This window comes from Spermophilus citellus, assembly GCF_964194105.1.
Source record: "Spermophilus citellus genome assembly, chromosome: 12".
Lineage (NCBI taxonomy): Eukaryota > Metazoa > Chordata > Mammalia > Rodentia > Sciuridae > Spermophilus > Spermophilus citellus.
This window is the reverse complement of record NC_138198.1, coordinates 110,753,505-110,825,593: the sequence shown is the minus strand read 5'-3', so window position 1 is coordinate 110,825,593 and position 72,089 is coordinate 110,753,505. Positions and strand designations below refer to the sequence as shown.

General features: G+C 38.8%; 1 protein-coding gene across 1 annotated transcript; it reads right to left on the bottom strand.

The window, feature by feature from the left end:
• Positions 1-43,449: 43,449 nt before the first annotated feature.
• Positions 43,450-52,169, bottom strand: LOC308631885 (dynactin-associated protein-like; the record flags this gene model as incomplete). The annotated part of the gene is made up of 3 exons (XM_081263425.1): positions 52,059-52,169; positions 48,561-48,725; positions 43,450-43,842 (listed from the first exon to the last, which is right to left on the bottom strand). Exons 1-3 carry the CDS (start codon positions 52,113-52,115, stop codon positions 43,450-43,452), a joined length of 615 nt encoding a protein of 204 aa, XP_081119551.1. The 5' UTR covers positions 52,116-52,169.
• Between the last annotated feature and the right edge of the window lie 19,920 nt (positions 52,170-72,089).

Genomic DNA, 72,089 nt, shown 5'->3' with positions numbered 1-72,089 from the left:
CATGTAGCAGGAATAGTAAGCTGAGTCTGGCACTCTTCTTGGGATTTGGCCATCCTGTTTTCTCTTTTCCAGTATATAGCCAAGCATATTTTTATCGCTCCTATTTTTTTCTTTAAAATAACATTTTATTGGTGCATAATAATTATACATAATGGTGGGATTCACGTGACATATCTGTACGTGCACATAGCATACTTGGATCAATTTCATTCCCTCTTACCTCCCCTTGCCCTCTTCTCCTCCCTTTTACTGATTAATCTACTGTGTCCCTTTTATTTTCATATGATCCCCTGTTTCTGTGGAGTTCCCACATGAGCGAAAACACACCACCCTTGACTTTCTGAGTTTGGCTTATTTCATTTAACTTGATGTTTTCGAGTTCCATCCATTTTCCTGAAAATGACATGATCTCATTTTTCTAAGTGGCCGAATAAAAGTTTATTGTGCATATATGCCACATTTTCTTTATCCATTCATCTGTTGATAGACACCTAGGCTAATTCCATAACTTCGATATTATGAATGCATCTCTATAATATGTTGACTTTGATTTTTGGAAAAATACTGAGGAATGGTATGGCTGGACAGTGTGGTGGTTTCCTTCCTAGTTTTTTGAGGGACCTCCATACTAAAGAAAATGGCCTTCATTATACAGAGAGCTCGAGTCAAAATGAGTTTGAAGATGAAACATCAAAAGTGAACTTCTCCCCAAAGAGGCACCAGTAGAAGGAGAATCAGGTCACCCATGAGTACAGACAGGGACGACTTCACATCCTACTGGAAAGGTAATTTAAAGTCTTGTTCAAATGCCTGAGCTTTCCAGCAGGTGACTACCTATGGCTAAATCACTGGAGGACAATGTTACATGCAAATGTAGTAGGCTGTTCCTAGTCATGAGACCAGAGGCAGTGGACCCTGGTAAGAGGTCACCTAGGTATTGGTGTCGGGAGGTGGACACAGCTCAGAGCAACAGTTGCTTCCCAAGAAGAACAAACCCACACTCACAGAGGAACACTAGGGGAAGAAAGTGGGTTGTGTTGGAACAGCTGCTCCCCTGGCAGAGTAGACTCAAAACAGAAAAGAGAGAAGAGATGAGATGTCACTGAAGAAACACTACCTGAGCCACGTTTGTGGCTTAGAAAAGTCTTGAGGTAAACCCAATAATCCACGCACTTGAAAGGAAAATTGTAATGATTTTTAACAACTACTGACACATGGCAAGCACTGAGCTTATGGTACAACATACTCTGAACCTTTCTAATCCTTATAACCATATATTATATCTCTGTATATTTTATCTTTATAACTCCGTAAGTTATACATTGCTATTGTCCCCCTCATTACAAATGGGAACCTAGATTTGGACTAAATGAGGTCACAACTTGCATGTGAACCTGGGATTGAAACCTAAGTGTCTCTGTCCAAAGAGCCCACGTTACTAAACTAGGTGGATTTCATTTTTATTCTAGAATAAAAGAAACATATTACACCTACAATTAAAAATTCCAGTGGTTATTCTTGCCCATAAAGGAGTATAAATAATTATAATGCTACACCTCATGAGCAGGACCCCTTACAGTTGAAAGTGCCTTCATGCCACGTGCTGGTCATTTTCATCACGACCTTAGAAACAAGCCTTATATCCCCATGTTATAGATGAAAAAGCTGGTACCTGGCCAGTCTGAAAGAACTTCCCAAGGCCAAGCAACTGGAGAGCGGCAGAAGCCAGGACTTAGTCCTGTCTTAACTGAGTTTGTGTCCAGTGTTGGGTCTTCCACTTTAGGGAGAAAACGGCAGTGGGCCAGTTATGAGGGCTGCCATTTCCTCATGAGGAATCCTGGCATGTTGAAACCCTTCCAGAGTGAGGAAAGACATGAAGAAATACTTGAGATCATGCCCCCAACCAAGATAATCCAGGCCACTGGTTTAACTCTATATGTGTTACTAAGAGAAGGGAAACTAGAGCCTACAAAAATGTGTCTCAATTACTAAAATAAATACTAAATACTTTCAGAATCTTAATTCTCTCTGTTAAGGTGGTCCTCACTGGTCCTCATAATAAAAAGAGCTGAAATTTTTTAAATTTATTTTGGCTTTGAAGAGACACAGTATGATTCTATCAGTGGGCTCTGGCCAGCCAATAGCACATTTGTGCTGTTGTTCTTGCAGGAGGGAAGGTGAACCTTTTGATCCCCCACCTTACCTTCACTTACAATCATTGCAAAGTCTTTCCATATAATTTATTTTTTATTCCAAACCAGTTCCTAACCTCCATTTGGCTTTGAGATAATCATGTAATAATACTTTCTCAGAAGCCTCAACTATTTTGTGACATTTTTTCTTAATCAAATATCAACAGGGTAATTTTCTGAATATTTATCAATTCTTAATTAAAGGAGAAGAAATGGTCAGAAATATGTCGGGTGGCGAGGGGAAACCAAGGCTTGACTTTAGAATTCACTGCTGTCCTCAGATTGATTGACAGCACTGATATTTATTCAGTGTTTACCATATACCAGGCCTGTTCTAAGTGCTTACGTATATTAATGCTCAGTGCTTTGCATATCTATTCACCCTTCATAATAAACCTTTGAAGTAGGCAGACCTCTTGCTCTTATTTTCCAGATGTGAAAAATGAAGCCAAGAATGTTAGATAATTTTCCAAAGGTCACGTAGTAATTGAGGAGCTAGGTTTCAGATCCTGGCAGATCCATACACTTTAGCTTCTCTACTACTCTATAGAGTACATTGAGAGATAAACATAAAACCCTTTGAGACCTAGAAAGAAGAAAGTCCCAATCTCAGGGAAAATTAAGTTTAAATTGCAGATGTGATAGAGAAATTATCACATTTTCTCTTGAAAATGCCACTGAAGAACATGATTTACTTTCTTCCAGCTGAAAATAAAATGTACAGTTAATAGCAATTGTAATGTAGCAATTAATAAAAATCAACTTCAATGCATTAATATATATAAAAAGAGAAAGTCAAAATAGGAATCCAGAAAATGTAAAGTGGAAAGGTTTCCTGTTCATACAGAGCCCCAAGATCTAAGTTCTAACCTCAGCTTTACCACTAATACAACGTCAAAGAGGCAGCAGGATTAAAGTCCTTTACCTGGTGCCTGCATGTACCCAGAGCTTGCCAGACTCTGTGCTAGCTACTGCCTACCGCATCTGAAAGGAAAAGAGTTTGGATTGTAGAATCCTCACACTCTCATCCTGTGTGTGTTCTGTGCTGTTGCCAGGAACCTTAATACATCAAATGCTTGCTTTGTTCTTCTCCCTGCCGGACGCAGGGCTGGGCTCTGTGTCAGTTCACAAAAGCAACAGGCAGGATCCACTCCTTTTGGGAGAGGTTCTGGATGTGTACCTGGGCCAGGTGAATCTCCTGGAGACATGAATCCAGAGCCTGGGAGGTTGGCACCTGAGGCCAACTCACTTTGACACTGCAAATGACTCATAATTAATTATTAGGCACTGTTAGAATTTTACAACTGCCAAAATGTTTATACAAGTGTTTTTAAAAGTACCTGGAGATCACAAAGCTTTGTCCTCTAAAATTTTTAGTTGGATTATTTTGACTGAGCCTCTTGGTTACCTCTGAATCTTCATTCTGCTTGTTTCCCCTCTGAACAGAACCCTCTCTTCTAGCTGGTCACAACCATAGTATTTCCCAGTCTTGTGTGCAGCTAGGTGTGTCTGCGTGACTAATTTCTGCCAATGGGATACAATAGAATTATTGTATGCAATTTCTGAGAAGTATTCTTAAAGCAAAGAGTCAAGCCCTTCAGCTCTCTTCCTTCCTGCTGGGTGGAATAAAGACATGATGACTGGAGTTTAAGCAGCCATTTTGAACCAAGAAATGGAAGCCATGTACCAAAGATTTGAAGCAATGAGAAAAAGGAGGAGTTAGGCTTCTGATAGTCTGAACCTAACAGTTTTCAATTCTGGAACAGCTACCTGCAGTATTTTAATGTGGACACGAGAGAAACTTTTACAGGTTATTTTTCTATGACTTCTGTAACTTCACTATTATTTGAGAACATCTCTGAATAACAACAGAACCGGATCTTAACTGATACAGGTGTCCTTGGTATAGTGATTCGTGAGCGATGATTTGCAGGTTCTTATTCCGTTTGTGAGATCAGCTCATGTCTTTCATTATGATCGAGGCCAATGTAGAAACAAATAAAATCTGTACAGAAACACAAGTGCTTACAGTGTTGTTTACAAAGCAAAATACTCTTCAGGACACACACACCCACATATATGGCGGCAGGAGCCGGTGTGCTGTGTTATTTTAGTTCTTCTTCCTGCTGTTAACCTACCACATGTTTGCTTTGTGGGTACTTTGCCTGGAGGTACATTAAAGACGATTTAAAATTCATCTTGTCTAATTAGGACCAAGCTAAGTGAGAAGGAAAACTCAGGTGAGATAAGTCTGAACAGAAGAAATAACAAGAAGTATTCAAAGAGGGAGGAAAAACTGCTTTATGTTGCATGAGAGTTTAGGAAGAGCTCGTTTAATGCTGAAGATTGTTTTGAGCAACAAAGAGAGACTTCTGCAAAACTTGGCAAATGCTTTTGCGTTTCCATGGCAAAAGTCGACCAGAGATGTGGCAAAACATGTTTGGCTTGGGGACAGTATCTCCTGGAGTGACAGTTAGTGAGATGCCTAGGAAGCCTCTGAAGAGTAAAGATCAAGCGGATAGAAGTCCACGGGTTATAGTTTGTCTCAAAGCATAGATGGTTCAAGAAGGTTTTGAAACTACCCAAAACCAAAGCAAGTGGTTTGTGTAGTGCACCTTCTCAAAGGCTTTTCCCCAAACACCTGTGGACGTCATCAAGGAGCAGGGCAGACAGATGGGCCTATTTGGGAAACGAGATGTCTCACAGAACGTTTTTCAGTGAAGCATCTACAGGAGTGAATTCTGTCGTTGTCTGATGGAAGTCTATTTGAAAACTGAACGTTTAAGTCCCACGTGAAGTTACTTGGATTTAGGAACAAATGATGGGCTCACAAAAGTGCTTGTGGAAGATATTTTAATACATTCTGGCTGCTTTAGAATATATTACTGTCACTCAAAGTGCACTGAATGAATTTCTGAAATATTAAGTACGAGATCATATACATGGTTTTAATATTTGCCTCATTAATCATTAATAACAGGGGATCCCTTGTCTATTGAATATGTGCACTTCACTTGATGTTTTCATAATACTTTGTAAAATTCTTGTTCGTTTCTGCACTTTAACATGTGAAAATATTTTTCACAACTCTGTTGACTGTTTCAGTATTTTATTAAACTGTAAAAGCCTAAAGCAAAGGCAGAATCCAAGAGTTCATTTACATCCCAATTTTACTAAGCACAGAAACCTGATCATCTCAGAAAACCTCCAACCCAATATTTAACCTGGACAATTGACTGCTGAGAGATGATGCTTCTTCAATACAAAGATGGTATGTGTCCTCATTGCCACCCCCTGCTCTGTACCATTGCTAATAGTGAACAAGAACAGCTCTTATCATAGCTTCCAAGTTACTCTGGGTAGCTTCTAGAGCATCAAACATTCTGAACTAACCTTTACTAGGAGTACACTTAGGGATTTTCTTTTAAAAGCATTTTTACTTTCATATCACAAAGCAAAGTTTAAATTACACGGGAAAGTGCGATTAAACCTAGTAAATGTAAATTATTTTCTTCATGAGCACTTAAGACAAAATGTGGTTTTAAAACTATAATGTGGAAAAGATCCATGCACACTTTCTCCCTCACACTTTATTAATTCTTATCTAACACTTAACATTAAAAAAAAATTTGTACTTCCCATGGCTCTTAAATTCTACTACCAAATAATGTTGGTGGTATATATAATAATTTTCAAAGACTCAAACTTTTATGTTTACTAGTATCTGAGAAATGATACATAAATCACAAGCATCTAAAAAATGAAAACATTCCTAATCTCTCTCTAGCAAAGCCTCATTTATCACAAGGAGTTAAGGTCTCTACTAATTTAAGCGCCTTGTTAGCAACCCTTGCAAACCAATCTAGAATTATATGGAATACAAAATTTTCGCTTTGGGAAATCTTAAAAAATAAAACATTGCTGCTAGAACCCATGAAGGATCACTAATGGTGTGCAGAAAAGAATCAGCAGTTGTAAACTGGAGATGTGGGGTCCAGCGTCAAACCACTGGGTCAGGGTCTTCGGCTCCGAGTACCCCTTCTCTGGTCAACCTTCCCTTTCATGGACTTACAAGACTGAGGATAAGGCAGGCAGGTTTCTTTAGCTCTGAACTCTTTTTGAGACTTTAAGTATATGCTTCTAATAATAATTAAACTCTCAAAGTGCAGGTGACATTGAATGAGTCTGTGGCACAGGACATGACAATCCAGGAGTCCTCCAAGTTACAGCATAAAGTATCAAACCATTTAAAATCTGAAATTTCTAAGCAGCAGTTTAAAATGAGATCAAGCAACATATCGAACGTGGACAATGTTCATGAGAAGGTGCGGGCGTCCACTGGGAAGTCGCCGTTTACATTTGGAGTCTCTGAGACCACCTGTGCATTTATTTCTGTTGCCCTTCCTCAGTGTCTCATTCTCTGCTCTAACCACCATCTCTGATTAAAATCCAAACCTTCACCCTTTTCCTGTGTTCAACCCTTCCGTTTTCCAAATCCCCAATAGGAGGAACCCCTCCAGAAAGATCCATGGTTATTTAATGAATTGCACTTTTTTGATCACTTCAATTGGACATTACTTCTTACGCTACTGGCGTACAAATACTGGGGAGAAAATCCTCACTGGCTAGCTGGCTGGTGGATACTGGCCACAGAACCAGCAGGCAGGAACCTGAGTGAGGAGGCTGAAGTCCTCTTTAGTGATACAGGAGGCTGGCTATGCAGGAGAGGTAAACAGAGTGCTATCCCCCCTAGCCAGGATGAATCACCCAGGATCCACTGAAAATTTTCTTTCCCAATCATTTGAACATTGGTGATCCCAAGACTAAATCATCAACAAATGGGAAGTCAGCAAAGAATTGAGGGAGAGAAGCAAGATCTTACAAAGCGAAATGCTTTGGAACTCCTGGCAGGAAGGAGAGAAGCCTGGACATGCCTCCACTAGATTAAGGGAGTGGGTCTAGCTGGAGGAGGTTGGGGACTCAAAACTGTTGTTAGAAACCGTCCTCAATCTCAACTTCATGTTCTGTAGTCTTCACAGGTGTGGGTACTGTGGCAGATGATCCTTGACTGGTCACAGGAGTAGAAGAAGAAGTGCTCTGAGATCCAGGTAGGGGGGATGAGGTGAGAGGTGTGGTGGCAGTTGATCCTTGACTGGTCACAGGGGTAGAAGAAGAAGTGCTCTGAGATCCAGGTAGGAGTGATGAGGTAAGAGGTGGTGTAGTACCAGGGAAGTAAATGATTTGACTGGGCTTTCCATCGGCATTAATGACGATGGTGGGATGGCTGGTGGGATTTCGGAAGTGGCCAAAATACAAGACCAGAATCACTATAGCTGCAGCAATTAGACAGGCCAACAGGCACACTAGAAATGTTTTCCAGAGTGAGCATGGTTTTGCTGTAACCTGCAAAGGTTTATTAAAGGTGATTATTTCAGTAAGATACACAGAGGTGATTTAGGTAACAGATTCCAACTAGAATAGGACTCCCATATTTCATCATTTCAAACATCAGAATGAAAACAAATTTTTCATTTCTCTCCTCTCTCTCTCTCTCTCTCTCTCTCTCTCTCTCTCACACACACACACACACACACACACACACCAATAACAATACAAAATACATGCAGACACAGACTATGATGACAAAATATCCATCTGTACTGAAGGAATAAGGCTTCATCTTAAATATGAATAGATTGCCTCAAGAACTCATGCTATTATCAGCTACTAACATCTCAGTATAAATTAAATTATCTAATTACTTCTAATGTGTAGAAAAATAATGGAAAGACATATTAAAACATTTAAATTGGTTCTCTTTGGGCAGTAAAGAATTACAGGTCTTCACCCCCCCCCCATTGTTCATTATTTTCAATTTTCACATGAAAGATTGAGATTTTGTCATTAGAAAATTATTTATTAAATATGTTTTTATCTGTCAAACATTAAAAAAAAGGAAGTTCATTGAGTTTGGAATAGACACAAAATGAAAAAAAAATCATTTCTGCAGTGGAGCGGGCTGTTTAGGAATCTAGTACTGATATTCAGGCAGGGACTTGGAGTCCCTGGGGCTCCTGCCTGTGACCCCTGCAGCCCTGCCAGTGGCGAATGGAGAAGGGCCTGCCTGTCCTTGGTCATCATGATTCAAAGATGGCAGACACTTCCCACCTTCTCCCCAAACCTTACCACAGGTGTCTGGAGAGGCACGTTATGCAGTCTGCAGCCACAGTGCATGCCTTCATTGGGGCAGTATGGGTTTCTGGGTAACTGTATGGAAAAAGAGATAAATAAGCAAAGAGACAAATCCTGATTGCTAAGAATGTGGAAAGTTGATCTCCTCTGGGACCATAAGAATATGAAATGAACATGAAATAATATGAACCCAGCATGTACTAAGCAAAGAAATAACCAGATTCTAGAAGAATCTGAAACTTCTAATAATGGTTTTATGATATAAAATATACAAATACATTTTTCACATTACATGATCAAAGAAGGAAAATAAAATGATCATCTCAACAGATACCCAAGTATCATTGAGCAAGTTTCAACGTTCTGTCCTGGCGAAAGCAGAGGAATAAAACAAAACTCAATAAAACTAAAAATAAAATAATAATTCTGAAATGTGATAAGGAATTAAGTTTACCTTAAAAAAGTGACCAATATTATATTTAGCAGTGAAACATGAGGGGCATTTGATCTCAGCGAGGAGGAGTGAAGGATGTTTCCTACCATCATTATTAGGAGAGTTTTTCTGGAAGTTTTCGTCAGTACATATGGATAATGAAAATAAAGACGAGTTTATCATTATTTTCAGATGACATAATTGCCTACCAACAGAATCCCAAATAAATAACTGTATACTCTATTGAAAGTAGTAAGAACTCAAGAAGTTGGTTGCGTATAAAAAATGAAAAAAAAATGCAACAGCAATTATTTTGTGTGGGTGGATGGACATAATCATCTTGCTATTCACACTAGTAATAAAGTCTAAAAACTGCTCAGCATATGCAAAGCAATAGGATTTATATAAAGTAAACCATAAAACTTTACCGAGGAACAAAAAGAATGTGAATAAATGTCCTCTTATAAAAAGTTTCAGTAGTATCAGCTGCCAGTTCTATGAATTGCAATTCATATCTTTGTGGAATTTTTGGAGGAAATGTTTAGGTAAATTGACAAGAAGTTCATGGCAGAATAATGAACCAAAAGACTGAAATTAAATTAGATTAGAAGGAAAGGGTATTAGTGATTTTTCTCTGGGCAGATCATAAGTGATTTTTTTTCTTTCCTTTTTGTAATTTTCTATGTTTTCTAAATGTTCTAAAATAAGAAAATAACAATAATATAATAATTAACAAAAGAGCATCTTCTGCCCCTAATTTTGGCATTCTAAGAGGTTGTAGGTGGTCTACCAGAATACTAAAAAAATATGATTTTTTTTTCTGTAAATCTCAGAAGTTTTGTCTTACTGTTTGTTTTCTTAGCATAATTAGTCATTTGACTTATAGATTAGACTGCATAAATATTTTTGTTATTGTGAGGAAACACCATAAATCATATTTAATATATTATAGAAAAATAAAGAAAATGAGGTACCTACAATGTTAAAGCAATGGCATTGTGCAGTCTTCTTGGGATGTGAGGCAAATATAAACTGAGTTTGTTGTAGTCTGGTTTTTGAGACGCAAACTGGTCATAGATGAAAACTTCAAGCTAAAAACAATTTTTATATCAAATCATAACTTTGTTTTTATTCATTCTAAAACCTCAATTTAATCTTAGAATTCGTTTTTTTGTTTGTTTGTTTGTTGTTTTGTTTTGTTTTGTTTTTGTTAGAAGCATAGTAACCAAGTTCTTTGAAAAGTGCTTTCTTATAGAGAAAGGGGTATATAAGAAATTGTAAATTCAGTCTCTGACTCTGACACCAGCTATGCAGACTCATAAATTCTAATTTCCTCATTTGTAAAATGAAGAAACTCTTCTGAACGACCAATGAGACCTTTACTACTTTGCTTCCTTGTTCTAAGAAATATGTGAGTTATTGGTACGTTAGTAGAGTAACACATTTTGAGCAAAGGTCTCCCACCATGAGACATTTTTCAATAAATACAATTAAGCCACAATTAGTTGAAAAGAGTTACCATAGAGACTTTCACTGGACTAAAATAAATAGAAATTAAAATAATATTGCTAATATTTGCTACAAATATATTTCAAATCATCTACCAAGATTTTGTCTACCTTATTGTAGGTTTTTCATATACATGTAAAAATTTAACCAAAAGTCCTATGCACAGTTTCCAAGCTATGCGATCGTGCTATTTGGAATACTAAACAACTCTCTCAGACCTATGCTAACTGACATGAACACCCCAAATTCCATTCATTGCATCATAAAAAAATCATAAAAAAGTGACTTAATTTTCTAGAAAAGTTGACTGTTACATGTTGAAAGCAAGAGTAGAAGGGAGACTGGACATGATCAAAGTGCAATATATGCGTGTGTGGAAATGTCACAGTGAAGCCCGTTCATTTCTACAATTAATATGTGTTGTTAATGGTAATAATAATAACAGAGTAAAAAAAATAACCTGGGGAAAAAAACTTCCCACAATACCCATGAGTCAGAAGGCAAAAATAAATACCTTTCATCATAGGGAGAAAAGAGAATATTAAACCCAAAAGCTATTTGAAGTTATTAACAATACTCACCAGCTCAGTGACATTTTGTTCAATATCTGCCAGATTCTGCTGTCGTTTTTCAACCATTCTGAGAGTGCTGGTCTCTCAAATGCAATTCCAGAAACGTGGTACAGATTTTGAGGATTAGAAGTAAAAAATGAAATATGCTGGGTTTATGTTAAATTAATAATTGTTCATTTATTCAATATGGCTTATCTAAAAGAGTAGTTATTTTATCATCTGGGAAAACTCCCAAATTTAACCAAAAAGATACACAACTTATACTGAGTGGATAAAAGTAAGTACAATTATCTGCTCTTTTCAATAAATGAGATGCAGAGAATGATCTCTTCTATGTGACTGACTGTAGGACTCTGGGCAGATAGATGTAAGCTCTTGGCCTTTTTATTTCGGGCAATTTATTTGAAATCATTGAAATTTGATTTCTCACAGGTTGGGAATTTGGTTGTGCTTCTGAAGGAGCCTACAAAGCCACTCCTTGACCAGGAATATTACAGAATTCTATGGCTAAGTAAACAGAAGGATTATGGTGGTGATTAATTTCCAAACTGTCCAAGGGCAGTGTTTAGATTACTGGTTCAGAATAAATTTAGGTGAATGATGAATAAAATCCACTGTACTGCTGAAATAAGTAGCTGTATTTAGACAGAAAAGGGAAAAAAATGTATTAAAATGGATTTAGCTAAAGATCAAAATAGGCGCTAAATGAATTTTAGTAGCTCTTGATGATGGGAATCCAGGATTACCCAAGCTGATTCTTGTGTGCTGCTTACAGCATTATTATCTTGCTTTAGATTGTGTAATGATTATCACTTTGTGGTGAATTCTGATCTTATAGATCAGAAAGAACTAGGAAAAAAGAAGGAAGAATATCTTAGGTACTTTCCCATTTCTCCTAAGGGAAAATGTACAGGATACAGAACATAAAATCCAGGTGATGGTTCATATTAAGCAGAGAGTTGACGCTCTCTGACCCTATTGGAGAGTCATTATGCTAGAGAATAAACTGAAAATGGCTTTAAAGACTCCTCTTAATAATGCATTTCCTCTAGGTCAACCATTCCCGTGGACATTAGTTATGCGCATTTCCAAGTTATCAATAGACTTACACTCATAGTCTAACTCAAGAAGAGAAATGTCCTCCTAGGAATGTAGGTATCTCTTCAACATAATCATCTGAATTCCTTGGATAAGACTGAGAAGTAGGATGGCTTTTTCTTTCCATGGTTTTGTGGTTTGGGGTCTTATGTTGAAGTCTTTAATCCACTTTGAGCTGAATCATGTTCATTGGATGAGGTAAGGTTCATCTTTCATTATAGAAATGTTATTGTATGTGGACACCCAATTTTTCCAACACCATGTATTAAAAAACTGTCCTTTCCATAGGTTCTTGGTACCGTTGTCACAAACCAACTGGTTGTAAATGTATTATTTTTGATTGTAAATTTTCTGTGATTTCTGTCCTCTTCCATTGTCAATGTATCTGTTTTTATGTCAATTATCATAACATTGTAATTGACTTTAAGACCAGTAGAATGGTGCCCCAGCTTTAGTTCTGTTTGCTCAAGACAGTTTTGGCTATTTAGGGTCTTTGGTAGTTCCATACAAGTTTAAGGCTATTTTTTTCTACTTCTGTGAAGAGTAGAAAAAAAATATTAGAATCCTTATTTCTGATTTCATTGAATCTGTAAACCACCTTGGGTAGTATGGACTTGGAACAATATTAATTTTTCTAACCCATAAACATGGGGTAACTTTCCATTTATGTATGTTGTGAATGTGTTTACATTTTGATTAGGCTTAATGCACTGAAACTCCATTTTTAAGACTGATGGCACAGTAGGAGATAAAACATGAAATAAACTAGCTCATGTACCTGTGTTCTGGCAAAAAAAAAAGTACAGTTATTCTAAATAATTAGGGGGGTTGATTTGGTTGATGATCACCCCCCTCAACAAACATGAGCCTCAGTGGCTTCTAATACTGGACTCTTAGGTCTCATTTTATGAAAAATACTGAGAACACCAAACTCTGGTGCCTTCCAGTAGAGAACAAAGTTGGTAATGGGAACAGCATTGTTGTATTAACCATTGGGCACCCTTGAGATCATATTCACCATCTCCTTTGTTGACTGGTTCCTCAAGTGTATCAATTCTTGTCCATCCTTGAACCTTATGGTCTATCCTCAGTTTCATGCTTCAGCCATTTTGTTCTGTCCTTAAAGTTTGATTTCTACCTTGACAGTTGGAAATTGAAGTGCTGCCCATCAGAGAGCGGGGGGTGGGGGGTGAGAGTAGAGGTATTCCTTTTTCCAAGATACTGAATGCTAATTGAAATCACTTGCAGACCATGAGGCATTAAAGCATAGCAGCCAACCTGCATCTGGATTTCTGGTGATATTAACTGGGCTTAATTTGCTTTAACCACAAATAAACAAAAAGTTGAGGCCATTATGTAGAATCATTAGAAGTAAAGAGATTCCATTTCTGAATTCTGTTGTAAATACTCTGAAAAGAAAAAAATTATTTGTAAATTGCAATTATGGAGCCAAGTTAAATCCCAGGAATGTCAATAATTCAAAGAAATCGATAATAGTATAAAGAAATGAAATCTGTTTCCCACAGAGCATGGAGACAAAGACCAGTTGAATTTTTAAAAATATATTTCTTAGTTGTTGATGGACCTTTATTTTATTTGCTTATTTATATGTGGTGCTGGGAATCGAACCCAGTGCCTCACAGGTACAAGGCAAGCACTCTACTGCTGAGCTACAACTCCAGACCCAAGACCATTTGAATTTTTGATCTGATGAATAGACAGATACCTCAAGAAAAGATCAAATTCTGATTTTCCTCCATTGCTATGTTGACTTGCTAATGAAATCCATAGTAGAGAAATTTAAAATTTTGAGAAAACTATCTGGAAGCTCAGAAGAGAAAGGAAAAAATAATAATAAACCAAGTTATAGAAGTGAAAACTCCCAAAATAAATGAATACACACACACACACACACACACACACACACACACACACACAGTATTAATGATTCTGGCATTATGTGGAATACCTATGCTTAGTAATGTTTTTTATATATTTACAACATACAATACAATAAAATAACACAGACAATCCTCAACTTCCATTTTTGAGAACATTTATTATGTATTTGTTTTTCACTTCCAATTCATGACAGTTTTTCCATTGCACATTGTTCTGTTCAAGTTCTTATTGATAAGATTTTTCCTAACTATGAAGCAATTTAATTATTTAGTCAAGAGCCTCAGATAATTAAAGTTTGTTTTGTGGACACTCTGGATACAATATGAATGGCATGTATATTTTTATAAATATTGCATGAACAAACAAAATTTTATACTTTATGTCAACTTGAAGAAATTGGTCTATGTATGCTTTGTCTTATGAGTTCTTCATTAATTGCTTGTACATCCGGTTGACATCCAGATTACATCCTGCTTTCTTTATTCTTCCCAATTATTCTTCCCAATAATTTCCTGGATTTTTGTCAAATAATATGGGCATCTGACTTTTGAAAGGCATCTTTCTTTTGACACTGCCTTTTTCTAAAATTGTCTCACTTTAATTACCATCTGCATTTCTGCATTTTTATCCTGTGACTCCAAATTCTCTCTCTGCAAATATTATATTTCTAGGTTAGCCATGCCATAGAGCTGCACGTAAGCAATTATAATTTAAAAGATTATATTATTAGTTCCTCAAGGGTGGGGACCAGGTCTATGATTTGAAATGAATTTCCTGAATGGTTAGTACCCAACTTCACAATTTATAAGAACTTAATTAATATGAGGTGACCAATAAATTACTGGTTTGAAGTTAGCAAGTTCCATAAATACGTAGTTTATGATAATTATAACGAGTCTGTCCTTTGTTTGAGAATTCCTGATAGCTAATAGACTTGGGTCGACAAGTTAATTGGTACATGCAAACATTGTCACTTTTAAAACCTGAGAATTCTATCCTCCCTGCAAAATGATTCATTATAATGAAGATTTTAAGCTTCTCATTTCTGCTCTCAATAGGAGTTTTTTTATCCCTGCATCTTTTATGGCTCATCTTCTTTGTACTAATTAGCAGTAAGGGAAGCTGAAGACCCCACAGAAACAGACCCTAGAACTTTTGTGACCATTGCTCCAACGAGGACAACCATATTTAAAACCACCCCATACAAAAGTGACTCAAGCAGCCTGTATTCATATAGTGGCATGAATCAGGGAAGGGGACGCAGTAAATACATTTATGAAATGATTAGGCACTTCTAGGACTTCACAAAAAAATTAATGAAAAATAAAAAGTATAGGAAATTATGTGTACACTGTCATGAAAATAAATAGTAATTACTAATAAAATTGAAGCCCCCATGTACACTCCTTAGATAATACTCCCTTTCCCTAGAAAGAGCCAACACTCCAGATTATCTGCTTATCATTTCCCTGGCTTTTCATTTTTTATTGAAGTTACACTCCACATTTATGCAGTTTTGGATACTTAAATGATAAAAGTATCAAACTGTGTTCTTAGAACTTGCTCTTATTTTGATTTTTGTTAAGATAATCAATGCTGCTGTGAACATCTTGTCTGTGTTTCCTGGCATTTCTTTAGGGCATATACTTAGGAATTTAATTTCTGTGTTACAGGGTATGCAAATTTCAAATTTGCTGAAAAATCATGAAATATTTTCCTGTTTCATTGTTCTGGATCACTGCCATGTTTTCATGTTTCAGTGTTTAAAAAAATATTGTCCAACATAGTGGGTACATGTAAACTTACTCAGCGTAAGTGAGAAATGCATTTTCCTGATAATTAATGAGGCTGACCATCTTAGGACTCGACAGTCTTGTCCATTTGTATTTCCTATGACATGAAGCAGGAGCCCTCCATGGCCTGGAGTCCTGGGGGTCGCCCCCAACAGTATAGTTCAGATTCCTTAGAGAATCGCAAGTCGTTCAGTGAATTATCACATTCTTTGCAAGCCGGTGATCTTATCATTCATAGTAATTCACCAATCCCAGCAATTATTTACCAGTCTGAGAGTCCCTAGAGCAATGAATTGGGCCAAATACAGAATGTTTCTCACTCCTGAAGAATGACCGTGTAAGGATTGGTAAGTTTGACCAAATGAAGCAAAGAGAGTCCAAAGAGCAATGGGCACAGAACTGAAGCTGAGGAATGAAAACACTATACAGTGGTCTTGAGGAAACAAGGAGAAATTGTCACAGGTTAAAAAGAAAAGAAAAAAGGAGCAGGAAAGAATTATACAATAGAAGCCAAGAAAGAAAAAAATGAGTAAAATATTCAAAATGCAGTGATATAGGCACACCAAGGACACAAGAATTTAAACTATCAGTAAGGTTTAGGGATGAGATGAGGATGTAGTGTCAGGCCATAGCTTAGGTGAAGTGAATGTGTTAGACCAAGTCCAAGTGTCCATGCCTGAGGCCAGTGCACCATGCCATGCGACACCCAAAACCTCGGCTCCCATTACTCACGGCCTCAGTAAAATGTCTATCCTTCCATCACCTTTTAATTTCTGTGAACCTTCAGACTTGACATTTGCATTTATCTGGGCCTTAATTCTTCATCTGTTCTGTATAAACACTGCTCTTTTTCCTTCTTAGAATTGTCTGCTTCAGGTGTCAGTGACTCCCAACATGGTTTGGAAACAACTAATGCCAGTCACAGAGGTGGATGCTTCCTTCAGAGGTGAGCAGACTGGACCCGAGATTCCTTCCTTGACTTTGCAGGGCTGTTCCACCACCATGGCTCTGAATGACTCAGGTTGATTCTTAATGATTCCTTCCATATTCTCTCTTCTTGTTCTCCAGTCCGTTCTACTCACTGCCTCCAGATAATGGCCCTAAATACAGGTGTTAGGACACCATTGCCAAACACTTTGCCAAATTCCTCCACCAGGCGTCACCAGTCTCCACAAGCCTACTCCAATTTATCTTGCCTTCTAGCACATTCAACTGTAAGGGCAAAACCATAGTAGATTTGGCTTTGTCGCACCTGAAACACCTAGTCCAAATAAATGCATTTAAATCATTTTTATTTCTCTCTGGCATGTCCTGTGTCATTATAGGAACTTTTTTTCCTTTGGTCTTGTCATAACTGAAGGTTATATAGAAATATAAGATTACCTTTTGGGTAACTCCTCCTCTTAAAAACAATAACAACCAAATAGCAATATGCAGTCTACAAAAATAAAATGTGGGGATCTATGAGCCAAGATGATTCCCCAAAGGAGGAATTTTATGATCAATCCTTTCCCCTTCTGCAGAGCTGCAAGACCCACTTCAAAGGAGACTCCCGCGTGTGTCCTGCCTGCCCTGTTCCTAGCTCCTCAGAAAATGCTCTCACAGCCGTCACGGTGTGTTTGTTTTCTCTTGTAACAAATTACTGTGAATGTAGTGGCTTAAAATGAATGTATAGTCTTTTTTGGAGTCAGAGGTCCAAAATCAGTCTCACTGAACTAAAGTCAAGATGTCCACCTGGCTACGTTCCTTCCACAGCCTCTGGGGAATAGTGCATTCCCTTGTCTTCTTTTTCCTCTAAGAGCCACTGTGTCCCTGGGCTCATGATTCTCTCTCACCTTTCTCTAACCTCTCACTTCCATCATACAAGCTACGACTAACTTGACCCTCTACCTCTCTTTTACGTTAACATTTGGCCCAATGGAAAATCCAAACCAATCTTTGCATCTCGGGGTCGGTCAGTTTGAGCACGTCTGCCAAGTCTCCTTTGCCATCTAAGGCAATAGTTACAGGCTCTAGGGACTAGGACATGGGACACGACTAGGACATCCTTCAACCTTCCACAGAAGTCACTAAAAGTTACCTACCTGACAGGGAAAAGGAACTGCTAATGTTATTGAATATATTCAATAATGAATTGAAGGGAATTCGTTTCTAGACTTGGTTTACTCCTGAGCAAGGGCCCACTTCCAGATCAGCTGCTCCTCTTCTACATAATTCTGCTGAGCCCTGGGCCATGTCTACCACAGTCTTTCCCACCCATCTTTGAAATAGTCTGTTCATTCTCATCACATTTTTCTTTGAGTTAGTATCACTTATCACAAAGCCAGGCACATAGAAAATAGCTAAGAAGTATTTGTGGAATAAACGGAATGACAAATATTTTAAAATAGAAGATAATGCTTAGCATAGTGCCTTGACAATATTAATATTCAATTAATGTTTTCCGATTAATCTGGTGAGCCAAAAAGATTGAGGCTCCTTTTAGGACAGAAAATTCCTATTTATGTAAGACCCTGCCAGTTATTAAACACACACCTCTCTGTTTTAGTGGTTCCTAGTTGCTTAGAACATCTTATTTTTATATTCATATAGAGTGATTTACAACCAACTCAAAGGTATTTAAGAAGGTGCCTAATGTCTTTTTGCAAAAGTACAAATAGGAGGCTTAGAAAACATTTAAATAGAATGAGGAACTACCATAATCTAACAATCAGGCATACTGGTATGAATTGTACTAATCCACATTTTCTAAAGATTCTGTATCTTTGGAATTTTAGCTAATTAACCGAAACCAAAGAAACTGATGGGAAATAAAACTAAGCAAAAAGAATTTGACCAATGTCAGTTTCTGAAGCTTAAATACTTATTTATGAGGCTCCTTCTGAGCCTGAGTTACACTCGCATCTTCACAGGAGACTGGAGCCCTCACAGGAAAACTGGCTGCAGCCCTCCTGCAGCAGGGGCTCAATATGAGTCTCATAAATAAGTATTCAAGTAAGAATTTAAGCAACAGAAACTGATAATGGTCAAATTCTTTGCCTAGTTTTATTGGCCATTAGTTTCTTAGAGTGTCTCTGGTTTGGTTAATTAGCTAAAAATCCAAAGTTCAATCTTTAGAAAATGCGTGCAACAGTTCAGTAGTATGGAATATCCCTGATGTCTCTCCTGATGACCACTGAACATCGCGGATGGTGGTCTGCTCAAAGAGCATTTTTCCATGAATGAGTGGATGGATGGGCCAGGGAGTACATCCTGGAACCATGGGTCTACGGTCTACATGGAAGAGAACAGAGATGGCGGCTCAGAGATCAGTTTGTAAGACGGAGGGTTGAAGACTATACTGTAATTTTTAGGCAGAAAAAATAAGTCACTGTGTCTCACTTTAATCTCCTGTCCCCAAGGTCTTCACTTGAAAAAGGGAAGCTTCCCCTTATGGAAGAAATGAATAGGAAGCGGAGAGAGTCTACCCCAACTGGTCTCTTTCTCATTCCCCATCTTCCCCGGAGCTTTTTCCCTTTACCTGTCTCCCCTAAGCACTGGGAAAAGCCTCTCCAGAATGTGAGAAGAGAAGCAGCAGAGGATGAAGAGAAGAGGATCTGGAATCCCAGAGCCTGGGTGAGACAGGGAATGGAGTCTGCTTCGTTATCAGCCCTGGAGCTGAAAACCTAGACAGTCACTGACAGTCTAGCCTGGGTGGGTGAGGCCACCTGGCTAAGGCCAAAGTCACCCAGAGGCACTGGCACTCCTTCCTGCAGCCAAACTATTCAGGAAAATGAGCTGCATCTTCCACCACCACCCACCACTTAGGGAAGCCATCCTTCCTGAGGTACTCTCACATCCTCTGCTGCAGAAGAGGCCTGGGCGGCAGCAGGCAAGGCTGCTGGAGCCTCTGCCTGGGGAGAGCCTGGGTCGTCCAATACAGCATTTATTTACACAGTCAGACAAACCAAGGCTTTCAGGAGATGCTGCGAGACACACTGTTCATGCTGACAGGTTGCTCTAGCAAACAAACAAGCAGAAATTTAGAGCCTGAGCACCCAGGTGGACATCCATACTATGTGTGGATAGACTGGAGGAAGTCATGAAAAGTAATCCAGTGATACGTGCCAAGTCCTTCCGAATTTTGTGATTGGTTGTTCTAAATTCATTTGTAGCCCAATTTCCCCCCCACTGCTCAAACTCTTTTTGTTTGTTAAAGCAGGCCCATCCACAATAGAACTAATTCTACTAAGAGCATATTTGACTAAAATGAATTTGCTAAATATCTATAACTTTTTTTTTCTGGTACTAGGGATTGAACCCCAGGGAGCTTAACCACTGAGCTACATCCCCAGCACCCGCACCCCCCCACACACACTTTTTTAAATTTAGAGACAGGGTCTCACTGAGTTGCTTAGGATCTTGCTAAGTTTCTAAGGTTGGCTTTGGACTTGTGATCCTCCTACCTCAGCCTCCTGAGCCCCTGGGATTACAAGCCTGTGCCACCATGCCCAGATGCTAAATAACTTAATTGCCAATTTAACAGGACCCCATTTCCTAGAGCAAATGCAGAGTGTGGGACAAGACAAAAGAGAAGGCCAGCATCCTGGTCCACTCAGTCTTCTCTAAGTAAATACTATAGGCTAAAAACTACAGAAATATATTTTCTCACAATTCTGGAGGCTGAAAGTCTAAGATCACGGTGCTGACCTGATCTGGTGAAGACTTGCTTCCAGGTTCATAGAGATCTCTTTTTGCTGTGTCTTCACCTTATAGAAGGGTGACAGGTCTCCGGGATTTCTTTTAGGAGGCTGCTCATCCACTGATGTAGGCTCTACTTTTCATGACCTAATCACCTCTCAAAAAGGTTCCACCTCCTAATACCAGCACATTGGGAGTCAGGTTTCAATATAGGAATTTTGAGGGTATTAATAGTCAGTCTATATGAGGAAGAAAAAGGAATTTCTTTTTTCAGACAGGGAGAAAATTGTCAAACATGACTTTGAAAAGCTTGAATAATTAGTCATTTCATGAATTTGTCACTTGGAAAACTGGTTTTCAAGTGACTTGGACTTTGGCCAAGTAAAATTCAGCCAACTGAACTTAAGCTGGTTGTAAGTACTTGCTCAGTTCAAGAATGTGACATCTGGCTGACCATGCAGTGGTGCGTGCTAGGGCAGAATTCATTCTGCGTCAAATATAGGACAATCAGAGGTCAGAGCTTCAGGAAACACAGAGGTAGCTGAAGAAATGGCAACGTACATGATGGGATTCAGCTTCCATCACAAGGACTGGTGCAAAAATGGTTGTGACTCTAATTGGACAGGCATAGATGAAGTAATACCGGTGCAGCGAGAAGTGGAGCAGTGGTAACATGGTTCAGGGAATACTATTAATAGGTTATGTTTTACTGTCTTAGTCTATATTGCATTGCTATAATAAAATACCTGGACTAGGTGCTTTATAAAGAAAACAGGATTCTTTATCTCATGTTTCTAGTGGCTGGTAAGTCCAAACAGCATGGCACCAATGTCTAAAGAAGGTCCCCTGACTGTGCCACAATATGGCAGAGAAGTTGAAAGGGGTCACATATGCAGACAAGGTCAAGCACATAGGTTGGTTTCACTTTACAAAAACCCCCTCTTAAAAAATTAACACAGTCCTAAAAGAACTACATTAATCCTTTTGAAGGGTAGCATCTCCATTACCTAATCACCTTCCACCGGACCTCATTTCTGAAAGATCCACTACCTCTCGATGCTATTGCAGTATATGAATCTTTGGGGACACATTCAGATCATAAAATCATAGTGTCTACTATTGGTCAGCAAATGTCATAGGAGTAGTAACTGTTCCAGATTCTGTTGTACTAGTAAATGTCCTAGGCCCATGTCATGGAAACCTTTTCAGAGTGGTAGGGTTCAACATGAGTGTTTTGGTTGTAGCAAATCCTGTTATGAAATCATCTGCTTTCAGTTCTTAGGTTAGTGGTAACCAGTGAAACTAAAATGTCAGTTGATTTAGTAGTGACAGAGTAGTTGCGCTTGTTTCTCTTCCTATACCATGGTAAGTGGATGTGGTGGTTGTATTCCTAAGGTGGAGTTGGTTAGGAAATATCCACATGGCTGGTTTGTGTGTTTGTTGCTGTAGGAAATTCAGAAAATGTGACACCTTTTCCAAAGGTGGTCATGCCAGATGTAATGGGGACCAGCGGCAGAGTCTACGCTTGGGCACAGACACCTGATGGTTCAATCCCACCCATTCACAATTTGCTGCAGGAAATGCAGTGTCTTTGGCCACTGGGGTGAGGGAATGACGGGAGGAGGTCACATAGATGGGGCAGACACTTGTGAATAATGCATTCCTCCTCTGTCCCCCTTGAATTTTATTGATTCATAGACTTAAACGCTCACCAGAAACTCTCTTTCACTATTTTTATCTGCAGGCCTGAATTGCTCTCCTTCTACAAAGTGCTAGCTGTGAGGAAAGCACACTCACCTTGCTACTTGAGTTACATCCAAAGACGGCACAATGATGGAACTTCATAAAAGTTTATTGCAATAAGAGCAATTTTTCTTCCCAAGTATAATAGGCCTGTCAGGTTTCTCAATATGGAAAATTACTGCTGTTCAAGAAGGTTTTTAAAGCTGATATATATCAAATGAATAAGGAGGGATGACTCTCTTTTTGGCTCTCAGTGAGAGACTCTACAGACACGGGGCTAGTTCTGGCACCGCAGCTTGAGGTGAAGCCCTCCCAGGTTAAGCAGAGGCCAGGTAGCCAGGGGTTTTGCAAGAGGTTCATGTTAAGGGGAGTCCTTCCAGGAAGAGGCAGCTCATGCGCTGTGCAGGAGCTGCAGGAGAAGGCATGTGCATCTGGGGATTTGAGGAAGGCTGGTGCAGTAGGGTACATGGAGGGGAAAAGAAATACAGATGAGGCTAGACAGGCATGTGGGTTTCAGACTATGCCAGGCCTTGTCAGCTATCTAGAAGGAAAATGGAAAAGTGATATAGACTTTTCAGTTTGTGAAGAGAGCACTTTGAATGTACTCTTTTTAATTTTTTTGTTGTTGTTGTTGTAGTTGGACACAATCCCTTTATTTATTTTTATGTGGTGCTGAGGATCGAACCCAGTGCCTCACACGTGCAAGTCTTGCACTCTACCACGGAGCTACAACCCCAGTCCCTGAATGTATTCTTTTTATTAAAGAAAAATTCCCCAGGAGGCATGACTAGGGAAGGTACATGGGTAACTAGAGACCCAGAAAGCCAGTCAGGACCTGTGACAATACTACAGGTGACAAGAGAACTAAAACCCCGCCAGTGGAGTTGGAAAATGTGAAATTAATTTTAAAAACAGGGCATGGGTAGAAGGGTCCAGAACCATGGACTAGTGGCAGGGTAAAGCAGAGGAGAAGATGGGGCTGAGCCTCAGTGCTCTGGCTTGTAACCTAGTGGAGGTGACAATTTTCACTTTGGAGAGAAAGGCAGATAGGGAGAAAATCTAGGTGAGAATATAATTCCAAAATCATTGCCTCCTGCCCAGGATATCCCTCCAGAGTCTACACATCCGGGCCTCTCTTGCATTCTGCAATGTACACTAGCTGGAGCTGGGCTTCTTGAACCTGATTTAGCCCAAAACACAAAGTCATGTGCTTTTCTCCAGAAACATTTACCAGGGGGGAGACAGATGGTTTGATGTCACCTGAAGAGTGGGTTTCCTGGGAAAGCTATAGAAGAAATGGGAGAATCCAGCTTCCCTTAAAGAAGGGCACTGGTCTAGAGCAGATCATCAAGGAAGCCATGCTATCTGAAACAGGATGGGCTACTGGGGAAAACCGGGGGGACAAGTGGCCTTATGGAGGGCCAAGAAAGAGATAATGGGAAACTGGAACAGGGGTATGCAGAAAACTGGGTGTTGGTGGTGAGAGAAAAAAATATGAAATTGACATTTTCAGCCAGTTGGCTGTTCCTAGAGATGAAGGTCTAGGGTGGAGCTGTGTGTAACTAGAAACTGGATGGCCACTAACTACACGAAGTGATGCTCAGTGGGATTGCAGTCGAACAGAGAACTATGGATGTAGGACAGAGAAGGCTGGGTGCCAAGGAATTTTCAGGAAGCCAGTTTAATTAAGCTGCAGCAGTCCAGAGGAGCTAATGCCTAAAAAAAAAATCTCTGGACCTTGAGTCTGGAAATTCTTTTAGATTTACACTCAGTAGGGTGGTTATAGGACAGGGGGTGGCTACATAACAGTTACTATTTGTCCCATATTTTAGGTCAGACAGAGATTTCACAAGTTTTTACCTTGGAAAACAGAGATAGTAATGTTTGTACAGTGAGCTATCTTGAGACAGGGTCCATCACACCTTTGGTCTGCAAACCTGGTATTTACAAGAAAGAGAAGCTTCAGACCACATTGAGTTCTCTGCAGAAATCCTGTTGACACTCTTTTGTAAAAATCGTTTTGACAAGAAGAATGGTGGGGGTCAGGGGGAGCTAGAGAAGCTTAATTATGGAGAAGCTTTGGGGGGGGCTGTTTCACTAGGAGCATAACAGACGACGTTGAGAGGCTGAGAAAGACTGAACAGTACCCAAGAATAAAGAAGGGGGGGGGGGTGGAAGAGCCAATGGCAGGAACCTCAAATGATGTGGGTTTTAATAAGTTGAGGAATGATTTGCCAACAAGGATGAGTAACTAGAATCTTCACCTTCTCAACTCCCCATTTTGCCAGCTTGGACCTGACCAAAACATGCTGTCAATGCTACAGAGCCCTGAGAAATAGTCATGAAAGAAGGCAAAGGGAAGCACTGTTGGGTGGGAAAAGACAGCTTCCATCAGAGCAAACAGATGGTGGAAATCACTGTCTAAAGACATGAAGGCAGAGGAGGCTGTTGGCTTGGTAAGGGAGGTTTCTGAGGGCACCATGGGAAATATGAGGGAGGAGGAGTGGAACTGAGTGTCAACTAGGAGAGAGGAAGTGGAGGGTGAGATGGGGACATGAGTCAGGTCAAGGATGGTGATAAGAAAGCCTTCTCTTGAGTCATAGGTCAAGCTGAACTTGCAGACCTCAAGGTCAAACACTGGACAAAGCAGCATTAGCGACCTACAAGCCAAGGCCCATGTCTCAGGGTTCCAAATGGAGAGATGCTGACAGAATGAGTAAAGATCTGATTCAGTTCACGCTCAACATTTCCTAACCACGTATCAGGAGCTTGGCACCATACTAAGCACTGGGGATTAACTATAAGTACAGTGAGCTGGTAGTTCCAACACGCTCAAGAAAAATATTGCTGACCTCCTCAGATTTTGGCTTTATTGCCAATCTTTAGAGATTATTCAATCTGCTGAGGAGTGGAAACTGAAAAACAGATTAGAAACAAGTCATAAAAACAAACAAGCACTCAGACTTTCTCAGCCAGCTGTTTTCCGATTCTGTTTACCCTGTGAGGAGTCTAACTCTCAAACCAGCTGCAGAAGTGTACGAAACTTCCTCAGATAAGACGCTGAGTGAACTGTTCTTCTCACATCACCTTATGGCAACTCTCAGAGAACGACTTTCTCCATCCCAATTCTAGGATCTTTCCTAAGTGAGGTCATAAGATCCTCTCTGCAACTCCTACAGAGAAAATGTTCTAGAAAAAGCAGTAATGCTTTCAGATATATTGTACGTGACACCATTTGTAATAAGCTGGTAACAAACCAGGTGTAGCTTAGTAAGTCTCTGTGATAAGTCTTCTGAAGTGACAGGTTTTCTCCTTCCTTCATACCTGCCACATGAAGAAGGGTGTTTCTTCAATTTCCTGCTCTGTCCTTAGTCTTTCTTCTGAATGCCACACCCAGTTTCAACTCAAAGAGAAGATCCTGTGTGGGGGTACAAATGCTCCTTGTGTCTGTGACTCCCAGTGTCTCGTGGTAACCTACACTTGGTCTTTAGCAATGTGATTTAAAAACAAAATGGTACCAGGGGTTGAACCCAGGAGTGCTTAACCACAGAGCCACATCCCCAGCCTTTTTAATTTTTTTTTTATTTAGAGACAGAGTCTCACTAGGTTGCTTACAGTCTCACTAAGTTGAGGCTGGCTTGGAACATGCAGTTCTTCTGCCTCAGCCCTCACAGCTGCCGGGATTACAGGCGTGTGCCACAGTGCTTGGCCAATTTGATAAAAATTTTACTTGGATTTTTACCTGCAGGTGTGGAGAACTTCTCTTTCTTCCATGATTTCCTATAGGTAAAACAGTACATGGCTCCATCTTCCCTTGGAAGTACTCATCTTTCTTTGAAGTTTTGGCTGGTAGTTTGATACCAGCTTTCTGATGGATTACACAATAGGGTGAAAGTCATGTTCTTTTCAGCTTTATACATGTTAGTACTCTGATGTTTTAAGTAATTACATGATTACCCTAAATTGCAATTTCCTCCTTTATCACACAGGGATATTAATACTACCAACCCTTACCAGCAATAGCAGCACAAACTGATCATCAAAAAAAAAAAAAAAAGTTTATTTGAACTGATCAGAGTTACAACACAGGAGACACAAATTCAGGCAAGCTGAAGTGTGCTCTGAGATTTCATGATTTCAAACTGAACTTAAAATAAAAAACCTCAAGTGGGGACAGAAATGACATCAGTTGTGTGTCAAGAATTGAAGTTGATGCAAGCAAGGTCACAAGTTGTCTTGTAGGGAAAGGACTGGGTAGGAGCTTCCTCGGGATTAAAAGTTTACTTGGGGGTAGATGTGACCAAAGCCTCGTCTCTCATATTCTCTCCAACTAGTGGTTTAGGGACTTAATCTGCCTTTATCTGTTTGAGTTTAATTTTTGCACAGTGCATACCTCATTGAGCTCTTACGAGGATTTTCTGAGATGCAGAGCAACTAGCCCACAGTTACTACTTACCTGGTGTCCTCTGTTACCAGATTGCCACTAGTGTTAAGTAGGGACTCATAAAATCTCTGTTGAATAAATCATATTTTTTCCACACACTCTAATAATGAGGTGGCGATTTTTTAAGTGTAGTTTTTGAAAAAAAAGATGTTTCAATGGAATTCTTCATTCTTTTCAGGGTAAACTAGTTATTTCAAGGCCAAGATTCTAGCCAATGCCTCTGATCAAAATAGGTGCATGATACAAACGAGCCCATGGGATTTCTTTTGCCTTTCACTCATTCAGTTGGTGCATTTATTAAGCAGTGGGTATTACACTCTTCTAAATGCTGAATTAGATAGTGCTTCAGTCTGGCCTTTATGTCACTGTTTAGCTTAGTGCTCATGACGTGGTAGGACAGTTCAGAGCAGTTGGAAATATGTGCAGAGGAAGATGGCAGCAGAGTACAAGGAAGAGGTGGCATGCTGGAGTCAGACGAATGACTAAGTTCCCGCTTTGTTTTAAAGAAAGGATGCACTACTGAAGAGCTTCTCGTGGAAGCAGGGGTGCCGTGGTCTTTACGTACCCTACTCCTCTGCCATCTGCCCCAAGATTCAGTCCCTGTGTTGAGCAGCCTCAACCACACCGGTCATCACTGTGTGTCCTTACAGCTGCCCTGGGCACAGGTGCCCACCAAAGTGCTCCGGATGGCATTTTTGCAAAATGCATAAAGCTATTTGTAACAGAAAAATAAATGTGCTAGATACGTGATACGTATTTCCTAAAAAAGGTAACAAGTTTCTTCGGTAACATTTTTTTCTGAATGATGAAAATATAATAGAAGGCTTATAAAATATGCAGACATCAAATCAATCACCAAAAAAAAAAAATCACCTGAAATCTCACTAAATTGAAAGAATCCCATTCTTTGTACCTTGTGATTGGACGATATGTTTTATTAACTTTTTTTGCAACATTTTCAAGGGTATATTACATTTCATTATATAATCCTGCTTTTGGACATTTTAAAAACGTAATCTATAAGTAAAAGTATAAAGAAATTCTGTGTTCCCTAAAGTTATTTTTCTATATTTCAGGTATTCATTTCGCATAGATTCCAACAATTAAACTTTTTCTTATAAAGGATATAAAATTTTAAAACTCTCAGGACATACTGCAGAGGGTTTTGATTTTTTTTTCCTTCCATCACACTTGGATTGACTTAGTATCATGAGCTGAATGTAATTCTCTATTTTACTTCATGCTCACCAGAATTGAGCACATTTTAGCTCAAAAATCTTTCCTAATACCATTAAGGAAAAAAAAAGGTGTTTGTTATTATTGTTGAAGCTATTTGATTAGCAAGTAATAGTTCTGATTTTTATTATTTGTTCATATCCTTTGTACCTATAATTGAATCTCAGTAAATTTTTTAGCAAATAATTATCTTAAGCTTTGATAAGTTTGTCTTCCAAGGAAAAAGCATAACTTTACCTCCTTCAAAAGTTGAGGGTTTTTTCTTCAAATCCAAGGAAATCAGAACTGCAGAACAACTCCTGTTTTTTGGAATTTCTTGTGTATCTGGAAGAAAATGGGAATGGAAAAGAGGAGTGTTTCTACAAATTTAAGAGTTTGTGTACTAAGTTCTCCAGAGGAACAAAGCTATAGGAGGAAAAATAGTATATAAATTGTATTGTATTTATATTATTATATATTATAATCATATATTATAATTATATTGTATTATGTATTATATATTATTATTATACATTATATTATATAAATCATATATAGTATGTAACTATATATATATTTGTAAGAGGGGATATATAATTATAAGAAGGGATTTATTAAATTGGCTTACGTAATTGGAGGCTAGATGGTCCCACAATGGCCCTTTGCAGGCTGGAGAGCAGGAAGAACCAGTAGCTGCTCAGCTCAAGAAGCTGGAGCCTCAGAACAAGAAGTACCAACAATGCAGGTCCCGCCTGAGGCTGAAGGCCTGGAGGCCCCGAGCTGGTCACTGGTGCAAGTTCCTGTTCTAAAGTTGAGAAATCTGGAGACTGATGGCCACAGGCATGGCAGCAGCAAAAAAGGCACCTTCTCAAAAAGGGTCTGGTGTGCACACATGTGAGCTTCCCCCATCCCCACCTTGTCATGCAGACCCCAGCCTATTGGACGGTGCCATCCACGTTCAGGGCATATTTTCCCCACTCAGTCTGCTGGTCCACATGCTAATCATCACTAAAAACACCCCAGCAGAGCAACCAGACGGTGCTTCACCAATTTTTGAGGCATCTTTCAATCCTGTCAAGTTGACAACCAAGATGAACTCTCCCAGGGCTGTCAGTACTGGAAACTCAGAGCTGAGCCCCTGAGCTGCTAATTATTACTGGAAGAGGTAATTTATTCAAAAATCTATTCCCTCAAGATGAAAATGAGTGTTAGTAGGGACCTTCTTGTGTCCTTTTATGATGACTTAATCCTAACACAACATTGAGTTGCTGAAAATATATCCCAAAACTTATTAATTGTTGTCATGTTTTCTATGCAGGGTGAAACAGGAGCCTCTTGGAAAGAGCCTCTTGTCTGCACTGAGACATTTCAAAAGATCTGAAGTTCAACCAATCTTGACAATGGCCCAGCATGCAAGTATTATTACCATGATATGAAAGTATTTTCGGCAATACTTTCTGGAAATAGACCTTTTTAAAATTTTTTTTGTAGTTTTAGATGGACACCATGCCTTTATTTTATTTTATTTATTTTTATGTAGTGCTAAGGATCCAACCCAGTGCCTCACACATGCGAGGCAAGTGCTCTGCCACTGAGCTACAGCCCCTGCTTGGGAAGTAGGGTTTTAATGTTAGTTTTGAATTCATGGTTCCTGGTGAAAAACTTCAAGTCCTGATAAAGTTTCTATGAGTCAGTTAATAAAAATCCTGAGTAAACTGTATCAGGTCTTTAGCTTTGCTGCAAATGTCTCCACCTTTTAACCTCGAGAGGGAGAAGAATTGCTGATCAAAGCAGGATCTGGTATCATTTCCTTCTGATGGCATTCTGTCTTCCCAGTCAAATGCCCAAGTTGTCTTAAGTTACTCAATAAGAAGTAGTTTGAATGCATAGACCAAGATTATGTGGGATAGAAGACATGGCAAATCCAAAGGGAAAATAAAAAAGGAATATTTAAAGAAAATCAAAGATCGTTGTCAGAAACATTAACTCAGATGTGAAAACCAGAAAAACATGCCAAGGTACCTAAAGAAAAGAGAAATGCAGAAGCATCCAGAACTGAAGCTAAATATAAAGAGCAGAGTCTAGGTGTGGTCCTGAAACAAAGTCAAGAGGGAGGGTTTAAGCCAGTTGCTCAGTCTTAGATGTCTGTGTTCCTTTGATCTGGGAAGCTGTATACTTTGTGTTAAAGCAGCTGCATTCAGAAGTGCGTCTAGCAACTAGTTAATACTATGCTGGGTATTAGCTATGATACACCCACAAAAATGTTGTAGCACCCAGGTGTGGTGGTGCAGGATGGTAATCCCAACTGTCAGGAGGCTGTGGCAGGAGCATCACTTGAATCTAGGAGTTCATGGTCAACATAGCAAGACCCATTGAAAAGCAAATGTGAGTATCTTGCAATGTCATCAGATGAAGAAAATATACCATAAAGTTTCAAAGTAGTATATGCCAAACCCTGGAAATTTGTGAGAAGAAAACAAGAGATACAGAAAACAAGAAATGTGTATGAAGTGGCGCATGCCTGTGATCCCAGCAGCTCAGGAGGCTGAGGCAGGAGGATCGTGAGTTCAAAGCCAGCCTCAGCAAAAGCAAGGTGCTAAGCAACTCTGTGAGACCCTGTCTCTAAATAAAATACAAGATAGGGCTAGGGATGTGGCTTAGTGGTGAGTGCTCCTAAATTTAATCCCCGGTACCAAAAAAAGAAAAAAATAAATATGTATGAAGTGTTAGTAAATAAAGTCTGGAAGAGTATTCCAGAAGAGTGAATACCACAAGCAGAGACTTAGGAGATTAGAAACGAAGTGTGCAGCCAGTGAATTGAAATAACATCATGGGACTCGTGAGCAGAAGACTCTTGCTAGGGATTTTTAGAAGATCTCAAATGGATGATTCATAGGTAAGTTGGGGAAGGGCGAATTGGTTTGAAGAAAAATTACAGGGAGTGGGGCATGGGGGAGGCAACCTCTCAGATCTCATCACTGAAAATGTCCGTCTTTTTATTTAGAGTTGTCTACAGTGATACGTGGACATTGCGCAGTGCACTCTTTCCTTGCCACCTTTCATCCTATGCTTTTAGTATCAACTGATTATCCTTAACTGAATTGATTATTTCAATGGGATTGTGAAATGATCATTTCCATTGTTTTCTTTCATGTTTGTTCTGAAAATAGTCTCTGTATAAGAAAATTATCTTTCATCAGCTAGAGAGGAACTTCAGGTTCTCCTAAAAAGGTAGATTAAATATTTAATTACACAATTCTGGAGTTAGGAATTGGGTAAATATTGGTTCACTGATAGAAAATGAATGCCTTCTTTCACCTCTGCTTTTACTATCACTGTGGACCTATGGACTTTCATTGTTTTAATATCTGATGATCATGTAGAGTCATTACTCTTTTTGACACTCCAGATGTTCCCGATTCAGACAGCCAGCCCTCTCTCTTCTTGTGAAGAATGCCCCTGGGTTCTGAGAGTTTCGTTGTTGAGTGCACAAGATGTCCAAGGCTCACTGTGTGTTTTTCCTGGAATCCGTCAGTTCTCCAGAGCCCTGCCTTATCTTAAGGAGGAATGGTATCTAGCAACCAAGACCTGAGAGTCAGGTGCACTCATTGCTTCTACAGACCTTTTAATGGACAGATCCAAGAAATACATATTTTTGAAGAATAATGTTGACACATAAATTTTAAATCAAACATCAGAAGGTTACCCTTAACATTTCCCATTTTATTTCTGAATCTTCCTGAGATGATTGATTGAATTTCAATTATGTTTCAAATATTTTCAGATATTAATTCGTAAGTATTCCTAGAAATGTGTGATGGAGATGCTATTATTTTACTCAAATTACAAATGAAGAAACCAAAACACAGAGAGGTCAAATAACTAGCCAAAAGTCACACATAAATAGGAATTAAATCTTCAAATTCCATAATTTTATCCAAACTTCTAACAATATGCAGGAATTCTTCCAACAACATGCAGAAATAGAAACTAAACTAAAAATACATAGGCAAGTACTTTCTCATTTATTTGAATTAAGAAAATTTAAATGATTTCTACTGACATGGTAGCTATAATATAATTAATGTATACTATAGGTATATGTATCTAATTACATAGTTGTCATCCTAGTCAGGCTATTAGTGCTTACATGCATACTAGGCATAATTGTTTAAAACTAACTATTTTCAGTAGGCTGATTTCTTGATTCCCATCTGGACCACTGTTAGAGCCCAGGAATAAAAGGTGATTGATGCCACCTAAGAAAGAGGAATATTTAAAATAGTAAATTGGCCTGAATAGAAAGGAAGAGGACAGTAAGAGCTCTTGCATTATACCTGTTGTGGTTTAGAAGACAGATGTCTTGAAAAAGCAAGTAAGAAAAGGAGTACAAACAATGCAGGACAGCCTAAATATTCAGGAGGACCTAGAATCATCAGAAAAATGGTCATATAAAGAACTCAAGGAACACCTTAGACAGATGGAATGGAACCTTAAAGAGGATACAAGACAGCAAATTCAAGCAGCGAAAGAACACATTGAGAATGAATTACATAAACAGATAAAAGAAGAAGTTAAGCATCTTTATCAGGAGATAGAGATTATAAAAAATAATCAAACAATAATTCTAGAAATGAAGGAAACGATAAACCAAATTAAAAACTCAATTGAGAGTATCACTAACAGAGTAGAGCAAGTAGAAGCCAGAACGTCAGATAATGAAGACAAAATATATCATCTTGAAAAGAGTCTAGCCAACTCAGAAAGGCTGGTAAAAAATCACGAGAAAAACATCCAAGAGTTATGGGATAACGTAAAAAAACCAAACTTACGAGTCATCGGGATAGTAGAAGGTACAGAGATTCAAACCAAGGGAATGAGTAACCTGCTGAATGAAATAATTACAGAAAACTTTCCAGAAATAAAAAAGAAAACAGATATACAAATTGAAGATGCATTCAGGACACCGAGCACACAAAATCACAGTAGACCAACGCCAAGACACATTGTTATGAAGATATCCAATATACAGAAAAAAGAGAAAATATTAAAAGCTACAAGAGAAAGGAGTCAGATTACATTCAGGGGTAAACCAATAAGGTTAACAATGGATTTTTCATCACAGACACTGAAAGCAAGAAGGTCCTGAAACAATGTATTTCAAACACTGAAAGACAATGGATGCCAACCAAGAATTCTGTATCCAGCAAAATTAAGCTTCAGGTATGACAACGAAATAAAAATCTTTCATGATAAACAAAAGTTAAAAGAATTTGCAGCCAGAAAACCAGCATTGCAAAGCATTTTGAGCAAAACACTACACGAGGAAAAAATGAAAAACAATAACCAAAACCATCAGTGGGAAGTGCCTCGGTAAAGACAGAGGGCGAGGGGAAAGATAATCATGGAGAAACAAACTAATTTTTTTTTAAAAGAATAAATAATCAAACATGGCTGGAAGTACAAACCATATATCAATAGTAACTCTAAAGGTTAATGGCTTAAACTCTCCAATAAAGCGACATAGGCTGGCATAATGGATTAAAAAAACAAATCCAACAATATGCTGCCTCCAGGAGACACATCTGATTGGAAAAGACATACACAGGCTGAAGATGAAAGGATGGGAAAAAATATACCACGCACACAGTCCTCGTAACCAAGCAGGGGTGGCCATCCTCATATCGAATAAAATCGACTTCAAGACTAAGTTAATCAAAAGGGATAAGGAAGGACATTATATGCTGTTAAAAAAGGAACCATTCACCAAGACATAACAATTATCAATATTTATGCACCAAATAATGGTGCTGCGACATTCATAAAACAAATTCTCCTCAAGTTCAAGAATCAAATAGACCACAACACAATAATTATGGGTGACTTCAACACACCTCTCTCACCATTGGACAGATCCTCCAAACAAAAGTTGAATAAAGAAACTATAGAACTCAATATCACAATCAATAACCTAGACTTAACTGACATATATAGAATATATCAACCATCATCAAATGGATATACTTTTTTCTCAGCAGCACATGGATCCGTCTCAAAAATAGACCATATATTATGCCATAGGGCAACCCTCAGCAAATATAAGGGGGTGGAGATAATACCATACATTTTATCTGATCATAGTGGAATGAAACTGGAAATCAATGATAAAAGAAGGAAGGAAAATCCTACATCCCATGGAAAATGAACAATATGTTACTGAATGATCAATGGGTTACAGAAGACATAAAGGAGGAAATAAAAAAATTCTTAGAGATAAATGAAAATACACACACAACATATCGGAATCCATGGAACACAATGAAAGCAGTTTTAAGAGGGAAATTCATCACCTGGTGGTCATTCCTCAAAAAAAGAAAAAAACCACAAATAAATGAGCTCACACTTCATCTCAAAGCCCTAGAAAAGGAAGAGCAAAACAACAGCAAATGTAGCAGAAGGCTAGAAATAATTAAAATTAGAGCGGAAATCAATGAAATTGAAACAAAAGAAACTATTGAAAAAATTAACAAAACTAAAAGTTGTTTCTTCAAAAAAATAAATAAGGTCGACAGACCTTTAGCCATGCTAACGAAGAGAAGAGAGAGAACTCAAATTACTAACATACGGGATGAAAAAGGCAATATCACAACAGATGCTACAGAAATACAGAAGACAATTAGAAATTATTTTGAAAACCTATATTCCAATAAAATAGAAGATAGTGAAGACATTGATAAATTTCTTAAGTCATATGATTTGCCCAGACTGAGTCAGGAAGATACACCCAATTTGAACAGACCAATATCAATGGATGAAATTGAAGAAGCAATCAAAAGACTACCAACCAAGAAAAGCCCAGGACCGGATGGGTATACAGCGGAGTTTTACAAAACCTTTAAAGAAGAATTAATACCAATACTTTTCAAGTTATTTCAGGAAATAGAAAAAGAGGGAGCTCTTCCAAATTCATTCTATGAGGCCAACATCACCCTGATTCCAAAACCAGACAAAGACACCTCAAAGAAAGAAAACTACAGACCAATATCTCTAATGAACCTAGATGCAAAAATCCTCAATAAAATTCTGGTGAATCAAATACAAAAACACATCAAAAAAAATTGTGCACCATGATCAAGTAGGATTCATCCCTGGGATGCAAGGATGGTTCAATATATGGAAATCAATAAATGTTATTCACCACATCAATAGATTTAAAGATAAGAACCATATGATCATCTCGATAGACACAGAGAAAGCATTCGACAAAGTACAGCATCCCTTTATGTTCAAAACATTAGAAAAACTAGGGATAACAGGAACTTACCTTGACATTGTAAAAGCTATCTATGCTAAGCCTCAGGCTAGCATCATTCTGAATGGAGAAAAGTTGAAGGCATTCCCTCTAAAATCTGGAACAAGACAGGGATGCCCTCTCTCACCACTTCTATTTAATTTAGTCCTTGAAATACTAGCCAGAGCAATTAGACAGACAAAAGAAATAAAAGGCATAAAAATAGGAAAAGAAGAACTTAAATTATCACTATTTGCAGATGACATGATTCTATACCTAGAAGACCCAAAAGGATCTACAAAGACACTACTAGAACTAATAAATGAATTCAGCAAAGTGGCAGGATATAAAATCAACACGCATAAATCAAAGGCATTTCTGTATATCAGCGACAAAACTTCTGAAACGGAAATGAGGAAAAACACTCCATTCACAATATCCTCAAAAAAAAAATAAAATACGTGGGAATCAACCTAACAAAAGAGGTGAAAGGTTTATACAATGAAAACTACAGAACCCTAAAGAGAGAAGTAGAAGAAGATCTTAGAAGATGGAAAAATACACCCTGTTCGTGGATAGGCAGAACTAACATTATCAAAATGGCGATATTACCAAAAGTTCTCTATAGGTTTAATGCAATGCCAATCAAAATCCCAACGGCATTTCTTGTAAAAATAGAGAAAGCAATCATGAAATTCATATGGAAAAACAAAAGACCCAGAATAGCAAAAGCAATTCTAAGCAGGAAGTGTGAATCAGGCGGTATAGCGATACCAGATTTCAAACTATATTACAGAGCAATAGTGACAAAAACAGCATGGTACTGGTACCAAAACAGGCGGGTGGACCAATGGTATAGAATAGAGGACACAGAGACTAATCCACAAAGTTACAACTATCTTATATTTGATAAAGGGGCTAAAAGCATGCAATGGAGGAAGGATAGCATCTTCAACAAATGGTGTTGGGAAAACTGGAAATCCATATGCAACAAAATGAAACTGAATCCCTTTCTCTCGCCATGCACAAAAGTTAACTCAAAATGGATCAAGGAGCTTGATATCAAATCAGAGACACGGCGTCTGATAGAAGAAAAAGTTGGCTCCGATCTACATATTGTGGGGTCGGGCTCCAAATTCCTTAATAGGACACCCATAGCACAAGAGTTAATAACAAGAATCAATAAATGGGACTTACTTAAACTAAAAAGTTTTTTCTCAGCAAGAGAAACAATAAGAGAGGTAAATAGGGAGTCTACATCCTGGGAACAAATTTTTACTCCTCACACTTCAGATAGAGCCCTAATATCCAGAGTATACCAAGAACTCAAAAAATTAGACAATAAGATAACAAATAACCCAGTCAACAAATGGGCCAAAGACCTGAACAGACACTTCTCAGAGGAGGATATACAATCAATCAATAAGTACATGAAAAAATGCTCACCATCTCTAGCAGTCAAGGAAATGCAAATCAAAACCACCCTAAGATACCATCTCACTCCAGTAAGATTGGCAGCCACTATGAAGTCAGACAACAACAAGTGCTGGCAAGGATGTGGAGAAAAGGGTACACTTGTACATTGTTGGTGGGACTGCAAATTGGTGCGGCGAATTTGGAAAGCATTATGGAGATTCCTGGGAAAGCTGGGAATGGAACCACCATTTGACCCTGCTATTGCCCTTCTCGGACTATTCCCTGAAGACCTTAAAAGAGCATGCTACAGGGATACTGCCACATCAATGTTCATAGCAGCACAATTCACAATAGCTAGACTGTGGAACCAACCCAGATGCCCTTCAATAGATGAATGGATAAAAAAAAAATGTGGCATTTATACACCATGGAATATTATGCAGCACTAAAAAATGACAAAATCATGGAATTTGCATGGAAATGGATGGCACTAGAGCAGATTATGCTTAGTGAAGCTAGCCAATCCCTAAAAAACAAATACCAAATGTCTTCTTTGATATAATGAGAGCAACTATGAACAGAGCAGGGAGGAAGAGCAGGAAGAAAAGATTAACATTAAACAGAGACATGAGATGGGAGGGAAAGGGAGAGAAAAGGGAAATTGCATGGAAATGAAGGGAGACCCTCATTGCTATACAAAATTACATATAAGAGGTTGTGAGGGGAATGGGAAAATAAACAAGGAGAGAAATGAATTACAGTAGATGGGGTAGAGAGAGAAGATGGGAGGGGAGGTGAGGGGGGATAGTAGGGGATAGGAAAGGTAGCAGAATACAACAATTACTAATAGGGCATTATGTAAAATTGTGGATGTGTAACTGACATGATTCTGCAATCTGCATTTGGGGTAAAATTGGGAGTTCATAACCCACTTCAATCTAATGTATGAAATATGATATGTCAAGAGCTTTGTAATGTTGTGAACAACCAATAAAAAAAATAGAAGACAGATGTCCCCCCAAAAGTGTTATTGCAGGACTATTCAGAGGTAAGATGATTGAATTATGAGAGCTGTGCCCTAATCAGCCTGTCCTGGTTTGAATGAACTGACTGGGTGGTACTGTAGGCAGGTGGGGTGTAGCTGGAGGAGGTGGGTCATGGGGGTGTGCCCTAGAAAGATCCATCTTCCTTGTGGCCTACCATCCCCCTTCCTGCTGCCATAAGGGGAGCATCTTTCTTCAGCTGGGCTCTTCTCCCATAATGTGGTGCCTCAACTTAGGCGTAGAGCAATGGAGTCAGCTATCTATGGACTGAGACCTCTGAAATTGTGAGCCCCAAATAACCCTTTCCTCCTCTAAGTTGCTCATGTCAGGCATTTTGGTTACAGCAATGCAAAAGCTAACTAAAACTACCCCAAGAGACAATGGTGAGAAATAAATCATTGCAAGGAATTACTAAAAGATTCGCTTCTCAAAGATCTAATCCAAAACAGAGAAGGGTAGTTAAATGGGCAAGAATCTGTTGTCTGTTGACCCCGAGCACTCTCAGATCCTGTATATCTTGGAAGGAATCCAATGGTTTCCTTATGATCCAGAGTGTGCTGAGAGTGTACAGTTGGAGAATTCTCTTATCCAAGGAGGAACACTAGAAGAAGATGGGGGGGGGTTCCTATCGGGGCCACAGTAAACCCCAGTGTCACCAGTAAAACCCCGAGATGAACCCACTTTCAGGGACCAGAAGATTAGGGATCCATTTTCATCCCTAGTGCTGCAGAATCATCATGGAGAGAGCAAGAAAGAGACAAAATCTGAAAATTTTCCAAGCAGGACTCAATCTTGAATATTTCAATACAAAGAAATGATAGATATTTGAGGTGATACTTATATCAATTAACCTACTCTGATCACAGCAAATCGTGTACATGAATGCAAATAACACACCGTACCCCATAAATATATACAAGTATTATGTGCCAATTTTTTTAACTTTTAAAGATGACCTCTTAAAAAAAGATGACCTTTTCCAAGTAACTTAAATGGGAGAAAACTTCCAAAGAATGTCCATTAAGTATACTAAAGCTGAGAAGAAAAACACACAAAAGCACATAGTCTATTATGCTCTGGTCTTTGGGGAACTAACTGAAATGGGGGGGGATACTGGGGCAAAGAGTGGATCATAAATTGACCATGTGGTGAAAAGAATGTGATGAAAAGCAGAAATATGAGTCAAGTACATGAAAGTGCTTTATAATTGTACCTGGTATGTGACATTTGAACAATAATTACTGTTGTCTCTCCCTACACCACCATAGGTCCTCTTCTAAAAATAAGAGTGACTCAAAGGCTTTTTTATGTCATTAGAAAGGGTGAATTCCAAACTTATGAAAACTTTGAGCATTCAAAAGGTAAATCAAGTCTATTATTAAAATATGTAACATATCAAGTTCCCTGATCCATTTTGAGTTAACTTTTGTGCATGGCGAGAGAAAGGGATTCAGTTTCATTTTGTTGCATATGGATTTCCAGTTTTCCCAGCACCATTTGTTGAAGATGCTATCCTTCCTCCATTGCATGCTTTTAGCCCCTTTATCAAATATAAGATAGTTGTAACTTTGTGGATTAGTCTCTGTGTCCTCTATTCTATACCATTGGTCCACCCGCCTGTTTTGGTACCAGTACCATGCTGTTTTTGTCACTATTGCTCTGTAATATAGTTTGAAATCTGGTATCGCTATACCGCCTGATTCACACTTCCTGCTTAGAATTGCTTTTGCTATTCTGGGTCTTTTATTTTTCCATATGAATTTCATGATTGCTTTCTCTATTTCTACAAGAAATGCCGTTGAGATTTTGATTGGCATTGCATTAAACCTATAGAGAACTTTTGGTAATATCGCCATTTTGATGATGTTAGTTCTGCCTATCCATGAACAGGGTATATTTTTCCATCTTCTAAGATCTTCATCAACTTCTCTCTTTAGGGTTCTACTCTGCGTCTGATAGAAGAAAAAGTTGGATCCGATCTACAGATTGTGGGGTTGGGCTCCAAATTCCTTAATAGGACACCCATAGCACAAGAGTTAACAACAAGAATCAACAAATGGGACTTCCTTAAACTTAAAAGTTTTTTCTCAGCAAGAGAAACAATAAGAGAGGTAAACAGGGAGCCTACATCCTGGGAACAAATCTTTACTCCTCACGCTTCAGATAGAGCCCTAATATCCAGAGTATACAAAGAACTCAAAAAATTAGACAATAAGATAACAAATAACCCAATCAACAAATGGGCAAAGGACCTGAACAGACACCTCTCAGAGGAGGATATACAATCAATCAATAAGTACATGAAAAAATGCTCACCATCTCTAGCAGTCAGAGAAATGCAAATCAAAACCACCCTAAGATACCATTTCACTCCAGTAAGATTGGCAGCCACTATGAAGTCAAACAACAACAAGTGCTGGCAAGGATGTGGAGAAAAGGGTACACTTGTACATTGCTGGTGGGACTGCAAATTGGTGCGGCCAATTTGGAAAGCAGTTTGGAGATTCCTGGGAAAGATGGGAATGGAACCACCATTTGACCCTGCTATTGCCCTTCTCGGACTATCCCCTGAAGACCTTAAAAGAGCATGCTACAGGGATACTGCCACATCGATGTTCATAGCAGCACAATTCACAATTGCTAGACTGTGGAACCAACCCAGATGCCCCTCAGTAGATGAATGGATAAAAAAAATGTGGCATCTATACACAATGGAGTACTATGCAGCAATAAAAAAATGACAAAATTATAGAATTTGCAGGGAAATGGACAGCACTAGAGCAGATTATGCTTAGTGAAGCTAGCCAATCCCTAAAAAACAAGTGCCAAATGTCTTATTTGATATAATGAGAGCAAATATGAACAGAGCAGGGAGGAAGAGTAGGAAGAAAAGAGTAACATTAATCAGTGACATGAGATGGGAGGGAAAGGGAGAGATGAGGAAAATTGCATGGAAATGAAGGGAGACCCTCATTGCTATACAAAATTACATATAAGAGGCTGGGTGGGGAATGGGAAAATAAATAAGGAGGGAGATGGATTACAGTAGATGGGGTAGAGAGAGTAAAAGGGAGGGGAGGGGAGGGGGGATAGTGGGGGATAGGAAAGGGAGCAGAGTACAACAATTACTAATAGGGCATTATGTAAAATTGTGGATGTGTAACCGATGTGACTCTGCAATCTGCATTTGGGGTAAAATTGGGAGTTCATAACCCACTTCAGTCTAATGTATGAAGTATGATATGTCAAGTGCTTTGTAACGTTGTGAACAACCAATAAATATATATATATATATATGTAACATAAGTCTTGTGAAAAAAAGATTTTAAAATTTGAATGATACTACCTAAACAAAAAAAAACAGGCTAAATTATTTCATTAATGATAATATTTAAGATGTCTAATAGTCTTTTCTTGAAGAATCATGCCTTAAAAATCATCTTTCATTTTATAGGTATTTATTGGGGTCTACTACATGCTGATGGATATAATAATAAATAATTTGGCAGTTCTATTCTCAAGAATCCTATATTGTACAAGTTAGTTATCATTTCTTCACTTATTCCATGTCTATTTCTTAAGCACCAATTATGTAATCGGCTAAGGAAATCTTGTCATACCTTATAAAATAACTGTACACCATTACTTTCCTGTGTGCACATATGATTACATGATCAATGTAATTCTACATCATGTAAACCAGAACAATGAGAAGTTACACTCTGTATATGTGTAATATGTACATATATATTCTATTGTCATGTATAACTAATAACAAGTAAAATAAAGAGAGAGAAATAAAATAGGTGTATTTGCATTTGTATTTATTGACAAATGAATGCATTTCAAATTATTTATCATTCTTGTGACTAGCAGAACTGTGAAAGGACTAGAAAATGGTAATTCCAAGTAAGAAATGAACTATCTAGTCACTGATGTTTTAAATATCTCCAAAAAAATATTCTTAATCAAAACATTAAGAAAGGAAGAGAAAGCCAATGTGTAATTATTAAAAATTCAAATTAAGTAGTTATAAAATGTTATTACTTTTAATCATACATAAGAAAATATTCCCTTTGGTCCAATGGTAAAAAAAACAAGTACTTTAAGATTTTCAGAGAAACTTAAAATTTAAGGTTTGTCTTAAAAATATTTCTTTGCTATTTGGTAAATTAAACATTCCTCTATTGATCTTACGTTCCTTTGCTTAAATAAGTTTTTATACATAGAGTTTTTAGGGTTTTTTTTTCCTTCTGTTACCAGGGGTTGAACCCAGGGATGCTTTACCATTGAGCCATATCTTCAACCTTTTTTATATTTCATTTTGAGACAGGGTCTTGCTAAGTTGCTTTGGGCCTCACTAAATTGATGAAGATGATTTGGAACTTACGATCCTCCTGCATCCGCCTCCTGAGTCTCCTGATCACAGGCATGTGCCACTGTGCCTGGCTACGTAGAGTTTTTATACACAGCTAGATTTATAATTCTATAATTCTTTTTCTTGCCTGCTTGGAACACAGTTCTGATTTTAACATTTTTAATTGTAATGTACAACACTCTAACTAATGTCATTATTAGACTATGACCTTTGAATCTTTAATTTTCAAACTCCCTGAATATTATAAATATCAATCCAGTTTTTTTAAGTACAGATTACTAGTTACAATCTAAGATCCTGATTTAGAAAGTCTGCATCATTATCAGTTCTAATTCAAACCTTCCAAAGTCATTAAGAATTAAATATTAACACTCTAAATTAATGAATTTATTAGTTAATGTGCATTTTCTTTTCTTCTGGTATACCTTTTCAGTGCTGTAGTACCCAGCCGTGACTCAAGAAATGTCAATTGAGTGACTTACAATATTGCAGAAAGTAATTTAAAATACAAATTTTAAAACCAAAATGCACTTTTAGTAATATTAGTCCAAAAAAAGAATATTATTGATTAAAAGCAAGTTACAATATAAACAGAAATTGAAAAAAACATAACAAAATTCACTCTAGAAGAAATAATTGTTATAAATTCTAACATTTTTCTGTATAAATTTGTTTAAATCCCCTGCATATGAAATCCCTGTTCATTATGCATGATGTAATTTGTGTACACAGAAATGCAACATTCTGAACTGAAACCAATATATATTAAAAGCCAAATGGCTAATTTTAGTATAACATTTTATATAAAATCTCATGATGATTTCTAGCAAACAAATGGTCACTTTTTTATATAAAGCTATATATTATTTGGAACTAGAGAACCAAGATCAGATTCTTATAGCTTAACTGCTATTATTCTAAAACAGTTTTAATAATTTTATAAATCCTAATTGTTGATTTCATAAAAATTGGGGTAATTATTCCATTATCCACGGTCCATGGTGGCATCGTGGTAACTTAGTAATGGCAATGATATAGATTCAGCTCCTGTAGAAGAAGTAGATCCAATATAAATTCTCAGGAAAGTCAATGTGGGGAGTAACTTTAGGTTAATTTGTAGTTGTAATGACTAAAGGTTAATGAGATAGAAGAGATTGTTCTGGTGACTGATAGTAACTTAGTTAAGGTTAAAATGTTAATGGAGGCATTTGTGATTCCTGGGGAGGGTAATCAACACTTATTGTAGAGTAAGTAGAAGTTCCTGTAGTTGTAGGTTAAGTGGATGTGGTAGTAGCTGTACTTTCACTTGAAGCACAGGTAGCCATGGGTTTCGTTGAAAAGATGGTGGAGGTGAGGATCTGGCTGTCAGCTAAGCATCAGTTGCACTAGCATTTGGTGCTATGAAGTCACAACAGCAAGTCTGATAAAGTGGCACCAGCTGTTGTTCAACTTCAAGGGGTAGGAGTAGCTGCTGTGGTTGTGAGCTGGGTTGTCGGGTAGAGGGGGTAGATTCCACTGAAGTGATGGTTGTGGCTCTTCAAATAATAGCTATGGAGGAGCCACTGTACCCATGGTTTCTGTGGTAGTGGTGATATATGTGGTTCTACTTGAAGTTGTGGTGAGGGGTGCTGTGGTTAAAGGCTGAGTTGAAGAACTGGTGGTGACCCTTGTGGTTGTAGATTCTCTTGAAGTGGTGATAGTTGAAGGTTCAGTTGAAGTGGTGGTCACTGTAGGTTGGGAAGTAGTAGAGGCTGTTCCAGATTCCTTAACTACCACCCCTCCATTGTTTGTGGGTAGCTGGATAACAACGGAGGAATTACTTCCTTGATTTTTCACCAGGCATATGACGAGGACTCCAATTGCTGTTGTTATCGCACAGGCTAAGAGGCAGGCCAGGAACACTTTCCACAGAGACCACTCACTGCCGCTATTTCCTTGCACCTAAGAAGAGTGTGAATCAAAATATCACTTATAAAGACAAAAATGTTTGCAATGGGTCATCCTTTTTGTGTTACTTACAACTTACAATGTATTGTATTAACTTTGTTTAAATCACTATATGACTCTGGAGTTTAGACTTTAAAAACATCCAGATGTTCATCCAGGTGGAAGAAACATCATGCTTTCCTGGACATTAGAAAAAAGACAAATCTGCCAATATCCCTTCTATTATTCTATTTTCCTTTTTTGTTTGTTTGTTTTCTTTTAATAGACCTTATATATTAGGGCTATTTTAGATCCAGGGGAAAACTCAGCCATCCCCTGCAGGTACATAACTCCCCCATTATCAATATCATGCACCATGGCTCATTTGTTGTAATTGATAATTCCACATTGGCAGCTAATTGTCACCCAGAGTCCATAGTTTATGCTAAGATTCACTCTTGGTATGGAACATGGAAAAATATAAATGTATAACACGTAATGACATATATCCAACATTATACAAAGTAGTTTTGCTGCCTTAAAAATCACCCATGCTCCATTTATTCCTTCCTCCTCCATCACTGTCCATTGTCTTTTCATGTGGGCAGACAAATATTTTTAAATGGTAAATTCTCTTTCACACACTTGATCCTCCACTCAATGTCATTACCCCAAACTCTGCTCCACTTCCAATATCTATCACTTCCTCAAGAATTTTGTCTCCTAACCACCATGTCCTCTCCCTCCAGCTTGTTCACCCAGCCATTCCATGATGACCTGTCTTTGGTTTGATTAAAAAAAAAAAAAAAAAAACTTTGGTTCAGTGGTTAGTACTTCACTACATCTTTCCTTGTCCACATTTTGTTCCATTATTAATAGCACTCTTGGTGATTCCCTAAAGTCTCTTGATTTCCCTCTTTTCATCTCCGCTGGCTGGCCAATAAATGATGATTTACTTTCTCTGGACTTTGGAGCACTCACACTGTTGTGAAAAGCCAAGCACCTGGGCAGATCCCCTCCTCGAGAGGATTTTCTGTATTGCTCTGACACCCCCTCTTACAGATCTTGGATCAAGATACTCCCTCAAATCTCAAGTGCGTCCTCAGTCTTCTTCTCACTCTTCAAACCTGTAACTTCCACCCATCATTCCTTGTACACAAATCATCCCTCCCCATTCCAATCAAATGACTTTCCTTTGCCCTCCTTCCTACTTCATGGGAAAACTTGAACCCATCAAATGAAAACTCCACCAACTACCAAACCTGCAAACCTAAGCTACCTGGACTTCACCTCTTTCTTGGTTGACAGAAGAGCTATCCTCTACCATCTGAAGCTGGTGCTCCACCCTGTCTTTTGGGTTCCATCCTCTGTGCCCTTCCCAGATTTTCTCTTTTGATTACCCTGGATAGAATTTCTTCACCACTTTCCACATTTAATCACACTCCAAACAAACTACCAAAGAAACAAAAGCTACTTTACAGAAAAAAAGAGAAAAAAAGAAAAAGAAAAAACTCCTTTGATTCCAAATCACCCTCCAACAACCCTTTCTCTTTCTCTGAAAAACAAAATTTCCTGAGAGTCATTTGAATGCAGTGTCTCCATTTGCACACTTTTCAGCCCAATCCAGTTGGGCTTCTGCTCCCATCAGGCCCTGAAATAGTCACCAATTATATTCATTCACTAAAGCCTAAATGCCCGTGTAAGCGCTCTTCTTACTAAAGTCCTCCGCCGCATTTGCCCCTGGACACCATCCCTTCTCTGTTTTACAACATGTCTTTCTTTTTGCTTCTGAGACACTCCATTCTCTTTCATGTCTTCCAAACTCCCCAGAATCATCGGTTCCTTTGGGGGGCTCATTACCCACTTTCAGCCTTTGGTGAAGGCGATCCCCCACTCACTGTCTTGACAGGGTCACAGTGAGGATGAATGCTGGCCAAGCCACGCTGGTCGGTGGGAAACCGAGACCATGAGACCCTTTTTTATGTAATTGGGACTTTTCATTTTCATGCTTAGGTTTCTGACAGGAGGCATGAGTATGTTAAATGCCAAACAAATTAAATTTCAGATGGCTAGAACATAACAGGTAGTTTATGCCTTGGAGGCTGTTCTACTACCCCTCAGCATATCAAGGACAAAGTAGAAGGCTGTTCTTCTATCTTAGTACAATGTGGACAAACCTGATAACGGACAACAATCCTCCTTTGAAAGGTCATGAGAATTTTAGGCACCACATTGATTATATCAACTAGAGCCCAAGCCCATATTTCCGGCCTCTTAGAAAACCTAATCAGTATGCTTATTTTACAAAGTTCACCACATGCAGTCTCATTTTTTATTAAGGAAAGTTATATTATACACTTAGGAAAGTTAAAACATATAAAGATATATTCTTCTCTTTTTATAAACCCTTTCTTACTTTACATAGGGATATATGATGAGCACAGTTAACATTGGTGGAAAGTGGATTGATGTTTAGAACTTACTTTCTATTGAGAAAGATTATAAAGATATGAGAACTAGTGCCCCTTGACTGAGAAACAAAGAAACTCTTTTGAGAAAGCAGCTCAACCAGTTTTATGAGAATAAATTTAGGAATTAATTAAAATAGCTTTATAAGACACAGTTTTAGAAGAATGTTAGAAATATTATTTTATTTAGATTCTTAAGTTTAGAAATTCTTAAGTTTTTAGTTGTAGAGGTTTCTGATATGTTTTAAGAATGATGTATAAACTTTAGGATGTTTTAAATATAAGATTTAAGGGGACTTTTTTAGATGGGAATTTTAGATTAGAAATCAAGTACAAGTGTACTTTAGGTTAATGATTGGTTAGGAGACTTAGAGTCTGGTTACGTAGTTTGGCATTAGTTAATAAGAAAATAGCATATCTTGGGGAAAATAGTAAATCTTGGGAAAATCTGAAAAATGTAAATTAGTGACGTATTTTATTAATGATTCTGTACTTTTAATAATTACATAACTGAAGGTCATATCCTGGAAAAATGTAAATTAATGTGACATTTTTTATACCCCCCAATCATGGTTAAGGAGATGTCACTTCTTGGCAAAGTTTTAAATTGTATAATCAATGACGTATTCTGAATCTATAATGATGAGGAAAATTGCAATAAAAGATGACCCAGAGAAAGCTGCATTCGCTCTCTCTCTGGAGATGGCTCCAACGGAACGACTCCTGTCTCATCCTTTCGCTGACGCCACTCATCCTTCAGGACTCCCTGGATCCCGCTAGGGCAGGACCCCAGCAAGCCTTATTGTTGACATTCTCAGGCTGTCATCTCTTTGCACTCTTGTTTTGAGATCAGCATCTTTTTTCTGTAAATATCTTCAGCTTGCGAAAGGCACGGCGGCACCAAGACAGCAGGAGCAGGATGAGGGCCAGGTGTGCTGACCACCAAGGCCAAGGTAGCCCTGTGACAAATAGCATCTTATTGATGCTAACTAAAGACACTGAGGGTTTAAGAAAAGGAAGTGGGACGAGGCTTATGTACATCAGGTAGGAGCCTCTAAGACTGCCTTAAACACACTTGAGGACTTTCATGAAGTAAATTGCACACAAACAATAGAAAACCCAACCTCCTCTCCTGTTCTGGCACCTCAAAAACAGGATTCTGGAAGTCTCTTAACTCTCTTTGGGCAAGTTTCCCCTCATGGCTTAATGATGGAAGACACCTGCATCAGTCATTGTTATCTCTGGTTGCACATCAGATTCACCTGAGAAGTTGTTAGAAACTATGACTTCATGGCACCCACCCCAAGCTTCTTATTTAATTGGTCTACAATGCAGCTCAAGCACTGGTATGTCTTAAACAGTTCCCAGGTGATTCTATCATGCAGTTAGCATTAAGAACCAGTAGACCATTGTTATCTTTCAATTCTATGATTAACATGACTTAATAACCTCTACAAACATAAAAGAAGCATTTTATAACTACATCCTATTGACTTCATTCATTTTTTCACATTGCCCCAGAAGCAATATAAATAGTTGATAGTTTTAATCCAGGATCAAGAAAGACGATTCAAACTCTTCTGAGCCTCTATAGCAAGATTAAGCAGGGATAAGTAGAAATTTCACAGAACCCAACCAAATGGTCTAATGAAATCAATAATTTATAGTCAAGGTCAAGTTGCTATATAAAAGCTAAAGCCAGTCATGAGGAAAAGTTAGTTCTGTCAACCAGATGTGAGGTTAGGAACCAAGAAGAGCTCAGCCTAGACTCCAAAGCTGGTGCAGAAGCTTCAGAGAAGATAGACTTCTATGTCAAGATCATCATATGAAAGTTAAATAAGATTCCAGACACAGGTTCAGAAGTTGCAACTGCCTAAGAAAATAAGGTAATCACCAACAGAGTCAGACCCATAAGCTTTAACTAGGAGAGTTTTCTATGAGAGTGTGATTAGTGACTTAAACCTTAGAGGACCAATATGAATGTTCCCCTACCACTTCCCAACCATGCATTTGTACCTTACATGTATTTCTTTGACTTTCTTTCATATATGCTTTCTATCTATTGTAAATTTAATTCCAAACTAGAACATTAGCTCTTTGAAAACAGGGACTTACCATAAATTGCCTTAACATTACCTGTAATTACACTAAACGTTAACATGAATGTAGACAATTAATTAATTGACTCCATTTCCTAGGAAAGAGCAGACCAAGTGCATTGCTACATACAGCACATTCCAAACTGAGAACAAGCTCCAACATTACCTGGATAGTGGATAATTCTGGGTGTGGGCATTGTGAATGAGCAGTGATTCCTGGGCTCACCCACACCCCAGCTAAGCTGGAGGAGACATCAGCGGTTACGTCATTAGAAGGTGGACACAAGGATGTGGAACTATGAGCCTGTTGGTCATCTGGACACGTGCTTGGCTACAAAGATGAAGCATAAGTCAATAGGAAGCCATGGTATTGAATTTCTAAAATTGAACTTTTCTCCCCAAAGTAAACAAATGTGACTTTTTAAAAGAATAAATGTTTTCTTAACCGCTGAGAATGAAGAACTCCAGATGGATTATTATATAGTACATTTTGACTAATTTTTCTAAGTTACCAATGTTTCAGCCAAAGAACGCACAGCATCCCCTCTTCCTCACCACCCTGCAGGGATGTAGTAAATATCCTCATGGTGCAAACTGCTGTGGGTGGGCATCTAGATTGCCCTATAAGCTATAGGATGGGTGAGCTAAAAGAGTCCTTGCAGCTTTTCAGGTACTACCTGCTCAGGTCCTCTGGAAAAGGAATATTGAAGAAAAAGGAGTTGAAGTGATTTATCATCGTGACACAAGCACTAGAGCCCAGACCTGCCAGTGTTAAGGCCACACTGAACCATATATATATATATATCTGTCCAATGGAGCTTGTGATCCATGAGAATGACAAGACACTTGTCCAGGTCATGATATATCTTTACTGGGCTCCTCCTGGGCATAAAACAGATAAAAAGATTTCACAACAACCAAATCTCTACTCACAAGGAACTTATTTGCTAACAAACAGGAAATAAAAAGAATTTGTGTATAATTAACAAAAGCATAACTATAAAATAATGTGGAGAGGAAAGGATGAATAAGGGTTGACCATGAGTGAGTTTGGTGGGGAAGATATTGGGAAGAGAAGGGTTAAAAGAGGGAAGAACAAAGTGAAAAAGAGAGCAGGTCTGTGCATCTTAGACAAAAGTGTCATTACATCTCCCAAACAATGCAGAATTGCCTGGGCCTTTTCCTCTCCTAAGATGATAACATTCACTTTGTAACTGTGAATCAAAGGCATCTTTGCCACTCTTTGCTCCTCTTCAAAAGATTAACCACTTGTAAAATTGCTGGGATGATTAATCAGTCAGTAATTACAAAATGACAAAAGCAATTTGGGGTACAAAGTGCTATCATTATTGTCCTTAGCAGCATTAGAACATTTATCACTATTGCTACAACCACAAGTAGATTTTGATCATGATTCAGTAACCCGCTACTAAATAGCTAGAGAAATTGTAGGTCAACCAACCAATGAGTTCCATTAAAACTGTCAAACTGAAAAAAAAAAAAGAAAAAAAACATACACACACACTGAAACAATCAAACTAGAATTGTATACAGTCATTGATTCATCAGTAACTACCATTAAAAATACAAAGAATATAATTGTCATTAAGTATAAATAAGATGTAATACTGTTGGCAAGAAAAAATTAGCTAAATTAATTTTTTCTGTAAGTGTATGTCAATGAAATAAATAATAGCTCTGTCTTTTAATGAAGAAAATTAAACAAAACCCACCTGTTGCTCACTAAGCACATTTGAAGAAAGTTGAACACACCTATATTAACAACCTTACTCATTTTCCTACATGCTGATTCTGATTCATTAGTTATATTTAGTTTGCCTATGATTAGTGAACTTGGACATTTCAATGCACTTTGTAAACAAACTAAAACTCAATCACCAGGCTAGTAGTTTTCCAGAATTTTCTGGCCCTGTCAGAATCCCAGCCCTTTCAAAGAAGGAAAGCAGTGGGTGGGTCTACACCAAGGGTGATGATCCTGTGATCTGGGCCCAGCTTTGGAATGACAGAGCAGCCTGGGTGATGATCTCATTCTATGGAGTTGCTCTGGTTCTTAGTATAGGTGGAGTCTCTTAACAAAATTGCTCCATGTGGAGAGCTCTGGATAATGTATAACAGGAAAATCACAATTAGCTAATGATAGCCATAGGCAACTGAAATGCATTCACTGTATTTACCAAAGGAAATTCAGTAGGCTATTTTTCCCCCTAATTTTGTAAGGATTAAGATCTCATCTCGCAGAAAACCAAAACACCCAAATTTATGTTGTTTGTTTATAACCTTCCAATAACTTTCAAATTTCATTATGGAATTTGGTCTTAAGATAAAAATGTATAGCTCTCTCTATCTATAATAAAGTGAAACAGGCCGTCAGCTATCCAGATATACTGTAAAAATGGTCTTGAGATAATATTTGTAAACAACTTCAAGTTTGCTGTTTTCTAGAGACATTACCGAGATGATGAACCCCCTCTGAGTATTTGGCATCTTGAAGATTCAGAGAGTGTCCAATTCAGAAGCGAAAGAGAACATCCACAGGAGGGTCCCTTGCTTAAAGATGCAAAAAGATGGACTCTGCTCTTGTGCTGAACCAGGAGTCCTCCGCCACACTCTTTCATTCAACTGTCACTTGGTGGGACACTGGACTCCCTTCCTGGTTTATCTCAGGACATTGCAGACTGGCTGCCCACAGCTCCACATAGCAAAGGCCAAGTATTTCTTCACCTAATTTTCACATATTCTTTGTGCAATGAAATGTTCACTTCTCGTTTTTGAAATGAGGAGTTAAACTTCCAAAACTATGCTCTTCCTTTTACTGACATGAAGGATCACTTAGTCAGTCATAACCAGATAAATACAAGCACTTGTGAAGAAAATACAAGGAAGGCTTAATTCTTGGTATTAAAGCATTTTAAAAAAAAAGAAAGAAAGAACATAGAAGTCTGGGGATGTAGCTCGGGGACAGAATACTTGCCTAAAAAAATGTAGATCATATTTTTCCATGAAGCAGGTATTTTTAAATATTTTATTTTATATTTTTAGTTGTAGTTGAACACAATACCTTTATTTCATCTATGGACTTTAATGTGGTGCTGATGATCGAACCCAGGGCCTCACACATGTTAGACGAGCGCTTTACCACTGAGCCACAACCCCAGCCCAGAAGCAGGTATTTTTAGCCGATTTATTTCTTAGGCCTAAAGGCTATATCTAGGATTAACATCTGGTTTTCCAGTCTATGTAGAAATATGCATTTTGACAGGTCCAGGAATTATATATAAAAATCTAAGCATCAAATTGAAAAAAATATATATATAACTTGACAAACAATAACATCTTTGGGTTTTATATTCATATGATAGTGAATGCAGAAAGTTGAATGGGTTTAGTTGTATATCACACAGGCATAGAAACATCCCTAATATTTTACATCTACAAAGATTTCAAATACTGTCAAAATATAATATAGAAAAAATATATCAGGAAAGTTGGAGCAGAAATTCTTTCCAAGGCCACTCTTCCTCTTGGAAAAGAATATAAAACTATGACCTTGCCAATATAGTCATAAAGAGACTAAATAGTTTGTAAATGCTGAAAATGATACTATAATATTGGCCAAATATCAAAATGAAGCAAAAATACTCACCGGCTGCTTTCCAGAGAGTTCAACATTCACTACATACTTTCCTTGTTTTCTGTCCATTCTTGAGCTTCCAGTATCAAAAGCCAAACTGCAAGAAGATTTTTTTCAATTTGTTCGTTGCCCTTTATATCTGCAAACATGAGAAATCATAGAAAAAAAAAACTTGTGGGAAATCACTATGATGCATCCACAACAGGTGTGGATTAAACCAGATAATACATAATTAAACAACAAAACAGGATCCACCTCAGAGGAGGAAATGACTAGTGAGATCAATACTCACTCTGAGAGCTATTGCAGCTACCTCCAAACAAGCCTCCTGACAGAAAGAAATATGGTCTTGCATAATTCCTCCTTCTCTCCTAGCTAGCCCTTTCCCATACCTGCCTTCTGTTCTAGAACTGACGCAAATCGGGGAAAAGATCTGAGGGAGAAGTTTGCCAATGTTCTCTCCACTGAGGCACAAATGCCTCCATTTCCCTGGTTGGCACCATCTCTTAGGCACCAAATCCTTAGGGACGCTTCACCATTTCATTTCCTCTGTTCGTCTCTGGAAATCCACTGGGTCAGTTGCTCAGGTAGTTCATACACATTAAAAAATATTAGAATCAATTTTCTGGGCCATAATGGCAAAGGAGTGATGAATAGTGAAATGCTTCAGGAAAAGAGTTTTTCTTTTTTTTTTTTTTTAAATCAAGAAGTCTGCTTTGACTTACATTGAAAACAGGATGAAATCTTCTATTGATTTATTCACCCAACCAGTGAGAATACCGAGTTCCTATAATGTACCAGGTATTTTCCTCCTGCAAAAATTTCAGCAGCAAACAAAACAGATCGTACTCTTACCCTTTTTACATGACACTTCTGGATGCTGAATTTCTTTTTTCGAAAGTTTGACCTGTCGAAATGTCCCTGTGCATGTATTCAACACCTTCAGCTTAAGGCATTTTACAGGTTCAACCAAAGCCAACAGCCTTAAGTCCTGGAGCTTAGAGAACATGGGAAAACTGAAGCTGGGAAGGGATTTGTTCCAAAGAGCAGTTAAAGCCAGGGTAGTTTGCTCACTGTTGGATGAACCTTGAGAATATGATACTAAGTGAAGTAAAGCAGCCACAGAAAGACAAACACTGCCGGATCCCATTTATATGCAGTATCTCGAGCAGACAAATTCATAGAGACGGAAAATAGAATGGAGGTTGCCGGAACCTAAAAGAAGAATTAGTATTTAATGGGCATAAAAGATGAAAAATACCAGAGATGGAAGAGGGTGATGGCTGCACAACTTCAGGGATGTATTGAACACCATTTAACTGTACACTTAAAAACGGTTCAGATGGTAAATTTTATGATACGTGTATTTTACTATAATAAAAAAATCGCAAAGAAAAACAAACACATGATAGAGTTACCCATGTTGAAACAAAGCCAGTTGGTATGGCAGGGGTCGGGGTGGGGCTGGGAGGCCGGTGGAGGAGGCTGAAGTTGTGGCTCAGTAGTAGAGCGCTGGCCTTGCATGTGCGAGACCCTGGGTTCAATCCTCAGCACCACATAAAAAAATAAACAAGTGAAATAAAGGTGTTGTGTCCAACTACAACTAAAAAATAGATATAAAAAATTTTTAAATAAATAATAATTTTGTGAATGTCTCAAACCAAAGATTATCAGAAAAGCTGGACACACCTGGATTGCTACAGTGACCAGAGAGCTCACATATCTTTCATTGCCATGTCATTATCTCCTGTGAAATATCTTTGTTCTTGGCAGCAGGATTTCTTGTGAAAAAGAAATCTGAAAGTCTTGACTGACACAGAGCTGAGAGAAAGAACACTTGGCTGGCCAAAATAAGGAATGAAAAGATGTGGAAGCCACTTCTCTGTTATCTAACAGAGAGATGAATTATATTGCTGCCTCAAAGGTTAGGTCAAAACTATTTTTAAATTATGTGATGCAAAAAAAAATCCTTACCTGAAATTTGAGTATTTTCTGAATAACATTTCTTTGGTTTATTGGAAATCTGAAAATCAACATGACAATTTCATCTCTTAGGTAATATTTTAGGGAAAGGGATTATTATATCTTATTTTTTTGGTTGTGTTGCTGATATTATAACCAGTCAGATACAGAGTTTCAAAGCCAAAGTTAAATACTGACAGGTAAATCAATTCAAAAGTGTGGAAGATGCCTATGAAATAAACAGATACTGAAAAATATATTTTTAAGTGTCCTATCAAAATTATCAAAGCACTTGAAAGCAATCATTAGCAAACTTTTTAAAAAACTGAAACATTGTGAATTTTTATGTGTGGCTGTCATAATACTGTCAAGGGTCTTCTTTACCGTATTGTTTTACAATGCTGAGCCAATACCAGAAGCAGGTATTCCTCAAATAAATCAAAAGCAATCAAAAGGTATGTAGGCAATACAATGGGATTAAAATAATAAGCCTTGTTCAAAATAGAAACTTCAGAAGGAAAAACATGCATATCTGTAGAGAATCAGATGTGACTGCGTTACTATTACTGTCCTTGATGGAGTCTGCCTGCAAACAGGATATTCTGTCAAGGTATAGATAGGTAACAGCGGACATGCTTGAAAACGAGGTGTCTGCTGTCCTTGGGAGGACTTGCCTGCAAACGGGATGTTCTGCCAAGTGGGCTAGGAGGGCGCTGAGAAAAATTTTATTATCTGTTCTAAATAAAGAGCAGAGTTCAACATACTCCGGGCCGAGAATAGATTAGCCATGAGAAGCAGGTCACTTCTGATTAGAAAGTAAAACTTCTGTATGCTATGTTTAATTAGCTGAAAGACCTGATTTATTGAGGTTGGAAGGCTGCCTTCTTTGTTCACAATACTGTAAAAAGATCGCTTGTACACAATAAAGGACACTTTTTTTCTGCTGCTGCTTAGCTTGCTCTGTTTCTTCTTTCTTTTCCCATGCTGACCTGCAAGTGAATTACTGCAACACATATCACTGGATCTTCCAATTCCTACTTATAAGTTTTAAATATAGTTATACTGACAGAATGTGGTCTATCAATTCAATCATTCCTAACTGTTTTTTGAACACCTAACTTGTCTGGGATCAGAACATCAAGTGAGAGACTTAGACTGATAAGACCCCTGCTTATTGAATATTTAGCTCTTACATTTTAATTTTCAATTTTATTTAAAATATAGTATTTTTTATTTAATCAAAGAAGATACATTTTTGGTTAATTTAAGGGTATTTTTACAATGTTGTGGAAATGTGAGGAAGGACCTTCATGTTAAATATACACCAACTTCAAGAAAATAAAGGACATGTGCAAACTTTATCTCTGTTTGACCACAGAGAGGGGTCACTGAATTGATGAATTTTTTAGGGGTTGATATGAGATTTTAGGGTGATCTTTACTGTGGTAAAAATTTCTTTCCCCTACTAAACCATAATTGTCCTTGGTCCCTTGGCTGAATTATCCACTGGTCTCACCATCTGGATTCAGGTTATGATCCCTGATGAACAATTTCAAAATCCAAAGGCTTTGAGAACTAAAAACAGGTGGGGGAGGGGTGTTTGTTTGTTTTTATCACACGAGGAGTCAAACGTAGGGCCCAGCACACACTAGGCAAGCACTCTACCAAGTGAGCCACCACACCCATCCTGAAAATTACTTTTTATGTTTGGCCCAAATTTATTTGGCAGTAAAAATTAATCCAGAGCCATAGGCCATTTTAGCTTTAATAAATTTAGCACACTTATACTTATGTGCAAATATAAAAATATGAATATGTACTACCACATGTGTTGGGTATACTCTATGTGAAAGGAAAGCGAGGAACCGGGAGATGAGCGAGCGAGAAATGAAAGATGGAGACCAGCAGAAATGCATAGGAGAGTCTGTCAGAGCTGACAAATAAAGGCCATCTCCTCATAAACAAAGAGAGGCAATACAGGCTTGTGGTTGGGGACTTTCATGAGGGAGGCTCAGGGATTAGAATCCGGTAGGTCCCAATTTGGGTGGTGAAGGGTTGGGTTGTTATGAGGGAGTGGGGGCCTTTCTCAGAAAGGCCCTGGGGTGGGAAAGCAAAATTTTTCTTAAAATGGCGGCTGTCACTGAAGATGGCCATCTAGATGCTAAGCAAGAACCTTACAGTTCCCCCTTTTTTGTTTGTTATTGGTCTCCTTAAAGGCAGGGGCATAGATCAATCTTCTGTAGCTTCTTCCTGCTGGGAAGGGGCAGCGTCTGAAGCCTTGTTAGGGGTGTGGGGTGTCATTGAGTCAATGGTGATGGTCAGAAGGCACCAGGTGATGCTGACTCTGGACAGCCCAATTTTGGTGAGGGGTTGGAATTCCTGTAACAGAAGCCGGTTCATGGTTTGGTTAGAGATCCTTTGAATCTGGTCTTGAATAAACTAATGACGCCGGGTAGGGGTTGGGGGCAAGCATTAGCAAAAGGCCTATGACAAAGAGAGAGGCCAGGAAAGGGAGTGCCCACGGGAGAAGGGGTTAGTTAGCTGCCATCCTTCAGTTCCAATGGCAGTGGGAAGCTCCGAGGCCTGAAGGAGATCAGAGATAAAGGGGACATTAGTAATTGAAGTTCCCTTGGTGGCAAGGAATCCACACTCCTTCCAAATAGCAGAGTGGGAGAGGAGTGTGTGGAAAGCGTATTTAGAGTCAGTGTAGACATGGAGGGAGGCTCCTTTTGCCAAAGTGAAGTTTCTGATGAGGGCCACCAGTTCACCTGCTGATTGGATGTATTACTGGGGAGGAGAGCCACTTCCACAACCGAGGTTAGAGAGACTCTAGCGAACTCTGCCTGAAGAACTCCCTCCTGAAGGAAGGAGGAGCCATCTGTGAACCAGGTGCGTGTTTCCTGGAGCCAGAGGCCTTCCTGTACGCGGGAGGGATGTGGAAGAAGCTCCTCCAGAGTTTCAATGATGAATGGGTAAGAGGAGAAGAGGTGGAAGCGTCCTGAGGAGCGGGGAGGAGAGGAACAGGGTTTAAAGGTGAGCACATGTGGAGGGTAAGACTGGGATCTTCACCAGGGAAACCTGTAGAGATAAAAGGTGGCAGGGGGGGTGAGGAATGTCAGCCCTTGTAGGTGAGGAGTTCCTTTAGGTGATGGGGAGCCAGGATGGTGAGTGGGGCCCCAAAGGTGAGTTTCTTTGACTCGTTAATGAGTAGAGAGGCTGTGGCCATCTGTAGGCCAGGGGCCCATCCCCGAACAGTAGGGTCAAGACCATTCGATCAGGGGAGCAGCTGGCAAGTCTGGATGGAAGTATATATGAGGGGAGAAGGAAAGCGTAGCCCCCAATTTTGTGAGGATGTCCCTTCCCAAAAGGGGAACAGGGCACTGTGGGATGACCAAAAAGGAGTGGGTAAAAATTACAGACCTAAAAGTGCAAACAAGGCTAGGTGTCTATACAGGTTGGAGACAGGAGTCTTAACCTGAAATGTCCACTGGTGGGTGCAGAGAGGGCGTTGGGCAGAATGGAGGGCCTGATCCCACGGTGGAATTAGGATCAGGGCCCAGAGACACGCAGTGACCCTTGAAGAGGGGAGGGGGCACACCAGGGAACCTGACCCCAGGTCTCAGCACTGATGAAAGGGAAGTGAGGAACCAGGAGACGGGAGAGCAAGAAATGAAAGACGGAGACCAGGCAGAGATACACGACATACATCTCTCCACAGAGGGAGAGAGGTAACACAGGCTTGTGGTTCGGGACTTTTATGGGGCAGGCTCAGGGATTAGAGCTGGGGGTGGTAAAGGGTTGGGTTGATGCGAGGGAGTGGTGAGCCTTTCTCAGAAAGACCCTTGGGTGGAAAAGCGGAATTTTTCTTAAAAGGGCAGCTGTCACTTAAGGTGGCCATCCAGATGCTAAGCAAGGACCTTACAATATGTATCATATTATCTTTACAAAAATTTTAAGAATCTAAATTATGTCATATATCTTGAGGCTTGGTTTTCATGTGAGGGATTATGAGCTTACTATTGAAATAGTATGATTTTTAAAAGACAACTGTCCCTTTCTATTCCTATGGCTTTGAAAAGCTATCGCATTAAAGATTTCAGTTAGTAAGATGACTCTCACAACTGGCATTTCTGAAGTATGAATGAGAAGAAGAAAATGTGGTTTATCAATTATAAGAAATGTCCCCTGTAGTGAGGAATGTTGAGACTGCGGGAGAACTTGTGTGGGTGGGGACACCAGAAGTATTTTTTTAATTGTTTTTTTTTTTTTTGAGAGAGAGAGAGAGAGAGAATTTTAATATTTATTTTTTAGTTTTCGGCGGACACAACATCTTTGTTTGTATGTGGTGCTGAGGCCACACACATGCCAGGCGAGCGCGCTACCGCTTGAGCCACATCCCCAGCCCCACCAAAAGTATTTTGATAGGTCTAAAACATATTTCTCGTCTCTGTACTTTCCACTCAATTTCACTATGGATCTGAAATTGCTCAAAAAGATAAAGTCACTTTAATAAAAAAAATAAATTTTAAACAAAACAAGAATAGCTTTCACCAAGTTTGTATTGTAGTTAATGGTGCTAACCTTGGGCAGCCTCTGACATAAGTTTGAGTAAATTAGTATTCCCAGAATTTTAGAGATTTCTACGCCTACTCCAGAGGGTGTAACCCACTGTTCATAGCTAATCCTTATAATACCTACAAGAATTAAATATTACTTCCTCTTCTGGGGTGAGACAAGCATGTGTTCAGTGATCTTTTACAAACCCTAAGACTGGACCCACTGTGTGGCCCACGGATTTCCCATTTGTTTATTGCACAGAACCATGTATTTATCATCTACTGTGCTCCATGCTGTGTTCTAAGAAGAATGAGGACAAGTCAGAGTTTGAATTTATTGTAAAGACAATGTGACCCTCAAACCTAGAGAGACCCTGTTGATGTGTTAAGATGTACTGGGGAAGTATGGCTGTTTATTGGAAGCAAGGCCAGGGTGGAGTTCCACTTGAAATTAGCCCTGCCCATGAGACAGAGATTGCTGGAACTTAGGCTCCATCCAGCAGCAAGGACTTAACAGCTCCCAGGATGGAGGCATGGTTCATCCTCTGTCGACCCTGAAATTTCTGCCCAAGCATTGGACAGATTTCAGGATGCTCAGCAAGCATGGACACTGAAAACCAGCTGTGCAGAGCATAACCTTTTGAGGACATCAGAGCCCTGGATCTGGAGCTAACTCTTATCCACGGAAGGGACTTGCATTTACAGGATGGGCACAAAAAGAATAAGATAGAAATGCAGGTCTCCTTTTTGTTGTTGTTGTTGTTGTTGTTTTTAAGGCAGCAAATAAACTGGTTATTAGAATGGAAACCTAGGATGGCGATCTAAGAAAATCTCAGACGAATAAGACAGGACAAAAAGAAATAGGGGCTTGTAATTTTCAGAATCAAACTGAGTTCTGAGATCTGGGGCCTAGATTGGGGTCAGAGGGTTCAGGGGTAGTAGACCGTAGCCCTGTTCAGGACCGCAGTGCCCTGGCTCAGCCAGTGAAACTCCACATCATACAACCACAACTCAGGGTGCAATGCACAGTCAGAATTCCACCGCAGAATTCAAAGTGAGGACTTAGTTTACTTCTTCAACCTCACTTGGAATGGAGGATGAGAGAACTGGAGCCGGAGAAGCACACGGAACCCCCATCTTAGCTTTGCAACCAGGCAGTGGTGGGAACTGAGCCAGGTCCCCAGGAGGCTGAGTGAACCCAGGTTTCAGGAGCTGGTGGGGAGGGGCGGTGGGGCAGGGGAGTGAGGCAAAACGAGAATAAATCATCAAAATGGTGAAGCAGAGGAAGTTTTCGACGTGGAATGAAGCTGGTCACGGTTTGGAAAAGGTAAGTTTGGGCCCAGATCTTAAAGGTCCTCATCATAGATGGATGGGTAAAGGGGAGGAAGGGTTTGAAATTGTGGACAAGGGCAGCAGAGCCCAACATGGAGTGGCAGAAAGAGGCCAGGCAGGCAGGTGATGTAAGATGGGACTTAGACAATGGGGAAAAGATGGAGTATCAAGATGCCAACTTTAAAATATGAATTGAGAAATGAGTACTATTAGGAGTCGTCTTTGGTGCAAGAAAATAAATGGAAATTACATTGGAGTGACTAATTTGGTAGTCACTCTACCAACACAAAAGAAAAAATCATGAATATCACTATATTCATCCCAAGTATAATGATATTATTCATACCGGTGACTGCTTTTTCTGCTGAATATGAACAATGATTTCCACCACCACCCTTGAGGAGGACCCAACGTAATGAGTCTCCCAACGTCCATGTTGGTCACCCACTTGCGTCTTCACAAGGTAGCCAGAGAGTTCTTCAGAAAGTTTTCCCCTTGTCTAGCCCATGAAAATGCCCACCTATCTGACTTTCTGTCAAAATCCTAAATGGTGCCCTGTGCTCCTGGGGGCAAATCCCAAACTCTTTCCATAGGCTACAAGTCTCAGAATTTTCTGGCCTCGGTGCCTCTTTGAATTTTCATCCTGCACTATTTCACACCCCATGTACCATGTCCCCCATATTGTTTTTAAAAAGTGTGTTAAGAAACATTTCAAATATACAGATACATATCTCTCTCTATAAAGAATAACTGGTAAATAAGCAAATTCCATTACCCAGCCGAAGAGAGAACAGTGTTGTATGTACAATAAGAGCTACCTTGGTAGCTACTCCTGAATATATTGTCCTCTTGGCCTTCTCACAGCTAATCACTCTCCTTAATGTGACGTTTGTATTGCCCATGATTTTATGTTTTAGCTCCTTCCAGAAATATATGTCTGCGTGTTTTAAAACTTATTTGGTGTTTAACATCTCTAGCAATTAGAGAAATGCAAATTAAAACTACACTAGGATTTCATCTCCCTTCAGTCAGAATGGCAATTATCAAAAATATAAGCACTCACACATTGCTGGTAGGATTGCAAGTTGGTGCAACCACCTTGGAAAGCAGTATGGCGGTTACTCAGAAAACTAGGAATGGAACCACCATTTAACCCAGTTATCCCACTCCTGGGATTATATCCAAAGGACTGAAAATCAACATACTATAGTGACACAGCCACATCAATGTTTATAGTAGCTCAATTAACAATAGCTAAGCTAGGGAACCAATCTAGGTGCCCTTCAACAGATGAATGGAGAAAGAAAATGTGGTAAATATACACCATGGAATATTACTCACCATAAAAAGAATGATTTTATAACTTTTGCCAGGAAATGGATAGCACTGGAGACTATCATGGTCACTGAAATAAGCCAATCCCCAAAAAACCAAAGGCTGAATATTCTCTCTGATACTCAGATGCTAACACACAATGGGGATGGGGGGGACAGGGATAGAATTTCATTGGATTATACAAAGAAGAATGAAGGGAAGGGAGAGGGAACAGGAATAGGAAAGACAGTGGAATCAATCTGATATAACTTTCCAATAGTCACTCATGATTGCACAACCAGTGAAATTCCACAAGAATGGAATCCTAATTAGAATAACTTATACTCCATGTATGTATAATATGTCAAAATTCACTATACTGCTGTATATGTCTGAAAAGAACAAATAAAAAATAAAAATAAGAGCAATTTTTTAAAATAAGTAAATAAACAATAGTAAACTTATTTGAATTTACTATATTTTCCATCATATGGAGAGCTGGCTCTGAGTACATTTATAAAACCCAATGACATGGACACTCTATTTCATTCATTTCGCTGTTTCATAGAATTTTACCAATTGAAATCTGCATAATAGCCATCTCTTCTCCTATTGATAGAAATGGAGTTTGGTTCCTTTTTTACTTTTATGAACAGTGGTACTGTGAATACTCCAATATATACCTACGAATATGAAAATATTTCTAGTTGTATAAGAGTGAAATTCCAGGATCATCGAGTGTCTTTTTTTTTTTCCAGTGTCACCACATATTCCCAAAATTGTTTCCCAGGTTATATGAATATTTGCTCCCATCCAAGTATTTTTCACAAGTACTCTCTGTATTGTCAAAATTTTAACTTTTCTAATGTATATGGAATAAAAAATACTCAGCTTGTTTCGTTTTTTTTTTTCACCCTGATTACATAGAAGTTGGAGTTTCTAAGACTTCTTTATTTTGCATTAAAACAATTATTGCTGTGAGAAAATTTATGCCTGTTTCTGTGGAGGGGTGAGTGCATTTTAGAAATAAATATGGGGAGATTCAGAATTAGGGAGCTGTTTTCATGCTGCAGGGATCAGAAAGCTTCTGTCTTCCTATCTCACTGTTTTTGAATCAGCACATTTAATGCTGATGCAATCATGTCGGGCAGGGTGTGACACAGAGAGCCAACCTGTCCTCTAGTAACTACCTGTCTGGTTGTTGTATGTCTTCAGTTATGAGTCAAGCTAGAGGGTGTTGCTATCTCTATTCAAAGCTATTTCCCAGTAACCCATTCCTAGAAAGTGGGATCACCCAGTTTCAGGGTCTGAGTATTTTATCACCCTGTATACAAACTACTTGTCAAAATGCTGTAAATTTTTTTATTTGCCAAAAATTATTAAGCACATATTTAAATACATGATTAGAAGGGTTGAGTAAATGTACCTAGCACTAATTAAATAAAAGTGAAATTATATGTTTTACTATTGAGTCTGAGAAGATCTTCATATCTTTATAAATAGTTGTTTTTAACATGCTTTTGCTCAACTAAGTGATTTTTTTCCCTCTGGGGAGACAGCAGAGATTTTGATTGGCAGCTAGCATTAGTCCTCCTTCCCCTCTCTGCAGTGCTCTGTACACTAAGAACTGAATTCCTGGAAATGACATCCCAGGACCCCAAGCTCTGCCAATATGACTTACTTGCATGAGATTTGTAAAGTCAAAGGGAAAAGCAAGCATTTCTCACCGTAGCAGTTACTGTGACCAATGGATTTTGCCCTTTTATCCATTGACGTTGGAGCTACAGGAAACTGTGACCTGGTTTTAATTTCCTAACATGAAAAGTCAGGAAAAATCTAGAAACAGCCTACTGTCTTCAGTCCTCCAAGACTCCTGATAGTTGTGTAAGCACCTGATGTCTATATTCCTTTCTTCTTATACTACATAAATTAATTTCTCTTTTCCTAAAGTGTAATCAAAACGAAAGAATAATTACAGAAAACAAAGCTTCAAAGATAAGACTCTTGGATTGGTTATCCACTGCTGGATGTGGTTGATTTTGAAGCATGATGACTTCGTGTTCAGTTGAGAATGGAGCATGCTCAGTCTGTGGCAGGAGCAGGTTGGAAGACACAGTGGAACCCGACACAGCTCGCCACCGTGATAAATAAGTGGAAACAAGACTCACGAGAATGGGATGGTTCTTTCCAACTGCCTTGGAGAATGTAAAGAAAGAAAACAACACTCTAAAGGATAAAAAAAAAAATCTAAGCTTACAACAAGATAAGAAAATGAAGAAGCTTTTTGTTTACCCAGAAAGAAGCTTTTGGATGTTATAAATTCAACCCTTATTATATAACCAAAATTCTGGTCCTTCAAGTTGCCAAATCACACAAAAGCTAAATTTATTGGCTTGCCATTTGTTATACTTAATCATGTGTCCACTGTACTGGGCCTAAATATTTAGTCAAACATTATTCTGGGTGTTTCTCTGTGGGTGGTTTTGGATAAATGTAACATTAAAATCAATGGACTGAGTAAAACAGTCCCCAATGTGGGTGTGCCTTGTCCAACCAGGTGAAAAGCCAAATAGGAAACTATGGCTGTCCTCCCTGCATGAGGGGTTTCCTCTTGCCTGTATGTTTTTGGGCTGCTATATCATTTTTTCCTCTCCCTTTGGACTTACACCCAACATGAGCTTTTCCTGACCCTCCTGGGTCTCTAGCTTAAACAACTGCAGGTCTTGAGACTTGTCAGGCTCCATAATTGTGCGAGCTAAGTTCTGCAAATAAATCCATCTCCTTCTCTCTCCTCTCTCCAGCTCTACATACATCCTCTTGTTCTGTTTCTCTGGAGAACCCCAACACACCAGTTAATCTTGAGGATAGCTTGTCACTCATAATTGCCTCCAGATTTATAAAGAGTCAAACTTCACCCTGCCCCAAAAGGAGCAATACAAATCTAGATCACAACAAAATATCTGCCATATGTTGCTATATAATACTTGACAGGAGCCTAGGAAATATGCATGGGAGTATATTCCTAGAGCGCTGTTTCAGAAAGAAGGGATCACAGCATTAGATTGTCTGAGATGTGTTGATACAGATACTCCTGCTCAAGTCTCTGGATTCAGCGTATTAGCTTGAGGAGCTTGGAGTAGCTTTAATAGTTTGCTTCCTCAATTGCATAAAACCTGGACAGAGTTGATTACATCTAATGGAGCTGAAAAAATTAAGCTGCTTTGATAAAGTGTAAAACAAATAAATTAAATGGCCAAGGGCTTAAGAATAGATATGTTGCAATGGGTTCCTCCTGGGTGAGATTCTCACCCACCCCATCATTCTTTCCCTTGGAAGACCCAGAGTCCAAGGCTTTTCATCACACAATGAGAAATGCAATCCCTCTGTATGGGCATAGCACTATGCTGGATGCTCTGAAGGCTGGGGAAATGGACAGGAGGAGACAGTGTAAAGGGAGGGGGCAAGTTGCTTTATCTTTGACCCTTCATGTCCACGGTCAGGGGAACATTGCTTGGTGGGTCTTTTTGAATTTTGGATATGTGAATATATTTTTGTTAATTTTTTTTTCTTTTAGTTGCAGTTGGACACAATACCTTTATTTTATTTATTTGTTTTTATGTGGTGCTGAGGGTTGATCTGAGCACCTTGCATATGCTAGGCAAGTGCTCTACCTCTAAGTCACAGCCCCAGCCCCTATGTAAACATTTTTAATGTGTTGCTCTGACTCATCTATCAAATAGCCCTTTGGATGTCAGACTGAGAAGGTGTTATCTGTTCCACCAGGTCAGTGATGTTGGGTGGGCTTACAACACATACTTTGAAGGAAGCTACTACTACAACTGTTCCAGAAAGTGAATAGTTACTTGCAGAAGAGGATGGAGTTTATTCACTTGGGATTTCCTGAGCTTAGATTCTGCATCTCAGTCTCCCACAACCTGCTGGGGCTTCTCTGCATCTGCCGGGTCATGAGAACAAATGGCCTCACTAATCTCCCTGAATTCTGGCTACCGTAACTATCGAACAATCCTTTAAATTTCCACTTGAAAATACATTTGTTTCTTTTTTGTAAGAGATTATATACCTTCTAGCAATCTTTTTTTTTTTTTTCATGGATCAAATTAAAGTTAATGTTGATTTTTTTCATTATGTTCTTGCTTGTCTTATAATTGTTTTTTCCTTTGTATGATGTAAAATGTGTTTTATACCTTGTATAAATTTCACCAAACCCACCAGTAAGATGGGTGTAAGATGTAACATGTCAGAATGCTTTCCTTGACTCATTGATTGGACTCATAACTCAAACCTTGCTATGCATTGGGATCAACCATGGGGGTGTTTATAAAGGTACATTACTCCTGGCCTGCTCTTGTTGGTTCTGATACCGTTAAAGCCCAGGCAGCATCAAAAGCAATGTAGACATCTCTAATACCCAGGAATTCTAAACAAAAAGTGAGTGCTTCAGTTAATTACAATAGTAATTTTTCTACATTGCTATTTCTTCTGCATATCCTTCAGTGTCTCGGAAGACTGAAACTTGGTAAGTGTCTTACATTTAACTAAATGCCTTTAAGGTTATCTAAAGAGTCGCAAACAATTGTGGTGCTAAGCAGCAAAAATACCTGAAGAAAAATCATGAAAATAAACTAATGTTACACATAAAGACAACAAAGGTAGTGCTTAAAAATTATTCTGTGTATGCTTAAAATACATAACATTTATTATTACTAAAAGACAAAGTGTTTTGAACAGCGAAAGCCTGCCATTCCCCCTGATGGACCGCTTAATCTTACCAAAGCAACAACAATGTTGGAAATGAATACCAACGGATATTAATAAGAATTTGCCTTTGAGGTCTCATGTTAATTAAAGTTGATTTATTTTTTATGGTTTTAGTATTTCACAATCATCCCTAAATTTGAGTTACTTTTCTGGGAAGCTATGTGATCTAAAATTTTAGAGAAATGATCAAACTCTTACAAAACAAAGTATCAGTCCTAATGATCAGAAGATCTAATAGGGACAGAATACAATGAGGTAGAATTGGGTGTCATTTTGGAACTGGCACATGGGTGACAAACTAAATTGTTAATGTTGGTGTAGTTTTAGTGTCAGTTGCTACAGAATTCAATGGAGTTTTTCTGCTTAGCCAAAGAATCACTCTTGATAACATTTGTAGATTCAAAGCTGGGGTAGGAGCACCCATGGGGGTGGTTAGAGGTCAAAATAACCCAGGTAGTCAGTAGAGGTGCGGCTGGTGCCGAGGAAGTCCTGGCGGGGCTGAAGTTTCTGTGACAAGGGTGGCATCAGCTCTCACACTGTGTGGCTTCACTGCAGGCAAGACTCCTGGCTGTGCTGGCTGGGTCTCAGCAAAATGGGCTGGTTCCTTTTGCAAATGTGCATTCCATGGGCGTGACAGTAGCTGTGGCAATTGCAGGCTCAGTTGAAATGACAGTGGTAGTTTAATTTGACATGACAGCAGTGACTGGTTCAGGAGCCATTGTGGTAGCGGAAGCGGTGGAAGGTTCACTTGAATTACTGGCAGGAGATGGTCAAATTGACCTGACAGTGATCTCGGCTGCTGTGTAGTAGCAGGATCAGCAGCAATTAGTGTGGTTATGGGTTTCACTGAGATGATGATGTTTCTTAATGTGATTACAGGATCCGTCAAAAGTGTTCCTGTTACTGTTGTGGTAATAGATTTTTCATGTTTTTATTAGTGCATTCCAGTTATACATAATAGTGGGTTCATTTTTATATGTTCATCAATGCATATAATTTATTCCATTTTAATCTTAAGTACTTCTCTCCTCTCCTCCCTCCCCCTAAATCCTTTCCTCTATTCCTTCTATTTCTTTGTTTTTTTTTTTCATTTGCACACTATAGTTATATATCAAACTGGAATCCATTGTGTGATGCTCATACATGCACATACATAATTGGATCACTTTCATTTCCCAGTTCCTTGCTGATCCTATCCCTCTTTCCTCTCCATTGATCCCCCTCCCCTCTTCCACTATTCTTCCATCTATTTTCATGAGATCCCTTTTTAAGCATTCCTTATTTCTCTGTAATTTTCACATATGAGAAAAAAAAAGTTTGAACCTTGATTTCTGAGTCTGGCTTACTTCACTTCTCATGATGTTCTCCAGTTCCATCCACTTACCAGCAAATGACAGAAGTCATTCTTATTTATGGCTAAAACTCCATAGTGTATATATATAGCACATTTTCTTTACCTATTGGTCTGTTGACAGGCACCTGCACTGGTTTCATAGCTTGACCATTAGGAATTGTGCACTAATTGTGCTAACATTGGTATGCATGTATCAGCATAGTATAATGATTTTGATTGAGTATTGGTTTCGATTAACTGGCAATGAGGTCATGGTGGCTACTGTGGTTGTAGTTTCAGTTAAGGGCGTTGTTACTATGACATCCAGCAGATGTCACGTTGACTTTTAGTGGTGCCGTTGGAGCTACGTGGAATGCTACAGTCAAAGGTTCAGCTGAAGGAGCCCTCGTGGATAAAACAGCTGTCAGTTCATTAGAAATTGATATTTGTAGGTTTCGTTGAGGTTTTGGTGGCTGGAATGGTTATTAGCTCAGAAGAAATTATAGCATTTAAAGTTTCAAGTAAAGTAAAGCTACTTGGAGCCTCACCTAACCTGTTGGTATCTGTGGTAGCACTAGGTTCAGTTGACGTGGTAGTCATAGCCATTGTGACAGTATATTTGTGGGATGCCTGTTACGCCAGTCAATTCAGTTGTTAGTGGTAATTGGTTCAGGTGAAAGTGGTGGTTTTTCTGGTAGTTGTGGTTTCAGTTGAGACAATAGTAATGTTGGGTGTACTACCAGTGGATCCTCTGTTGATGTGGTGCTACCTTCAGGTTTAATTGACATGTAGTCATTGTTAAGGTTATAACTTCAGCTGATGTGGTGGTATTGGAGACTGGTAACAGGTGTGGTTAAAGTGTGGTTAGTGTTCTGTGTCATAGTAGGTGAGTGGGAAATGGTGGTGGTAGTGGTAACTATTATGACTTCATAGTCAGTAGAAGATGAAGTGGTAACTGATTTTTTTAAGCAGCTGTTGCCATTTCCACAGAGATGGTACAGTTGGCAGGTTTACCTATCCATTGGTCACAGTACCCCCAACGTTAATTCCTACCACCATTGAACTGACCGTCAATCAATTAAACTTGAACCCAGTTGAAGTGGTAGTGGTAGTGCTGTGGTGTTGTATCTGATAGGTGTAGAGGTGGCAGGGTTAGAGGTCTTTGTAGTATTAAGGCAGAGATAAAGTCATTGTTCCTATTTTTAATTGGGTGTAATGCAGCCAGGCACTAGTTCAGTTACTGTAGTGGAAGTTATTGTAATAATTGGTTTAATGGCAAGGGGGATAGGGGTAGCCACTATGGGTGTTAATTTCAGCTGAAATTTTGTAGCCTGCATATATTAAGAGATGCTAATTGTAGCTAAGAGTTGATGAGTGCTGCCTTTGATTTTTTCTATTCTCCTGGTGTGGGTTTCCTGACTATTCCAACAGTGGGGCTGGCAGCAGAGGAGAATCAGGCTGTGGAGCTCAGTGTTGGTGCCGGTGTTGTGGCTGTTGTCGTGAGTTTTATTGTGGAAGTGGTCACTCTCGGTTCAGGGGTGATTATTCCAGGTGTGGCATCACTGGTGGGCATATGGATAACAACTGGCCCAGTATTATTTCCCCCTTTATGCACAAGGCATAGCTTCAATACTCTGGCTATGGTTGTAATCCCATGCTAAGGAGGCGAGCCAGGGATATTTTCCACAGAAAGTAGACACTTAAGGAATTATATTTTGCCTGCAAGGGATATAAAGGAAAATACTGAGCATGGATTCAAACATTTCAAAGAAAGTTTTTTCTTTGTCCATGTCACTGAAAGTGTAATTAATCAGAAAAATACATAAACATCAAGAAAAATTGGAGAACTTTCTAGTAATACATATTAGAGTCAATATCTAAGCTTTCATCCTAGGAAATGATTGGTCTGATGCTTTGCCTAACACTAGGAGGAAATGTCCACCAACTTCTCAGATATTCTTGTACCTGGACCACCACATTAAAAATTAACAAAGAGTTGATAGAAATTGGTTGAACATTTACATGTACCCATCGTGAAATCAGGAAATGGGCAGGGGCCTCCCTACATCTGGAGAACCCTGGAAGACTGACCAAAATCCCTTCCCTTCTGATCCTGACAGTTTCTGAAGGTGCTTGCTATTAGGTTCCCTAGGAGCCTTGCAGCGCTGTGCGTTTTAACAAGGTTGGGTCTTGTTCCCGACACATTCTCTGGCTTAGTGTTTCAACTCGGATCACTGTTGAACTGCATGATATTGAGTTGAGACTGCTCCTGTTGGAGTCTAGCTCCTGTGAGTTTTTTTTCAGTTGGAGAATTGTTTAACCGGTTTTATCGTATGTAAGATACTTATAATAAAAACACATGACGTACAGAAATCACATAAAGATTAGTGTAAATAGAATAGCTTGTGATTTATGAAGCACGGTGCATGGGTACTGCTAGAGCTCTGTGATGGACACTAAGCCAGACCATGGGGTGAGCTTTTAATGAACGTCCCTGTCACTGGAAGTCCTCATCCATACACTTGGGATGATGGCAGAACTTATATCACAGGGCTTTTGTAAGACTCAAATAGGACTATGTATGCAAAGGTGGAATACACCTCTTCCCTGTAGTAAATTCTATGTAGATATTTGTGAGATGAGGCAGGTGTTGTAAATAGAGGTTATTGGATTTATTGGGCAGATAGCATGGACTACAAAAAAGAAATCAAATGAACTTGAGTTTCAATCCCAAACCTCTGAGACATAAAGTGAGTTTCCTGAACCCTCTGAGTCTTCAATTTTCTTATTCTTAACATGGTAGTCCTACAGAAATATTTTTAAAGATATTGTAATTTTATCTCATTTTTGCCTGAATTAGAGCACTCTACAGCATAATGATCAGGAGCTTGGATTTTGATGGTTCAGTATTGAATATTTTATCTGATTTGTAAGCAGACTAAAATAGCTGGCAATTTCCTTAACAAGTGAAGCCTCTATTTCTTCATAAGAAAACCTATGTCAAAGGCTAATGGTAAAGATTAAGCCAGATGATAATGTCTATAAGGCACTTGGTACAATGCTTGACAGTTTTGAAACTAATTACTGACAAGCGCAAAGTCATTCTTTATGAGTTCAGAGCAGTAAGAAAGGGAAATGTGAACTGATATCTTCAAGAAGAATGGGGTAGGTCTTACTGCTAAAAAATGAGAGTCCTGGTGAACCCTGTTTGGTTGTCCAGGTGGCAGCTCTTGGAGAGTTAGAACTGGAAGCAGACATTGATCACCAAGGCCAGGGAAAAAAGGGGCATTTGTGTGCATCAAGGGCCACAGTGTCTGTGCCTTAACAAAAGGAAGCTTGTAGCCAGAGCATAATAAGTGCTGCCCCCACTACTCAGAATAAGCAGTATTTCATTTGAGTATGTGTCAAAAACAGAAATAGAAGGGCAGGCAGGTTGGAGGGCAGGCAGGTTGGAACCTTGCAACACAACTGAGCTCCAAGGCCGAGTCCACCACTAAGTAGACATGTGAATTTGTGCAAAATTATAGGCCTTCCAGAAGGATATTTTCTCCATCTGTTAAACACTGGAAGACCAGATGGTAACTACAATCTCCTGCTCAGCAGTAAATAAGATTTTCAAACAAGAACACTTTAACTCCATCAGATCAAGGTTCATTCTTCACTTCTCTTATATATGAAATATAAGAATTTTTACATTACATCAAGAGCTAAGCTCAGGTCCTCCTTAATGAGCCTCTGAGCAAGGATGGAGCACTCGGTGTGGTCAATGCTGGAGCCCAGAGCACTCAACTAAACAGCCAGGCGTTCTCAGCAATCAGTCAAAATCCTATTCCTCCCTGGGTGCAAGGACTCAGAGATGAGGATACGAGGCCAGGGTACTATGCGGTCAGGAATGCAGATCTGAATCCAGGCACCAAGTCAGGAGGACTAAAGGATGAGAGAGAAAAACCACAGCAAGGCTCAGAAGTGGGAGGGAAGAACAGATTCCCACAGAGCAGGGCTCTGGGGATGGGACGCAGCAGACAATGTTCTCTTCCACCTGAGTCTCATTTGAGAGCCAGGTCCTTCACTGCTGGGTTATTTGCCATCTTACCCTCCAACTCACCCTGGCTGAAATGAGAACCTCGGGCTTGACCTTTTAACTTTTTGATTGCTGTATCCTTCTCTCGCTGTGTCATAAGCCTTGATTTTTCCAAGCACGACATTGATTCCTTGAAACTGGGCCACCACAATTCTCAGGCAACTAGAGCCAGGATTGCATGGTTTCCACTGTATATTATTGTTTTAATTCATTATTAAATTATATTACAAAAATATTAACATGTTAGGCTAATCAATGCATAGGATAAATTTTTATTCTTTTAGTTCCATAGGACACGAAAATAAAAATAAATCTGAATTACAAGCAACAGTTGGAAAGTTAATTCATTGCTTTTTCCTCAACAATCATAATTATATGGTTTTTGTCATGAATACATAAGCGTTACTTTTATAATGTTATAAGAAAATCCAGCCAGTTTACGGTGGTACATGCCTGTAATCCTAGTGGCTTGGGAGGCTGAGGCAGGTGGATCAAATTCAAAGCCAGCCTCAGCAATTTAGTGAAGCCTTAAGCAGCCTAGCAAGAGCCTGTCTCTAAAGAAAATATAAAAAGGGCTGGAGATGTGGCTCAGTGATTAAGTACCCCTGGGTTCAATTCCTAGTACCAAAAAAGAAAGAAAATCAACAGGCTTTTCTCTTAAAACCAGAAATAGATCCACATAGACA